The 72,089-nt window shown below is 41.9% G+C and overlaps 1 protein-coding gene across 1 annotated transcript; it reads right to left on the bottom strand.

Moving 5' to 3' along the window:
• Nucleotides 1–27,694: 27,694 nt before the first annotated feature.
• On the bottom strand, nucleotides 27,695–57,847 carry LOC121340468 (androgen dependent TFPI regulating protein). The gene is made up of 6 exons (XM_041413250.1): nucleotides 57,563–57,847; nucleotides 50,169–50,303; nucleotides 48,661–48,762; nucleotides 38,162–38,277; nucleotides 34,268–34,419; nucleotides 27,695–28,425 (listed from the first exon to the last, which is right to left on the bottom strand). The coding sequence occupies exons 1-6, from the start codon at nucleotides 57,713–57,715 to the stop codon at nucleotides 28,382–28,384; spliced, it is 702 nt and encodes a 233-aa protein (XP_041269184.1). The 5' UTR covers nucleotides 57,716–57,847; the 3' UTR covers nucleotides 27,695–28,381.
• Nucleotides 57,848–72,089: the final 14,242 nt, after the last annotated feature.

The following is a 72,089-nucleotide window of genomic DNA, read 5'->3' as shown; positions in this document are numbered from 1 at the left end:
CTTCATCTGGAAGGCTAGGAGAGTTTTATTATTCTGAATATAAAAAGGTAGACATCCACATCAAAGATCATGCCTCAAGTTTAGCATTTTTAAATATGGCAGTTCTGTACAGGAAGGGAAAGAAAACAGTGAGCTATAAAAGAAAAGAAAAACGTGCTGGAAGAATTAAAGACAGATTCCAGACCCATCTTCATACTTCACCCAGCTCTCCTTCAGAGTCAGGTGCTGCACAAAGGTACACACCCAGGGCTGTTTCCCTCGTGCTGAAGGATCACTTCCTCTTTCATATAGTTCTTATTCTGTGTTTTTTGGGATGCCACCAGTTTAGAAAACTCACACCTCTATTAAATAATGGCAAAATAATTAATTAAATACATGGTCAGGTTCAAATAATATTTAAGTTATTTTTATCTAAACTGCTACTTTGGGGAATAGTAGAACAAGTGTTTAGCCACATTGGTTTTCCACAAATACAAGAAAATATTTTTCTTGATAGTTTTCAAAACAAGCAAAGAAAAAGAGCCAACAAAGTGCTACATACTTCACTGTGCCAGATCGTATGCTATGAATTTCTTTGTAATCTTGAAGCAATATATAATCCTTCCTTTAGAGGACTGTTGTATAAGGGTTGGATATTTTTTTTTTCTCCAGCACCAGGAGTTTGATATTTAAGCAAACCTCCTGCAAAGCAGAAGTTCTGTCACTAGGTGGTGATCTTGGCCTGTCCATGATTTCTCTCTCTCTTTTCCTCGCTCCTCCCACACTGCCCTTCTAGATAATGACCAAAGCAACAATCCTGTTTCAATGCTGCTTTTGAATATTATGTCTACAAAGGTAAGTAGTCTTAAGATTTCAAAGCTTAGGATAGACTGAAACTATTCATTCTCACAGCTTTCTTCATAACTTTATCTTTGTTTATGATATCTGGTACTCAAGGTATTATTTATTCCTGGTGGCATGTTTAATGTTGTGCTATATGACATGAATATTTCTAAAATTCAAAGTAAAAACTACAGGAGCAGATGAGAAAATCCAGATCTTGAACACTTAAATTACTCTTTACCTGAGTCAAAACAGAAACAGGGTTTTCGTGGTGGTGGTGGTGGTGGGTGTTTTTCCAAACAAAGGAACAAAGCAGTAGTCTGTTGGCTCGAGAATTCTGGGCACAAGATCTTGCCTGGTGAGACATAGTAAGGAAACAGTAAAAGTGGGAGTGTGCAACAAACTGGGACAGAAGGGAATCTCTTCTTGAGGCTATACTTCTATCTGACTTGCCACAGCAGGTGCTTTCTTTGGAGCACCTCCTTTCTTACATGCAGTGCAGCTCTGCAGGCTGACAAAGTGGGCCTGTAAAACCGGGAGTTTTCGGGAGCTGAATGTGACAGCTTTGCCATCTGTGTTCACTCGTGCAAGCTGGGACTCAGTATCCCATAGGCCAGCCTGAGCCTTGCCTCTCTCTGTGCACAGCCACTGCATTAAGTGCTCTCATTTCACTGTCTGCTTTGGAAAGTGAAGTCCTGCTTGGCTTTCTGGCTGGTCAGATTGAGATATGAGATACTTCAGGAAGAACCACTTCAGTGCCAAGACAGGGTCTGGCATTTAAATCTTTGCAAAGCACTTCCCAAGGGTTTGGCAGTCAGAGTAATTACATTGCAGACAGAGAGGATCTTGGTCAACTAATGCCTTGACTGGCATGTCTAAGGAAGATCAGCCTGAAAAGAGCCAGATTGTCAAAGTCTTATTAAAATCTCAGTCAACTGCAAGAGAAACTTACCAGTTCCCACTGGAAGTAGAGCTATTTCACAGGATTTCATGTCTCGTGGGAAAGATTCTAAACGGCTCTGTAGTGAACTTCAATTCCAACAGCTTTACAGTAGAGAGGGAAAGTGCCTGAAATTCCTCATATAAATATTAAACCCCCTATACTTCCACTTATCTGCCTAAACATTCCCATAATCACAGTGACTGCATATGTCCAGAGCTGAGCCACCCATTTTCATATTGAAGATTTACGACTATTTTTATTTCTTTTATAATAGCTTATTATCCTGGAACCCATCAAGGGGAAAATAAGAACTTCAGCCTATGAGAATCCTCTTGATTTCAAATTAACTCCTTTTTGAATCAGTAAGAGTCAGCTCTTTATATTTAACTTTGTCAGGTTCTGAGTACAGATTTCAAGTAGGTTAATAAGACAAAGAATACTCCAAATTTAAAAGCTGTGGGGGATTGTTTGTTGGGTTTTTTCCACCCCTTTTTCTTTTTCAAGTAGGTTAAACAGTCTTTGGAGTGATTCTTCTAACTGAAGTCATCCAACTAATTCTTTCAACATGGTGAAATCTGTTAAATCTAAGCTCTAAACATCTTTTAGATATCCCGTGGAAACTTCCAGTTGAAAAAATAAATGTTGAGTCCCTGTTGTAAACTTTCAACAATGCCAATAACAGCAGTATTCTGCCTTTTACCATAAGTCTGAAGCGTGAGTTTTCTAGTAATTTTGCAATTCAATAGTTGAATGCTCTTGCTTTTGCTGAGGGGCCTCTAAGCACAAACAATGTAGTGTGTGGATCATGTGCTTGGAAGGTACTTTAAATAAACTGTAAAGGAGAGATTTATTACCTCAGTAATTAAACAGAAAGAGTAAAGCAAGCAAGTATTTAATGCCAGAGATTGGATGAGCGATCATTGTTCCATGTCAAAACACAAACTTACAAGTGGTAGAAGAGCCATTGAGTAAGTTCACATAGTTCCAGTTTTGAACCTGAAACTTGTAGAGCTTTGAAGACATCACATTTAATTTAAAAACAAAACAAGCAAACGAGAGGCTAAATAGTCCGAGCTATTGCAAAACAAGTCCATACTCAAAGGTCAGACTGAGTTTGGGAAGCGCAGGAGGAACGAGCATGGATATCCATGTTCTCAGAACATATCTGTTCTGAGAACAGAGTCCAGCCTGCCTCTCTGGACACCCAGTGCTCCCCAGCAGAGCAGTCAGGGGGAACATGTGCTGCTGGGGCTGGTCAAGAGCTTCTTTCCCTGACTTCTCTCTCCAGGTGAGAGAAAGGGACAACCTCCTTTAGTGAAGTCTCAGTGTTAACTAAACAATGAACCCTATTCATCTGTAAAAATGTGCATCTGAGGTTTTTAAAAGTATATCTGCTACTACAAATCTTATACCACAGGTCTGCAAGGTACAGCCTAGTCTCAGGCTTCTTAAGTGTTCTCTGCTCTGATCTTCCTTCAGGGGTTTGACATTGGTCTCCCTTGGTTTGTAAGGGTTCAACCTACCAATTTCTTCCTATACCTAAATCAGGGAGTTGGGACTGAGCATCTAATAGCCCCATGCCAAAAAGAGCAGAAGCAGATGGTGCTGCACCTGTGTGAAAGTATTAGTGATTGTAACACTGCCTGCCCAATTGCTTCCTATGAATAACATATGGGTCACAAACAGGTTATATCAATTGATCTTTCCAGCTTCTCTTCTGTATTTGCCAGGAAATTTCACTTTCCAGGCTCAGTTTCACAAACATGTAATTTAATGGGGGTATGGTTGAATTGCTTGGCTCCTATGATTATATAAAAATAAATGCTGAAAGCCCAACACCAGAGCATGCACAGTTTGGGGGGACAGGGTGGAGTGTCATAACATTTGCTGTTAGTCTGTAGTGAAAAAGAGCCCTACAAAAACCAAATATGGCATAAATTTTGGGTGTTCCATTCTGTGGCAGTGAATATTTTGTGAAATCTCCCCACTGCCTGCAGTTTCTGCTATTGTGTAAACAGCACAGGGAGTGGTGTGTAGGCAGTGGTCAGTGGTAGCCTGCCGTAAGTTCCAGGTGTGAATGTCTTAAGGCTAGCTTCTTTCTCAATAGTTCCTACTCACTAAAAGCTGCTACTCTCTTGCCTTCTGTTTTACAGGTTCTTGATACGGTTTTTGCAGCAGGACTCTTCTAAAAGGCAGCTACCTACCTGCACTGGTTCCTGCTCCCTCCCGGTCCCCCTGGCCTCCAGTAACTCAACCCTTACAGTGGGCATGAGATTAAGTAAAATGATGGGATCCATTTTTTTCATTGCCATAGTCAGCTGAGGTGTTTTGATACAAAGCAATAATCCTCTAGATATGCCCTGTCTCACATGTATATATATTTATTAGAGTAGCACAAGCTGGGGGAAAGGAGTAATTCCCAGTTCACATCAAGTCCTGCAACATGTACAATCATATTTAGTTGCTCTTAACAGAGCACTTAAAGGGTTTTTCAGTAGTCTTCAGTAGTCTGCCAGGTCTTATTCATGCTGTGGTTTGCTGGCAGCTATGCTGACCATAGGCCTCTTTCTCAGTGAGTACAATTTTCTTTCAAATAACTTTTAATTCTTCCTGGAGTTATCTCTCTGACTTCCCATTTTTTATTTAAGATGACACTTTTTAAAAATGTTTTCATGTACATTCTGATGTGAAATTACAGCTGCTTTTGCATGCTCCTGCATTACTCTCCTCTCTGTCCTCAGTTCCAATAAAGCTTGCTGCAAGATATCCAAAATTATTTGTCTTGCACTGCCTGGGATAGTTGATATTACAAATATGACGCTATGCATAAGTACTGTCAGATATTCCTTTTCACCTAGGTTTACTTTTGGCTGGATTCCTTAAATGAGCAGTGGAAAAGAGAACTTTATGTTCATGCAGCTTGAGACAGAAATTATGCAGCCTATAACTACCATTTAAAAATCTATTTTAATAATTAATTAAAAGAAAATAAACCTACCATTATATTATGGGCAAGCAAAATTACTGTTTTCTCCCTGCCCCTGGGTATCTTTTTCCAGGTGATTTAAGGACATGCAGTACCTGTCTGACTCTATGCATTTATGACTCATTTTAGTTATATAAGGGAAAAGAAATAATTGATTTATGCCAGACAAAACGACACCAGTACAGAGAATGTTCCTCTTGGATTTTAGGAGTGAGAGGAAACATATGGGTGTACAACAGTAAAATCTCCTCTCCTTCTTGTTCCATGGTGCTCCAGGAAAGGCAATCTGCCAGGGAGCAGCAAGGAATTTCAAGCTGAAGATGAGCAACATCATTGCAAATGTGTCTATCTTACAGGATATTGTTGTTCATTTGCTTTCCTGCCATGAGGACTTAGTGTTGCAACTAGAGTGGAGAAAGGGAGAAAGATGTACTGGTGCAGTCACATCTTTTATTCTGAGACCCAGGATTATTTCAGAAAATGGCAATTCTAGGATAATAGCTTAAGTTAGCAATATTCCTTAGCTAGATGAGAACTACCACAGCTTTAGTTAGCACATGTACAGGGTTTTAAATTTACTTTTGTCAATATGCATACCTTAAAATCTCTGGTATCTTTTTCTTAAGCCAAAAGACAGAATAAAAAGAAAAAAAAAAGAAAAAAAAAAAAGAAAAAAAAAAACAAAACCCTGACAAAACAAACAAACCCCCAAACCCAGACACAGGCATTTCAAAACTTTTCAATTATGCAGGATATATTTAGAAGTATATTGATGATTTTAGGCTTTGCAGATGGCTGTTCATATTGCAAATGCCACCAGAACAAGCTATTAGTACAATCTGAAGGATGGCATGTAATGAACAGGCTTGGCAGTAGAACGATTTTCTTCCTGTAAGTGTTCATCATTTTCCTGGGGCAATGATATCACAAGAGAAAGGGTGAAGGTGTAGGAAAGGAGAATATGAAGAAGTCCTGTTGCTTTTTTCTGTGGCATCTTGATGTATGGGTAGAAAGAGTGTTCCCTTTCTCAGTACCAGATAGTATTTGTCAGCCCTTCAGGAGAATTACTGTTGTTTTAAGCATGCTCTGATTTACCTGCATAGAAAAACTTTTGATAGATGTTTCATGCCACTGACCTTTGTAAGTAGGCATGAACTTCTACTGCTGCTTCAGTGAAACTCCATGTTTCATTGAAGCAGCAGTAAAAGCAAACCATACATTAGGAAATGCACTCATGATTCTTCATTGCAGCACGCTTCACGGGAGCATTGACCCAATGTCAAACGAAGGGGTCAATTTAGCTTTAAATCCTTAGCCTTGTGACAGCAGTTCAGGAGCTGAAGAAGGATAAGGTGTACCAGGTGCAATGGCTACAGAAACAAATTGCCTATGGATAGGCACAACCTCAAACACTTCAAAAACCACAGAGGCTTGGAAGGTAAGACATGTAGGGCCTGGTTTCCTATGGATGATTTCCATAATATGAAGTTAAGGTGGAAGAGTAAATAATTCTGAAGGAAGAGGGTCTACAAAAAGTTACATGGGAGTGCTTAGCCTAGATCAGGGGTAGACAAGTGTTGTTAAAACAGGCCTCTAAAACTCATGTGCCGTGTGAAAGGCTTAATTGATGGGTCCTATATACTGCTGACAGACATATCTAAAGACCCTTATGCTTAAGGGTCCACACTAATGAATGACCACACTAATTACTAGCTAAAGCAGCAAAGACAAAGCCCTAAAACTTTTTTCTTTTTTCTTTTTCCCCCACAATCACAATATTTGAAGAATCCAGTGAACATGAAGCATTAGTTGCCCAGCATCCTATCCACCTGTGCCTGCAGTGCAGTGTCCTGTTGCACGCCTCTACTCCTCTTCTCCTACATGGAGCAGCAGCCTCTATTCCTGCAGAAGTGACTTCTGCTGTCAACAGCAGGATGCTATGTCATATCTGGAGAGAAAAAAAGCTCAATGTGTCCATTAGGATATATTTTGTTATGGGCAAATGAACAACTGGTGAGAGGAAATGTCCCGTGGAAAAAGTTGCCGAGTGATGTAGGATGGTGAAAGGAAACAAATGAGCAGCTGGTGATTTAGAAGAGAGAGCAACAAAGATGTTACAGGTCGGTTCTGGGAGTAGCAAACAAAGTATTTCACACCAATTAGCTGAAAAAATATTGGCAGTTTTAATTTCCTGAACAATTAGGACAAATAGAAATGTCTTTTGCTTGCTCTGAAAATCATCAAAGAACATCAGGTTACAAAAAGAACTAAGGATCTACAATAACAGAAATGGGAAGTGTAATAATCAGCTAATTACACCTGGACAATAGATCCAGACCTCATAAATATGATCACTGCCTGTCTTCTGGTTGGCACTGAATGAAATCCAACCTTTTGCAAAACATGTTTTGAATGAAGGCTAATTCACTTCCATACAGTGTCTGCTTATTTTCTCAGGAAAAAAAGAATATAATAAAACAAAGTACCAGCGAGTTGATCTTGTAAACTGGAAAGAAAAGTGTGAAATTTCAACAGTGTAATTTTATGGAATGCCAGTAATCCTTAGGGGAGCAGGTCTCCAGTTGGTACAAATATTCAGAACTTCATTATTGAGCTTCATTTTTGTAGGTGGCTTTGCAGAAGCTGTAGGTTGCCCCTGGGCAGCCCAAATTGTTCCTCAAACGGTATAAATGGATAAAATCGTCAGCTGTGTGTTCAGGCTACGTGGAGGGAAGCGCTGTTTCTCCTCATGACTTAATGGCTTGCCCCCCATTTCATTCTCAAACCCCAGAGCATCCTCACGGCCAGCTCATTATTACTTTGCTGGGAAGTTAATCCTAAATGTAATTTTAGGCCTCCTTGAGTATGATCAGCTTTCTGTCCTTGCAGAACTGCCCCCTCTGTCACTGTGAAGCAAGTGGGCAGCAGAGCCATGCACGTGGCTCTCTGTGCCATGCCAGCACTACCAGCCCTGCTCAGAGGCCCCTGCACTGGGCTGTTTCCCTCTTCTTAAATTAATCCTTCTGGGTTAAGCTTTGCCAGAGCGAGTTCCTGGGATAGGTCTTGTTTTTCACCTCTGAACAATAACAGAACTGGCACACTACCAGGAAGGGCAGTGGCTGGGGTGGGTAGGAAGGAAAGAATCATATAGGAAATAATTGTGTAGGAGGTTTTTAAGTATGAGGAAATACAAAATAAGAGCCAGGACTCATATAGATTTGTGATGACTACATATGCTCAGCTATAAGTGATGTCTGCATAGAAAACTGATATATTTTTAGTTGGCAGGCTTTGAATCTTTATTCTAATTTGCTATTCTTGTTTTTTCCAAATGTATTAATCCCTGCAGGTGAATCTAAACTGGAAGATTAAATGTCAGCAATTTATAGCGATGGGGAAAATTCAGGCTGCAAATCCCAACCCGAGATTCATACTCATCTCTGGTATGTGTGAGACTTTGAGGAATAATATCACCTGGAGATTTGAGCTTTGTTGGAAAACTGGATGACTGCCCAGGATAAGGATGGAGGAAAGGAGGCCTGTGATTGTTCCACAACTCAGGTACTCACAAAGACTGCATTTTCTCTAGCTGCAGAAAGAACAAAATGTCCTGTCTTCCCAAATGCTCTGGCCAGTTGGTGGATAACTTTTTCTGTCTATCCAGAGTGGAGACTACTGCCAGCAGATATTACTTGGGAGGAAGGGGAGGTCTGTGAAAGTGAATGACTGGCATTGAAACTTTCCTTTATTTCTAAGGTTCTGTGTTTCCTCAGAAGCACAGATGGGGGCAGAGGAGAAAGGGAAAGCTTTTTCACTGTGTGGATTACCAGTGAAGCAAAGGGCCGTGTGTCTTTAATGCACTTCTGAGAAGAGAAAGTAAAATTAATGGCAATCTTTGGATTTTTCTTCAGGAGAGAGTTATGAAGGCAAATTGCAGTTGTTAAAGAGCTTATTAGCACTGGTTATGATCCAGCTGACACTCTCTATTCTTAGTTAGAAGCTGCTGGAGTGCTTGAGGATAATTTTTGGTCCTTGCCATATATGAAGGACTGGTAACTTGCTAGCCTTTATTTATTTTTTTTAAATATGGTGGTCTGAACAGCTCTTCTGAGGGCTGTTAGAGGTTGTCATGTAATTGTAGTCAGAAATAGAGCACTACATAAACAGTAAGGCAGAAAAATGCCTTAAGAAACAGTGCCAGAAATGGAAGTTAATATACAGGACATCTACTTGGTTTTGAACACTGTTGGTTTCCTGGCTGTATGGTGTTACACTCTTGCACAGCAGATCCTGTTCTAGAGGCTCTCTTTGTAGCTGTTTTCTGATGTGGTTTTGTGTTTCATATTCACCTATGCATAAATTCTGGGTGCCTTTGAGAATAAGGAGTCAGTGCCTACCTTAGCCTGACTTAACAGCTTTTGGGGATCCTTGTGAAAAACACGGCCTTGTTACAGACAGCTCAGCTGTGATCTTGGCAGTCTGTCCAGCCTTCAGTTTTGCTATTTTAAATTTTTTTTTCTTCCAGGTTTTCTATGGTTTCTTTTTTTCTTTGCAATTCAGCTAATGATCTCTGGCTCTAGAGCTTGGCACAAAGGCCTTTATCCCGCTGCTGAAGTGGTGTGTTGTGAGGTGCACTGTGATACTCTGCTAGGGAGAAGGGATCTTTGATGATATCAAAGAATTTTTACCAAGCAACACCACAAAGATCTGTGTTGTTTGTACTGCTATTGGCAGGAATATCTGGAGCAAAGGAGCATATGAGCTCAGATAACCTTCAGATCTGAAAGAGGAGCAGCAAACCTCAAAGTTGAAAGCAGGGTGAGGCAGTGAGCTTGATCTGATTCACAAAAGAACAGTGTAGCTACTTTCTGAATTCTGGAACACTCTTGATCTTTCCTTCCTTGATTCTCAGGACACCATAAGTTATGCTCTACCTGTGGAATCTTGTGCTTCATACACACATGTCAGGATTTTGTCTGTCACCTTAGCAAGGGTGATTTATTTGGTCTCCCATGCCTTATCCCCCTCTCCTGCAGACCATGGGACTTGGCCAGTCAGCCAACATCATTAATTAATAGTAAATAATATCTCCTCAGTGCAGTTATTTCATGATCTGTTTGCACAGACCGGTCCCCGAACAATGGCAAACAGAAGGAGTACACATCTTGATCTGTTTACTCTCATTTTATGAGCAGCAATGAAGTGACTACTTATTTATGAAAGCAGCGCAATATGCAAATGAGAAAGATAAGAAAGCAATTAAAGAGACGGCTTAGTCTAGCTGGTGGCCAACACTACATTAAAACAGGTACTTATTTGTAAGGTACTGTGGAAATATCTGTTTACCTCCTCCTTATTGTGGCATTTACTTTATTTTCAGTATGTGGCTGCATAGGCATATCAATCTTTTAACCTCTTAAAGGTTAGAGATTCTTACATCTCTTTTCTGCTGTCACTTACATAGAGGCTTCAAGACAGACTGACCCTAAACCGTTCAGTGCTGTTTTCAGAAAATAGCCAGAAGTGACAGAACCTGCCAAATCTTTCCTTTTCCTTGAAAGCACAGTCGTCTTGAGGGAGTGCTGCTTTGCAAGAACTTTTGCAACCTTTGTTTTTGACTCCTCTGGAATGTGACACATTGTTATCGCGCTTGCCCGAGAAGGCTTTGCTTGCAGGTTTATCATATACTCCAGGCTCATGAACTATTTCCCTGGGGACCACGCTGCATTCTTGATTTGCATGGCGTCTAGTGGCCAGCCAGCACCATTCAATTCCTGTCCTCTTGGCATCCTGTCTTAGAAAATAACCTTCTATTCTCCCTCAGTATCTCCAAGTTGCTATTGAAAAAGTGCCTGCTGTTCAGGAAGACCCACAGGCGAGTCTGGCAAGAGAAAACAGCATTTGAGTCTAGGAAGTTTCAGTGATGCATATACACACACACACACACACACAGACACAGTCATCTCAGGAAAAGCTGAGCTGTTTATGTTCCTGTCTTTGAAATGATGAAGAATACAGAAAAATTCCAAGTATGTACAGTATGAAACAGGTGCAGAGCAGCCCAGTGACAAACAAAGGGCAACGCAGAAAACCCTTCCAAAACAGAGGCTGAGTTTGTGCTTTACAAAGTGCTAATTCATAAGTTATTTCCAACATACAGCTGGGCAGATGCCAAATTTTCTTTGATTCTGTCCTTTATTTTTTTAAGAACTCAGTTTTTAGAGGAAAACAATACATAATTCCTTTTTAGGAATTCATTGCCAAACTGTCTTGCAGCTCTCACACGGTAGTACTGTAGACATTAAGGCATTTGTACAGTTGACAGGATCCCCCTAGAACATAATTTTTAATCCAATATGCACTTGATCAATTATCTTAGTTGAGGACACAGTGAAGCTGTCACATTTTTGGAAACGGGTACCCACTATCTCCTCTCCACCTTCTAAAAATCACACTTTGCTGACAGGAAAAGCTCTTCTTTCCTTAACTACCTCAGGAAAAATGTTGATCGTAATGTATTTATTTTTTAATCAATGAGAATTTTCATAACAACACAGAAAAACATTTCTTTCATCTTACAGTCCCTAGACTGTCATTCCAAGTTTTAACAGCACATTCCTAATTGAGAAAATGGAACAATATGTGCCTGATTTATATTGTAGCAGTCCTTTGTAGATCTTACCCTTTCCAATTTAGCAAGATGGGTAAATGCATATTCAGCTGCACACAGGTTGTTTTCAACGAGTTGAAGGTGGGGCACACACTCAAGTTCCTTGCTGATGTGCATCTGTCATGTGCAGTCCATGCAGTTTGGGATTTTTAACAAGCACAGCCCAGCTGCATTCTAGAAGAGCACTGCTCTTATGGAAAGCCAGTCCACAGGGAGGAAAGGAGCAGTTTTTCCCACCTATTGCGGTCCTAGCTGGGCTCCACATGTGGGGTTAATGGCCCTGCTAAGGAGTGACCCTCAAAGAGCATGGTTAAGTTTCTGGCTGCAGCCCTTTCACCCTCCTGGAGGACAAAGGGATTTCTGAGGCACAGCAGCAGGTTCCTCTGGCATGGCTGTGTCCCTCCTGAGTGCCCCAAAGGTGAGCAGCTCCCAGTGCTGGAACAGGGGGTGCCCTGCCTGCCTCCAGCTGCATTCGAGCATCTCCAGATCTGGCTTAGCCTTATCAAGGAGCATTGTACTGTGTATATTACTTAAAAAAAAAAAAAAAAAAAAAAAGAAAAAAAAGAAGTCAAAAACAATAAACTTTTTGAAGTGTTTTCTACAATGTTTAAAAACCCAGCTAAGGAACAGTGCCCTAGGAAACCTTGGCTCAGTACCCAAGCATTTTTCACCCATGTTTCAGTTTCAAAAATAGCTCTTGTTTTTAAGTCTAATCTCAAGACAATAACAAAGTAATGATGATGATGATAATAATAATAAAAAGATCTCCACTTCCCTCAGAGATTGGGTAGCAGCTCATGCCTCTTTCAAACCTTATTTTAAATGTAGCCTTTTCCTGTCATAGCCCTTAAGGCAATTTGAATGCTATCAGTGACCAAACAAAGTCACATCACTGTGGAGCAAGAAGCAGGAGATTTTTCCCTTATTGTTTTAACAAAGAAAAATAAAAATATGTAAGATTTTCTCTTCAAATATTTATCTTCAACACTGACAAAACTGATATCAAGAGCCAGAGGCATATGTCCACAGCTATATGCTTTTCCAGTTGTCTCAGTCTCAGCAAGTTTTAAGCTAGTGCTACATTGGTTGTGGTGGGCAGGTTTTGGCGTGGGAAAGACCCTAAAACTACAACATCTTTCCCTGATTTCAGACTTAGAGGGCACCCTGTTGCTGCTCCATGTCAAACTGAGGCCACTCCAACTTTCTCAATAGTTCCACTCTCTATGTTATTCCCAGGTCTTTGCCTCAAAGACTGAAAGCAGAGATGAAGCGTGCCTGGGTCTGACATGGTTATATGCTCCTGTGCTGATTTTTATGTTAATCCCTTGATTTGGTTTAACCATGTAGGTTCAAATTGATTATGCAATAAGCTCTTCTGGGAATGCTAAATCTAAATTGCAGTGAACTGTCACCTCTTTAGTCATTAGTAATATTTGTTCTGATAAGTTCTCAGGACTTGCTATCAAAACAGACCATTTGTGCTTCTTCTTTTTAAAATGCCAGTAATGTCCTGTTCCCTCTCATGAAATGGATGGATATGATTGAAGTTTGTTGTTGTTTTTTTAAATCTCTTATGACACTTTCATGTACCAGTTGAATACAGAGATGTAAACAAAAAACTTGCATATAATGTTGCTGAAAAATTTTGTAACAATTACAAAGAAAACCTTTGTTATTTGGAAACAGAAACGAAAACAGAATTTTTTTTCTAAAACCAGGGGGTTTTTTAGCTAAAAACTTTCCAGCATAGAACTATTCATAAGGTTTCCTGAAAAGTTCTTTTTCATTCAAGTAGCATTAACAACAGCAGTATAATCATTTCTAGTTGTTACTACAGATGCTGGTTTTTAGAGGGGAGGCATACTCAGTGAAGAGACTATCTGAAACATGTTGCAATTTCTTCCCAAAATGAAATTTTGCTTATCTGATAATGATAAAGTTTAAAAAAAATTATAAAATACTGCTGAATTAAACTGTTCATTTGAAGTTTAAAAATATTTGAAATCTGGGAGATTCTGTGCTAGGTGGGATAGAAAGCCTAGTTGAAATGGATCACACTTGGAAACTGTTGATGATAAAGGAAAAAAAAAAAGAAATTTCTCAACTGGACTAATACTGGCTCAGTGTACAAAAACTTCTCATTCCTGACTAGTTAGATGATGTTTCTTTGCTGGAGCAATTACACATTCACCTCCCCAGGGGCCCATGTCCGCATGGAAGTGTTAACACACATTCCTCTCTAAAAGATTTTGGGCATGTCCAGCTGAGGTCATGGTAATTAGAGATAGAAAAGACCCTTTGGATCACCATATCTTTCTCCCTGCCAATGCAATTTTGTTTCTTTAGGAGGTGCATTTACAATTGACTTGACAAAGCTTTGGAAAAGTGACTCAAGATGAGGCTATGGAGAGGGTTACACATCCAAGAGATCATAAGAATACTCTTTTCTTTTTTTTTTTTTTATTTTTTAATACGTTTTCTTGCATTTTCCTTGCTGCTATTATTTTTTCATCTGATATGCACCTGGGAATCCCCAGGAACAATCCAGTTTGAAGCTTGTCTGTCATTAGCAGCTTCCTACTTCGTCACATTGCATATTAGCTCACTTCTTGAGCAGATATTCAGGATTCAGCACATGATGTGGACTTCCTTACCTTTTTATTACTCTGTTGTTGAGGCACTTTCTTTCCTGGAAATCCTTAAGCTGTCCTGGGCCTAAACTCAACATCTGAACAATAGCATCGTGGTCAGACCTGAAAGTAAAATTATTGTTTTGAGAGAGGTTTGGGTGGGGGGAAGCAATGTATTTTTTTCTGACTTTTTCTGCTACTTCTTATTCACTATGCTGCCCCAGTTATACTTTAGTTATTTGTCAACATTACCTCCCCCCAGCACCTCCTTTGACTAGATTGAAAAGCCTGATTATGACCTCGCTTAGTCTGGGCTTGCATCACTGTAATTCCATATGGCAAAGCTGTAACTATAAATGTTGAAGGCAATACTGTTTTTTACCTCTTTTCCCTGGAGTTAACTGGTACAAGTCAGATGTCCAGGTTTCCATTGTCTCCACAAATCCTTGCTTGTATGTGCTGATGTATTTATTTACCAAGAGAGGCTTTTCTTTCCCTGCCTTGTTCACTGCACGATGGAAAAGGCTTCGTGTTCTGTCATATTAAAATAAATACCCTTGTACCTAAAGAAGAAAAGAAATTCCTGCGTAATTGTTTTCAAAAGCTTGATGAGGAGGAGGCTGCCTTCCAGTCCTAAGTGGTGGTTAGGATATAAACAAAAAGAATTGGGAGATTTGTTTTTTAAAACCCCCTTGTTCATAGCTGACTCTGCTTTGTCAGGAGGCTGGACTGGATGATCTCCTTAGGCTCCTTCTCACCTGGCTGAGTCCATGATCCTATGAACCTGTTTGAGGTGAAAGCAGGTAACTTAAATGCATCACTTGGGGAAATTTCAGTAAAAAATTATTTGGTAGCACTTCATTTTATGCTTCTCTCTTATACAGCTGTTTTTTCACAAGGAGACAATATTTTAGAAGTAGGTCTTTTAAAATAATTTTCAGAATTTATCTCTATGTTTCATTTCTATTCTCCATGTTCTCTTCTGGTATCAGACACTATATGAGACCACAGTTTTGTTACTTGAGAGTTAAATTGCCTGCCAAACTCTGCTTTAATGTCAAACTGTTGCTTTTACAGAGAAGATAAAAGCTCAAAATAAACAAAAATTTAAAAGAAAATCACACAAATCCACAGCAACTTTTGAATAGCATGCAGACAGCAGGGTGCCTTATAAACATCCCTGCTTACAAAGTCACCTTTTGAAATACCAGCAATTATACTGCATGAGGCACAGTTGCTACTCATGTGCCAGTTGTCACTTTTTAAAAGATGACTATTAGTTATATTTCCTCCCTATGAGACATTGTGAAGCTGCTTAGCATTTTGAGGAAGCAAGCATGTTTTCCAAAATGCATATATCTTAGGAAAAAAAACCCAAAACCCAAACTCACAACCAAACAACTTGGCATTTATAAATGGCATAGGATATTCATGGCATAAGTAGAAGCTCATTTTCTGTTGCAGGTGAGGGCTGCTGTCTGCACTCTCACTGTAACCTCAGTCCCTGGAAGACTGCCATGAATATGTACAACATGTAGGAGACCAAAAAGGAAGAAAGCAGGAGGAAGTTGTGAAATAGAAAGTAAGTCTATAACACAAGTTCTGGAGTAAAAGTATTTTTGTACCCATTACATAGAGTTCTGACTGCTGTCCTTGCACCACCGTGGTTTTTTAAGCACTTTAAAATTTTCTAATAAAAATGCTCTTTTAGGTTTATTAAATACTTTCACACAAAAAGAAAGAAAATTGTTGAAAACCTGGCTCAAAGGCTGTGAGGTAACATGGGGCTTTTATATGCCTTTCAACCTCACGTTGGTCTCAACCTGTACTCACAGAAATTGGGAATGCAAAGACAGATTTAGCAAAAGGGTTTGGTTTGTAGTAGCTTCCAAATCTCTCTCTGTTATAGTTTCTTACTCTGTCTGACATTAAAGATGCCATTAGAGATGGAGAAGTGGCAGAGACAGAAATAGAAATACTATTCTTGGGGTGAGACATGGGGAACAAACCCAACCAAAGACCTTTCCAAAATGCCAGCCAAGGCTTTACATCGCTGCTCCTTTCTGCTCTCTGTGTGTTTAACAGTGAGTCAGCTGAACAGACATGGAAAAGGACTCAGCCATTGCCAGAAGGAGAAGAAGGTGGGCATGATCTTTCATCACCTTTATTTCAGCGGTCAAGTGCCCTTGCACAACCTGTCTGGCACTGTCTGATGGCATCCTACCTCCTGTGTCACCTGTTGTGTCCCGCTCAGCCATCCAGTGTCTGGATGCCTCACATGGGGACAGATTAATGAACTAGATTAATGGCACTTGTGCAATAAGGTGTTCTTGCTGCTCTTCCTTGAGAAGCAGCAGAGGCCTGGGATGGGAGTGTCTGCTGTTCTGGCCTTTCTCAGGAGCTCTGTGTTGTGTGAGCCTCATGTTATGTAATTTCTCGTGCCTGCCAGATTTAATTGCAAGCGTTTTCAGAGCTCGGGAAGGAAATGGCTAGCAAAAAGTCTCCAGTGTACAGCTAAGCTATGCTGCTCATTTTTCATTGCAATATGAATTTCATGCAGGGACAGATGAATTGTATTAGGAATCACTGTATTAGAAAGCTCTCATTTCTTTCTGTAAGTGGCACCAGTTTTAACAAAATGCAAACTGTTACGTGTTCCTAAAGAACCACAAAAAATTGCTTGGGAAAGGACAACTAGGTGTTTCTCTTACATGGAGTCAAATGAAATATAGTTGATACTTACCACTCCAACCTGGTTCTGAAAGTACTTTACGTCTCCATTAGCTTCCCAGAATTTATTATAACTACAGCCTTATAATAAAGGGAGTATTTAAATTTTGGGTTATTAAGAATGAACAGGATTTTTTATTTTAATTTCTGAACTCTTATATTGCAGGTATAAGCCACCATGGGGTTTGATACCTACTGCTCGAAAATGTTATTGCTTCTTATTTCCATTTAGGGAGGAAAAATCTTCATTGCTATGGATAAGTAGTCACAGGAGAACCTGCATTAAATCAAAGCTAATCAATACTGTGCTTAACAATGCATTACCTGGGAAAACAAAATGGATGCTTGAGAAGAGCAGAATTACCATTCAGAATTACCATGTTTTGTGTAAGTCAGTTCTTGCACAGTTTTTTGAGGAATCCTGATCAGATCACCCCACTTATTTTTTGAGAAAGAACAAAAAAATTCTGCTTGCTATATCAGATCTGACCTCTAGCCTCTTATCAAAGAATAGCCTGCATCTTTTCCCTTAATGTTCATTTTGGGGTATTCCTAGAATAGTGGTCTTTGAGGACTTGGTTTCATTTGCTCTGAGATCTAGAAAAGTTTGTTTTCACCATCATATTTGAAACACCTCTAATTCTTGAAAAAAAGGATAAATCTTACCATTTAATTAAACGGAATGTGATTTTTCTGTGGTTGCATTTATGAGAAAGGAGATTGCCACTCCATGACAGGCACAAAGTATTTGGCTAACAACAGACTTGTGTGCCCCACAAATAACCCTTGCTTTAAATAAGTTTTGGTGGAGAGATCACTGCTAGATTTGAGGATAGCTGACAACGTTTTCTCTCAAGCTAGAGAGCTCAAGAAGGGCTATTTAAGGTTCCTGTATATGGAGAATCTGTTGAGGAATAAACTAGTGGAAGAAGTTAAAGAACAAAAGGTGGTCTCTGGGAAGAGGCTGTAGTACCAGACTGTTTCTGTGGAGTGCAGCAGCCACGTTGGAAGCCCCTAGTTTTCCTTTAATGAATAAGGGTGACATCTTGGTTTAGAGTCCGCTGTTCTAGTGTCACTTAATTATGAGGAAATCTGAGGTTTTTATAAATAGAACACAAAAGGCAGAAAAAGAGATTCTAGACATGATTTTGCTTCTGAGAACAGCATAAGGCTTAAGTCTCTGGGCAGAATGCAAACAAAAAGAACCCCAGGCTGAAGTACCCTTAATGTCACAATTTTTCAGCATGGCATTTAAAGTCAGTGAAAAGCAGAGTGTGCTGGCAGGCCACACTTATCAGTAACCTGAATCTCTAAGAGACACAACTAAACTGAACCAAGCAGGGCTTAAACAGGTAACACTATCCATAGAAGTTTTCAGGTATTGAGCTAATTCAATTAATAAGCTATTTTAAGCTAACCTTTTGCAAATTTTGAATATCAGCATACATCACTGTGATCCAAACATAACCACCTCATGCTAGCTCCTTAAAACCAAAAATATGACAGGCTGGATATAAAAGTAAAGTGGTCCCATTCAACCACACAGTTCAGGATGGGTGAAATGTAAATAAGAAAACAAACATATAGCCATAGTAGTTTACACGACTACTGACAGTGATGCTAAGAACAGAGTTGGTTCCACAATTTCAATCTTCTGTATGCACTTTTGTTTCAAAATACCTGAATGTGTGCATGTGTGATGCTTGTTTCTTTGGATTCTGTCTGAGAGTGAGAGGGGGACAATGTCCAAATCCCTTTTTATCTCTCATTATTGTTCTGCTACAGGGAAAATTCTCTGTCAGTCATTTGCATCCACTGGCTACGAACAGCCTGGCTTGAGGTTTAACTCAATGTGCTTTGTCCTTTCCAGTGGTGTGCTGTAATATCATTTACTGCCCCGTGGCTGCCAAGGCACACCCATGTCACCCCTGTCCCAATGTCCCTTTTGATGGATACAGCGATAGTGTTTAATTCAGCTGCCTGCACAATGCAGGGTCACTGCTCACAGCAAGGCTGCTGCACTGCTCCAAGTGGTATGCTGGCAGTACAGCTGGGGAGAAGGGAAGGCAGGACAAGAAGGTGAGTGTATGAGAATAAAACAAATAAGGAGCTGTAATTGCAAGTAATGTGCTTAGCTTGATTACTTGATAACCTCTATTTTCAGCTCGGTATGATCATGTGAACTTCGTGGCCCAAACTTTGCTGAAACAATAGATATAGCTGTGTAACCTTTGCTAATTAGAACCACAATAACAGCACATGGCTGTACAGGAGTGCATAGCTGGGTGAATGGCCAAAGATAAAACCCAGTGGAAATATTTTTTGCATGCATTGATCCAAAGCCTAGTGAAGACAAAGGGAATGAAGTCTTGTGCCAGAAGTGAGAAGACTCAGATTCTCTTCTGATTAAGTCTGGAATGTTCTGTCCAGATCTTTTAGTTTCAGGTGTTTTGAAGGTAGTTTTTGCTTTAAGTTCTCTTCTATTTCCGGGAAATCCAGTTTGGTTATTGGAACACCTTCATGTATGGGCAGAGGAATATGCTGAGTGATAGAGCTGAAGTGGTAGCAGTGGCCTGTAGTGGACATCCTTCCCTGTCAAGGAAGAAACTGAAGTTCCTTTTGTAGGAAGGTTGGGGAAATAGAATAGAGAAAAACAAAGTGGGAGAGCTGGAAGCAGATGGTAATACTAATCAGTGATTATTCTGAGTTATATGTAATTTTGAGATCATCTAGTCAGGTATGGGAAATTTAGCAGTGTTGATGACTCTCCGTGTGTGGTGACATGAGGCTTGACTCTATTTCAGAAGGCTGATTTATTATGTTAGATAATATATTAAAATGCTACATTAAAGCTATACTAAAAGAATAGAGAGATCAGAAGGCTACAACAAGAATAGAACAGAACAACAAAATCCTGTCACTGCTCACAGCCTTGGCACAGGTGGCCATGATTGGTCATCAATGGAAAACAATCCACATGGACCAATCACGGATGCACCTGTTGCATCCCACAGTAGCAGATAGTTATTACTTACATTTCTCTCCTGAGGCTCTTCAGCTTCTCAGGAGAGGAAAAATCCCAGCAAAGGATTTTTCACAATATCATAGCTACATAGCAGGGTATAGACTGGTACAAAAATGAGGGGGAAAATAGATGGAAACATTTGAAAACTCCCTGCAAGCATGGCAAAGCATTAGGGTAGACTGAGAGCTGCACCATGGAAAAGGACAAGGCATTATAGACTTGAATTTTCCACAATAACAGACTTTTCCTAAAGCTTGGGTCAAAATTACACCAACAACTCTCTTCCACAAGCAAATGCAAGCTGGGTGAACAACTGTATCCTTTGAGTTATTTTCTCTCCCCTTTAGCAGTCGCTGCTTGTGGGGCACACCTGAGGTGCACAGGCCTGCTCCCTCACTGGACAATGGACACGATGTTTTTCCTCAAAGCCACATGCCCATCCTGGAGTGCAGCAGGACACTTGTGTTGCTTGGGCAGAGGTGGAGAAAGCCGCTCTTCTTCCACTTCCACCCCTCCTTCTTTTCATCTAACAGGAATACCATAATCAGGGAAGTATGCACAGGCTGTTTTGCAAGGGGTCAAATCCATTTGGATGAAATTCCAGGACTTCAAGGTTAACAATGGCAGGAAGAGAGGTTTTTGAGCTGGCCCACACAGTGCCTTGTTGACAGATATGGCCTTCTGCCTCATGCTGCCCACCCTTGGAAAGCCCTGGCTGCTCCTGACACCAAGGAGAACCGAAAGCTCACTGTAACTGGAGTTAAAGGAAAGAACCCCTCCATTAATTATTAAATTATACTGTGACCATACTTTTTGCCCAAACCTAAATCTCCTCGTTGACGTTCTCGACATTTTAGGTGTTTTATGGGATGGTATGTTAGCAAAAGGGGAATTCTACTTTGCCCCTTGCCTCATTTCCATAGAAAACCCTCCTGTGCAAACCCCTGTCTAAGCATGGTTTTCATTACAAGCTCAGGTCTCAGATATTTTCCGTCTGTATGAGGGAAATCAGGCTTTACTAATTGCTCCTCAAAGCATATGGGGCAACACACACGGAAGGCACAACACATAGATTTTGTGTGCTTGCTGCTGATGTTGGATGCCGTGGCTGGTTTTTCATTCCTTCAGCTGCTGTTTTTCCTGCTTCCTTGAAATTCCCCAAGAGTTAACGTAGGTGGGCAAATGGACCAAACCCAGGGCACAGGACTGCATCTGGCATTTGCTTCAGGAATGTGAGCGCTGTAGACTGGGAGATGTTTCTCGCTCTGGCTCTGACCCTGGGATGAGAAAGGGGGAGGAACTGGAGGGCTGGTCCAAGTTAGAGCACATTTTTTCATTTCTAACACACTATGCGGTGCTCTGCTTGCCTGATAGTGACTGTATGGGAAAATTCTGTCTTATCAATTTGTTAAAAATGCCTTTCTCATTGGGGAATAGGAGACGGCACTCACATGCACAGACAGAGAGTGTAGGAGTGCTTTGGGAGGGCTCTGATAATCGGGAAACTCCAAACCCCAGCAATTCTGCAAAACAAAACAGAAACTCCTAAAAGGCACCACAGCCACTAAAAGGAAAAGCATTTTTTCTGTCAGCGTAATGACCAAATCAACCTAATTTCTGTCATGACTGTTTCATTTCTTGGTTTGTTTTTTTTTTCCCAGCTGACCACAAGAGTGCACTCATGGAATGATGTCCTGCATTGTTTCCTCTGGGTCATTTCCTTTCCCTCAGCTCTGGAAGCAGCTTGCAGCATGTGGAGGTCGGGGGTCAGACCTGGGCCCACGTGTTGTTTCTCTGGACATATAGATGCCGTGTCCCCGGGGAGGAAGACGCTGCAGCTGTACATTGAGTGGAACATATTTCCATGATGAGTACACGGACACGTCACCAGGGACACACGCTGGGGGTACATCTGAGTGGCACAGGCTTTGCCCACAGGATGTGCTTTATGCTGGTAGTGATTTTCTTCCTTATAAGGGATGGCTATACTTTAAGAGCATATCTGAGATTCTCCCACAGTCTCGTCTTGCTGTATAGTTGGGGTTTGGGGTTTTTCTCCTTCCCTTTTTTCCCCCTCCCAGTGTTTCTCTACTACTCTTCTGTGACCTTCTAACACTGCAGATCATTTGTCAAGTAGCCAGTAATGGCTAAACAGAGGCCCATTGTAGTAGGCACTTGCAACAATTTGTTAACAATAAATATGATGTGATTAGTAAATACCTCATAATTGAGTTACATTATGTAGAAATATCAGCTTTGGTAATTGCCAGAATGTTGTGGGTTTTTTTAAATTAGCTTTCCTCTGAAATAGTTGTGATGACTTTTTTTCATTTGCTCAGGTTTTTCCTATACCTCTGATTCAGGACTGTGGTCAAAGTTCAGCTCTGACTTTGTATCAGAGCCGAGGACTGAGACTTAGGATAACTAAGTGGATCAATGATTGGAAGTAGAAATGCAAAGGAAAACTTGAGAGTCGATTCTCACACCGCACACAGTGTGCCTGTGGACGTGACCTGCCTTGCAGGGCTTTCTTTATTGATAAATGTGTTGCTGATGGAAGATGATTGATCTTTATATCCAGAGAAGTACAACACAGAGAACAACAGTATGAAGTTCCACTGGTTCGTGAAGGAGCCTCTTTCATGGCCTCGACTACTAATAGCAGAAGAGTCAAGCTGATCCTTCACTTAATGAACTACACATAAGAAATAAATTCAATTTTTATGATGGCACTTCAAAATAACTCAATTTTTTTTTCTTTTTTTTTCCCCCTGCCTCAATGCTTAAGTTTTGAATTCAGTACAGAGCAGACTGCCCATAAGCTACAGGCCATATATATATAGCTATGGGTCTGTGACCCCTATGATTTCCAGATATTTCTTCTTCAGATAATGTATTTCTCCAAGCAGGAATGGTAGCCATTTTATATTCCTTCCCAAATCTTCATTCCAAGTGATTCTTTCCAAAATCAGAGCTACGCAAAAGTATCATTTAAGGTGCAATTACACAACCACCAAACTCACAAATTATGTGCAAGTTGTAGTGATATGAATACTCAAATGTTTGTGGTTTCACTTCTGCAACAACACAAAACCAGCTGCATAGCTAAATACTTCACTATCATTTAATATAAACTCCTTCTCATAATGCTTTTCTCTCTTCCACCCCCTACAACTTTTTTATTTCTACTCCACCCACTTCCAATGTTCCTACAAGCTTTTCAAATTGTTCTGCTTCTTTTGCATTTATTTGTGCTGTACACCATCCGTAAAGGCATCTCTGGAACTTTTAAGTAATTTTGCAAAGACAACAGTGGGAAGGCAGTTGCACATCATATTATTTTTGGCTAGACCCTTCAGGAACAATGGCTATTGTTTGGCAAGCTAGCAACAAGGAGGCTGCATTAGTGATATAAGGGTTTAGAGCCTGGGGGTGGTTCCAGACATGATTGTGAGGCATTTTGGAATATGTGTAATTCAAAAACATTTGGCACCATCTGTTTTTTAAAAAAGCAAAAAAGAAAAAAAAAAAAAAAAAAAGGAGAGGGGTGTGGTAAAGAGGGGAAAAAATGAAAAAAGTGCAAATCATCCACAAAACTGAACCTATGGATAAAATAATGTGCTCTATTAACTTTCAGTTTTTTTCCTCTTGCGCATAATTGCTACAAGTGCTGATCAAAATGACATTCCATTTGTTCTCCCTCTTCCTGTGATTTTGACTTAATAAGGTGGTGTAGGCTGACTGGGAGACGCCGCAGGGGGACACCGCGGGGATTTGCTTTCGGGCTGGGGCTGCTTTGGGCTCGCAGATGTGCGAGTGCAAGAACGCCAGCGCCGAAGGACTGGCCCCGTGCCCGAGAGGCGAACGGGGCTGCATCCCTGAGAATCCACCTGGAGTGTCCGGCATTACTCAATTAAGGCCGCTTAGGGCGCTGAGGCTGCCGCACCCCCGCAACGCTGAAATCGCCCACCCATGGGCGATGCAAGGAGCTGCTGCGGGGAGGACGCGGTAGCGTTCCGCGGTGGGAAAGGGCCCTTCCCGGCAGGGCTGGCCCGGGAGCGGCCCCGGGATCTCCGCGGCCGCCCGCGCTCTCGGCGCCGCGGGGCCGCCAGGTGGCGCTGCGGCGCCTCGGGAGCGGGCCGCGCTCCCGCCCTGCCGCGCTTCCCTCCGGGAATTGCCCCTCACGGAGCGGCCGCAGCGCCGGCCCCTCCGGTGGAGCGGAGCTGCCGGGCCCTGCCGCGCTGGTTCTGGCGCTGGGGAGCCCGGAGGCAGCGCTGCTGCCGCTTCTGTGCTCAGTGCAGCCGGTGCTCGGCGGCGCTGGGGCCGCGCTCCAGCAAGGACACCGAGGGCTGGAACTGCTGCCCACAGAAGGCGTGGGACCGCCGGACCTGGAGGTGTTGAAAAGACCTGTGGATGTGGCATTTTGGGACATGGTTTAGTGGTGGACTTGGCAGTGCTGGATTAATGTTTTCATGGAATGAATTGAATGATCTTAGAGATCTTTTCCAACCTTAGTACCTCTATGATTGAAAGTGTGGTTCTTCCCTGTTTGAAGCGCTCTTCCACAATTGTGCTTCTCTCTGTCCACAGCTAGAAAGCCTGATGGAAAGAAATGCTTTACCATGGAGCTCCTTTTATACACGTGTCTTCATTTCCCACTTGAGCACTGATGCTCTTTGCACACTCCCTGAGGGTTTCCACATCAGAAATTTGAACTAACATCTCGAAAAGCAGTCTTGTTTTGGTATATATTGGGTTCTTTCTCCTCTGCCTAAGGAACTTAGTCCATACCAACAGTGAAACCATATTGTCCTGCATACTTGGAGGAGGTAATTCTGCTTGTCTTAGGTGTAAAATAAAGCATTATTCTCTTACATGTGTGCTGTTCTCCTGGTACTGAGGGAAATAACCCTCTCAAGGTGAAAGGAGCTTGAAGCTTTGCTTAAAGCTTCATAAACATGGCAGGCAGCTTTATGTTTATGTTTTGAGAGCATTTGATAGAAAGTGACATTTGAAACACCAACTATTACCATTAAATTTTATAGCTCAGGACTATTACTGGGCCATACCCTAGAGGTTTAACTCAGACTCTTGTTTTTAGACTCACCATGTCTGAAATCTAAACTGAAGGGTAGTGACATCAAACACTGAAGGAATTTGGTTTGCTTTTCAGGAACATTGAACTCCTTGCAGTGTAGGGTGTCTGGAGACCTCAAAAGGCAAAAATTCTGCTTTGGGGCTTTTAACCACTTATTCTGAGGTCTGGCCTATTGTAATTGTATTTGGTTTTTACCTGATGCTCTTTCCAAATGGTTAATTCAAGAACAGTTTTTAGCTGTAAAGCAGGAGCTTTAGTTCAAGAGTAGTTCTTGATATTGGGGTTATTTCAATGAATGCACACTGCTGATAAACTCTTCCTCAGAGGTAAGAGGTTACTACAGAAAATCAGCAGGATTAAATACTGACAAAAATTATTATGAACCCATATATGACTGCAATGATTTTTTCCCAATATTTACTGAATAACTTGCCTGGGAAGTAGGTCTTAGTTTGGCTCTCATGGTTGATTCTAAGCCGTCTCTTGCCCATACCCCTGAGACTCTGGTTAATTTTGTGGCACAAAATATTTAATTATGTGCTCTGCCAAGTGAATACAAGGTCTCAAATTGAATTGCAGCATCCCTGGGCAACTATTTTAGACAGTTTGGTAGAATGTAAATGCATATTTTCTGCATGCCAGATCCTGGCTCCATATCCATCAAAGTAAATCCTCAGTAGTTCCACTGAAGGCTTGGAACAATCTTAAATTATGTTGTGGAGGTCACATTGTGACCCTGAAGCTCTGGCAGAGACCCAAACCAAGAAATTTGTGTGGGAAACTGGGGAGGGAATAAATTAGCACTTGCCTATGCTTTTTGTGGAAGTAAACTGTTACAAAGGTGTGAGTTAAGATGAAAGCTCCTCATGGTGGTGGATATTGCTTCCCAGCTGTTTCTGCTGGAAACAGCTCTGTGTGTGTGTGTGTGTGTGTGTGTGTGTTTGGGATGGGTCCTTATTTTCTGATGGTGCTCTGTCTCAAATAAAAACCAGTTTTGCATTTCCATTCCCCCACTGTCCCTTCCCCCTCACCCCCTCTAAACAAATATAGCTTAATCTTATAAAATGAAAGTCCAGGGGTAGGTTCTAGTCTGGGTGGGTTTTTTTCCTCTGGTGAATTTAATCCTTCATTTTCTCTCTCTCTGCCAAATGCAAGTGGCAGGTCTAAACAGTATTAGGTAATTGTGGTTGTCATGCTGCAGATTGCACTGTGGAAAAAATTAATTGCTGTTTTTTCGCCCAGGGGTTTGAGCCGTGGTCCCTTCGTCTGCCCGAGACAGCGCCGTTTCCCTCCCCGCTGGGGCTGCGTTCCGTGGAGCAGCATGAAAGGGCTCCTGTGCAGCTGCTCTGGGCGAGTGGGCGGCACCTCCTTCAGTAATAACAGCTAATTTATACAGCCATGAACATCGACGGCTATAAATAAACAGCTCTGACTGGCTTCGCGTACTTAAAATGAAATGGGAGAGACGGATGGACTGGAAAGAGAAATCTGGTGTAAATGTCATCAAGGCCAGATTCTTACACAGGGTGTCTCAGTAAAACCTTTTGAAAAATCACAAGGAAAATGTTGGTTTGTGAGCAATGACACATTTTCCCCCTTTCAGAGCTTTGTGGATATGAGAGAAAGGAACAAAGCAAATCCAAGATCCCAGCAGTTGTATTTTGGGGACAGGCACTCCTCATTGCTTTCCCAAAGTGCATGACTGGAATCCAGCTTCTCTCCGTACAGGATTTAGCAGAGAGAAGTGCCTCTTCTGAGCCCTTTTCAAAGAAATAAACGATCTCTCCCATGATTCTCCTCAAAGCCCTGTAGTCCAGCAGCTCAGTCACCACATCAGATCCCAAAGGTACCACTGGTGTGAGCAGGAGCTGGGGGTGAGCTCTGCCATTTGGCTTCTCTGGTTGGAAATGGAAAAACCTATTCCTCTGTGCTGGGGCCCAGGCTTCGTTTTGAGTTTCTGACAAACTGTTTGTACTGGAGTATCAGTACAAAATAAAATAATTTAAAAAGAAGAGAGGTAGAGACAAAAATATCCAACAAACCTGTAGAGGCAGTTTCCATAACTTTCTCTTCTTCCCTAGTTCCCTCCGTGCTTTTTTCTTCTGTCTGTCTCTCCAATATATTTCCTTTGACCAGCATCTTTCAGCTTCAGCAAAAAAGGAGGGGGGAGTGTGTTTGTGTGTGGGCATGTGTAATTGCTTACATCCCCCTTGCAAAGTTAGCTGGAGCACGTTATCTAGATAGGCTGGGAATTACTGAATGCATGCACGTCTCTCATTGAGTTCACTTAGTTTATAGTCTAGGCCTAGCATGTTAACTTCCCAGATTAGAATTTTTATCAGATGCTTAACACATGAGAAGAACAATCTTATGTATACACATTATCTTTTTATTGCTCACAGGCAGCTTACAATGTGTTTTGTTTTTACTGAGCTCCAGCGGCATTTGAAAGGTGAAAATAACACCCCGGTGTACAGCGTGCACAGTAGCTCTAAGCGAGAGGCTTTGCCAGTGAGGATGGATTTAGACATTTAAGTACTGCAACTAGTTTAAAATCCTCTTTGAATGCAGGAATAATAAGAGAGATTTTTCTTTTTCACATTGACCATTAAGGAACACTTGTGCTAGTCTCGGTTTTTTCGTGTTTATTGGAGTTTGCAAAGCAGATCTCCAGTGTTTTGGATGTTAACAAAATGTTGAGGCTAATAACAGAAATCAACTATATTGAGGAAAATTAGTAAACATGTGAATGGAGTGTAATTATATGGCAGGCAGCTTTATGTTAAACAGTGCTTTAAATTAACATGCTTTCTGTCAAAGCAATCATACAGTGAGTATAATTAGGTTACTTTTGCTGCGAGATTAACTGAGACCAAGAAAAAGGAAGAAACTGTTGCCTTCAGATTTCCTGTTAAAGTGGAGGGGAGATATTAAGCATAATATAAGCATATTAATATTACAGAAAGTTTCTCATTAGAAGAACTCGGCTTCTTGGTGAACTTTCTGAGCAGACATTCCTAATTACAGTGCTTGTTAGCCCAATTTGTTATCTAGCTAGCTTGGAAGTCACAGCACTGTTAAAATTATCTCTCCTCTTAATTTTTTCCAGACTTGATGAAGGGCAATCCAAACAAGAGCTGGCTTGCATTCACAGGTCTTTTACAGAGTGGTGTGAGGCTCATGAGGGAGTGCATTTACCAGTGACAACTTTTAACCATGGACACGTACGTTGTGCAAGAGATGAGAAATCTGTGTAAACAGATGAACACAATTTTCTTATTCATAGCAGTTGCAGAGTTATCATGAAAGAGGCAAACATTTCATATTTTCCACCAGTTTTCCGTATGTCTGATGTCATAATGGCTTCACCAGAAGCTGCAATGCATTGGAGAAAGGATTTATCACAGCTACGTTTATTTTCCTCTACTTCATGGCTTCAGCATTCATGGAGAGATTGTTTGGCTTCAAGAGGAGGATTCACTTGCTTTTCCACTTGTGGTCCAGTATTACTATTGAATCTCCTGTTTGGAGACAGAGGAGAAGACATTATTGGGATCTGAGGGGGAAGGCACAACAGAGAAGTCCTTTCACACATCAGGGATGAGGAGGATGTGAAACTGGCCCCAGCCTCCCAACATCCCTGGGGAACTCTACCCATCTGGGAGTGGGAGTGAACTGCGAGTGCATGTCTTGGACCAGCTGCTAATGCTAAAGTGCTGCAGAAGTCAAATGAGCCTGGGATGTCCCCACAGCAATTAACAGATTACTCAATGACTGAGGAATTATTTGAAATCTGCCATGGGCCGCACCCATTGAGAATAATTGTGCTTTGCCAGCGGGAGAAAGTATCTGCCACCAAGCAAATCTAGCTTGTTGTAAGAGCATGTGAAAAGCTGGAGCATCCTCACGTGGCTGGTCAGGACAGTGCAGGACCTACTGAAATCCCACAGCTTTCTGATGCACCAGTTATTGTGCTACTGCGGGGCACCCCGTGTGGCAATAATCAAATGTTGATGGGTACCTTTTCTAACACACTATCTCAGCCTCTCTTCTTCCCCTCCTACAATCATTCACTCATAGGAAACTCCCCTTTAAAAATGACCTTTCCTTGTCCATGGACCTCAAAGGCTCTGAAACACTAATTCCTGTATTGTATTGGTGTGTAGTGACTAAATTGATATTTATGGGTGAGGGGAAAAAAAATCCAGACAAGAAAGAAAAATAATAGCCTGGCAGGCCAGGACCAGCGTGTTAACCAGCACTCCTTAAAGTCTGGCCTCCACTGATGAATTTGTAAACTCTGGTTTGCGAGAGGTTCCAATTCAGTCTGCCTCCAGTGGATCACCAGATAGACTTATCACCAGAAACAGGACCTGTGACAAATAGTGTAGGTTTCCTTTACACAGTCAGTCATCTCTGCCTGAGGAATAAACTGCAGCTTTGGGGAGTGACAAATATGAAGGACATTAATGTGCCATCACTGGTTTGTGGTACCACTAGGACGAATGGATGAGTCAAAAGTAAATACTCATATTTAGTTTTCAAACTCTGGGATTTAAATCCTGTAAAATCTGAGTTCCATTAATCATCGGCAATATAGAGAAATTATGGATAGAAATATTATTTGGTCACTGAAAGGAGTAGATAGACTCTGGACTCTTATTCTTTGCATGATAGAACAAATCCTCTGGAAAGGAATCTCAGTTTAAAAATCCCTCCTGGATACTGTAATAACAAAGGGTGGAACCTGTGTCTTGAGTAATAACTATGCGCTGAACATCAGAATTTCAACATTCATACAAAAACTGCTGTTGATAAGCCTGTACCAGTAAAATGGTAGCACGGCTTCATGCCCCACACAGTTGTCCTTTGCATCCCTTTATTTGCCATTTGGGTTTCTGCGATCTCAGCAGCTGCTCAGAATAATGACAGCATCAAGAATTCAATCTTATTATAGTATTGCTTTGTATTGCACAGATTTGTGAGCTGTCACATAGGCTGGATTTCCCAAGGCTACAGGGTATTAAGGGAGCTTGGTTTCAAAAGCCCATAAATACAAAAATAAAACTCAGGGAAAATAATCAGTTCTGAAAACGTTATATGATTCTGGAAAATGCATTGAATGCAAAAGTACTCAAAAAAAGAAAAAAAAAGAGGAAAAACAGGCTAAAGAGAAGATTGTTGTTTAACTTTGTTTCAGCCTTAGGTAAATTGGTTTCAGCAATGTCTTCCCGAGATATTTAAGAGCTCACAGAAGATCTGGAAGAGTGCATCCATCTCTGCACTGAGCATAAGGAAGGTATTCCACCATAAGTTTTCTCTTTTTCCTCAAAGCAATGGCTCTTATTCCTGTTGAGCTGCCTTACCTCTTGCATTATAATATCTTTAATTTTTGTTTTGCCCCTGACAGTGTTCCTGCTGGCCAAAGCTTTCCCTTCTGGTGGACAGCAAAGCATCTGGGTGGGTCTCTTGGATCTGCTGCCCACTCCAACAATCAGCTTCCTTTCCCCCCCTGTTTCTCTCCCAAAGAACAGTTCTGCCATGGGGTGATAAGCATTTCTCTGGGAGAGGCCTTGGGCCCACAAAATCTTGCAAGCAGAGGCAAAAGCATCAGGAGGCTTTTCAATCAGTACTGGAGCATGTAGCTGTTGTTAGCTATAGCTCCTCTCCAGCTGCATTTCAGAATACTGAAATGAAGCAGCTGATGAATGTTATTTTGGGTTTTTTTCAGATGTGTTAGATGGAAGAAAAATTAATGTGCTCCATCTTCAAATGCGAGTTCTAATAAGACACCTCACTTGAAAGGTTGCTCTGTCTGATGTGGAGAACTTTGATCCAAATTTCTCCCAAAGATCTGATTGTCCCAACAAGAGCAAACCCCAAGCGAGCATTACTTTGCTTTATTTTTAAGGATTCTAGTTTGACTGGTCAAAGAAACATGAGATCAGTTGCCTGTGTGATGTTTTCCACCCATCAGGAAGGGGAGAAACTATCACAGGGTTCATCTTTGATACTCAGACCCTGCAGCCAAGCTCTTGGCTGAGGTAAATTTATGGCAGTAAAAGAATCAGCTCATTGTTTCAAATTATCCTCTTTGGAGTTTCTCTATTGCTCAACATTGTCTTGTACTCTAGAAACTCTGGGATTTAAAACAAAAAGAAGTCATTACTGGTACTATTTTCTGTGCCTCTCAGGCTGTGCAGCTGGGTTGCCTTAGTTACCACCAATCCAACTGTGCAAGGGGAGGGAGAGGAGAGGCACATGAGAGATAATGCATTTTTAAAACCTCCAATACTGTATGAAACAGTTTGTCTATAAATAATAAAATTAATTTAGGGTCTGGCATCCTGAAAAGGAAAAAAAAGGTTATATTATTCTACAGCCTAGATTTTCCAGCTCTCAGAAATGATATTGCATCTTTTTAGTCGAGCACAGGACGTAGATTTAACACTTACTTGCTTGAAGCTGGAAGCTGCCATCTACAGACTTTGGAATAAGTTGGAACTAAATATACCTTTAAGTGTGAAAAAGAGTAAATATTTATGTAGCTGGTTTTAGGAAAAATAATAATGGCCTGTAGTTATAAGGGAGTGTGGAAGAGCCCATATGAAGCATGGTGTGCTGTGGAACAAGCTTCTTTAGCAGCCTATGGCCTGCCACAGGATTTAAGTCCAGGAGGGAGCCAGGCTTTGCCACTCTGGTGGAGCTGTTTGTTAGTCGCTTCTTGCACCTTTGAATAAACACCTCTGGGCAACCGTTCTTCATTCGAGCAGGAAAGAAATAAAAAGAAGCAACAGCCTAATTTTTTTTTTTTTAATTTTGGGAGAATCCTGGTGCCAGCAGCCCAGCCAGAGAGCTGTGTCTTGTCAGATCCCACCAGCATCAGGTCTAATTTTTTGGTGGCTTCAGGTGTTATTACACAGGGTGTTTTCAGATGTGCCTATAGGAACCTAGTAGATATCTGTATTAACCTGTAACCCAAACTGCCTTTGGGGAATGAAGAGGAAGCAGAAGAGAGATCAAAAGTTCCCTTCCATATACTTTATCTTTTGAGGGAGAGAGGAGGTGGGCAGAGTGGAGAGTATGGAAAGATGAAGAGGTCTGTCCTCTACCACCACTGATTGTTTTACCTTGGGGGACGGGGTGTGTGGCGGGGGGGAGGTGGGAGGTGTTGTTTTTGTTTGGTTGGTTGTTTTTGTTTTTTTTTGTTTTGTTTTCTGCAGGATCTTTTCCCCTGCATCCTCTGCCTTATTGTGATGGGAAAGAGAGAGAGGAAAGGGTAGGATGAAAAAAAGTACATGGAGCCATTTTTGCTGTGGGAACAAAGGTATGTTGGAATCACGTCTTCATTCAGTTTGCAGCTCTTTTTTCTCTGGCAATGCTGAACCAAAAATTTGTCTCAGTCAGGAATATATTAAAACTCTGGCACATTGTAATTTGGAATAGCTTCCCTGTGGCTATGTTTCAAGGCTTATTGGGACTTCGTTATTGATACCAGCTTCAGGAAGTCCTACTCTTCTCTTGGGTGGACACAGCTGGGATGTGGATCAGTAAAAACACTTGGCACCAACATGGGGAACTGTAACTCAAGGGGAGTGTCTTGCACGTGGATGAAAACACCATGTAATTGTGAAGGCCAGGATTTTGTGGCTCTTTTGAAAAGGAGCAACTATGCATGGAAAGGCAGACCCACCACACAGATGAGGCCTCCAGGGATCACAAGAGCACACCAGATATCAATGGAGAATATTGTGTATAGTTTATATACATATTCTGAGGTTACATTCATGTCACCACAACTGGGGTGCTTTTCAGCCTCTCTGTGTGCACAGTAAAGTTGAGTGCTTGCCCAAGTTTCTTTAGTCAGCTGTTGAATATGCATCTAATTTTTGCAGTTAATTTGATCTCTTCTTGGCACAATATTTTGTCCAATCAATCACTTAGCACATTGGAAATCAAATTATTTTTATTCTGATTATCTCCAGCATTTGCAACAGGCATACTCTAGCCCTAAAATTACTATTATGTACTCAGTGATGAAAAAATCTGATACATAAATGTATCAGATATCTCATATAAAGACTTATGCCATCATGTGGTGGTGGTGCAGTCTTTGATTAGCAGTAGTTACTATTTATATGTGATGGCTCTTAAAACAGAGCTAGTGCAGAAAGGCTGCAGATCTGTTTTCATTTACCAGCAATCCTCATCTCATATGATGTTTTTGCAGAATAGAATGTGGCCAAAATCCCCAAACATGGACATGTAGAGCAGGCATCTTGTTTGCAAAGGTAGCAAGTGGTGAAGTCGGTAATTCAGCACATTTGAAAGCCAATCTGCTGCTTTTAGGTAGCTGAGTATGGATGGTGAGAGACTAGCTACAGACACTCTACTTTGGCTTGACAGGCATGTGAGACTTTGCAAAATGGATCAGGCATCAAATGTTCCCTGAGAACAGAGGGAGGTTGTCTTATTTATTTTCAGAGGTGTTTTTGCAGTGTTTTTTCTTTAATCAGAAAGCTAGTTTAAGAAATTGCAAATGTTCCCACGTTTGTCCTAAATAAAATACACACGTTTTCTTGACAGAAACGCTTTCATCCTCAAAAATTCAATCTTGAATGGAAAAGGAGAGATAACCAGAAGGAATAATAATAACAGAAACAATAATAAAAATAACTATAACAATAATAATAATAATAGTATCCCATGCCAAACCCTCAAAGGTGCTCCCTCAGTTCTCTCTCTTCCATGTGTTAAATATGCTTTCCTAAACTACGTTTTTTCCCCCCTCCAACTGCCCATTATGTCCAAGGAAGCTGCTTTTCACTTTTTTTATGTCACTACTGGTCATACCACTACTAAAGCAGAAGGAACAATTTCTGAACAGTTTATGAAAGTTTCCAAAGTGCTGTTTTAGTCACGGAGCTGCTGCCACTTGGATACACTGATGCATTCCTGTAAATTTGCAGTAAACACTGCTAATCCCTAGTCTGACAAACAACATGTGATGCAGGTGTAAGAGTTTCAGCCCAAGACATGTGGCTTCTCTGGACCCTTCTTTGAGCAGGAATTCAAAACCCAGTGATTATGCTGGTAAGAGGCACTTCTTGACCCAAGTTAGAGGAAGCTGGTCCAACCTTTGTCTGGTAGGGTTGGGATCCTTGCTCCAATTTGTTGTTTATTTGTTAGCACGTGGATGGCACCCAGCAATCACTGTCTGACACTCAAGTACCACCACCCCAACACCTTCCCCGATGTACTCATGCCCCCTTCCTCCTCCTGCCTGCCTGGGCAATCACAGCAGCTCATTTCAGGGGTGTTTTTTTCATATGCATGGAAGTAAGGAAGAAAACTTGGACTGACCCCATATCATACGGTTGAGGAACTCTCCGAAGTTGTAGAAGGCGATAATGATGGCAAGGCTACCGGCAAAAAAGGCTGCTAGTCCAGGGGGGCTGAACAAAGCAAAGAGAGGATATACCCACTCTCCTGTTACAGAATAAATCCACAGGATCCTAGGCAAGGAAGGAGAGAAATTACTTTTGGTTAGGACCATTCAATTAGAAGAACCACTTCAAAATTTCCAGCTCCTGAGGGGCTGAGTTATCAAAACAGGCTTGATACAGAGAAAATTATCTCGGCTGTCAATACATCTCCTCGGCACTTGGGCTATTTGTTGTGAAGCACACTTGAGCCAGTGCTAAATTAGATGGGTTTCAGTGCAGGTTGAAATGCACACAATATTCTGCTGTCACCCTAGTGGCATTGGCTATTAACAGCAGTAAAAGCACAGTAAAATAGCAAAATGTTCAGGAACAGGGATGTGCACTTGGCTATGCTAAGTGAATCTTATTCAAATAAGCTCTCACATATGTTTGCTCTTTAGATACAGCAGCCTTTCAGCCCCTATCCAGATCCCTAGAGTCTGTGGAGACACAGAGCTGTTCCTCCCTGTCTCAATCCTTCTGCTGTTGACCATTGTTTTGAGGAGTGGAAAGAAGTTTTCAGGAGGTGAGAGGGCAAGGGGAATTCTCCAGCAGCTTTTCTTTTGTAAGAGAAGGAAAAGAAGAGGAATGGTTAGGTGGGAAACAGATGTGGCTGCTTCACCCTTTTGTGCCAGAACTGTTTGAAAAGCATGGTTTGGAAAAGAAAGAAGATTAATATGCCTGCTTTATAGGGTTTCTTTTCTTCTAATTGTGCCCTCTCTTTCTGCCTTTTTTATTCTCTCAGAAAATATCTTGTAGTGGCTGTCAGTTCGCTGCTCATATGTTCATTGTTTATGGCTCATAGAGTGGTTAATAGAGAATGCCTGAACTAAAGAATATAAAAGTGATCTTTATATATCTTAAGTATCGGAAAAAAAATGCTTTCTTGTGAATATATTTTGTGAGTAAAATTATTTATATTTGTATTGATTATGTAAAGAATTTAAGAAATAGGGTAATTCTTCATTGATTTTTATCAGGATGTGCCATTTTAACAAGGACAGTACTTCCCTAAAACAAACTTTTGGGTCCAAATGGTCCTAAAAGGTTTAATTCTTCATTAAAAAACCCCATATCTGAGGATTATGCCATACTTTCCACCATCAGTGCTAACATGGGAACACAATTGTAATTTTTTCTGATGTCACCCAGCCTGCTACCTTGCACTGAGCATCATGCCTCAAAGAGAAGTGACAAACAGGCTGCCACACTATCCTGAAACTGTGTCATGACACTGAGGAATGGGAGAATACTAAGGATATAAAAAAAGGCTAAGAGGATGCTTCTTCCTTTCTCCAGTAAGAAAAGGAAGGAGTGGGGCATAAAAAGGTGGTTTTGTCTTGCCTGTGAATAAAGTTTTACTATCCTCACCTGAGGGATAGAGTGGAGGAATTGAGGGGATTGATAGTAGAGCTGTCTGGACTGAGCATGGAAGTATTTAAATGTAGGGACTCATTTTTATGATTCAAGATTCTTTCATTTAACAAACAGAGCTGTGAAACACCTAAGTAATTTAAAAATTAAAAAAAAAAATCCTGCAGGAAAGGCCCCTGAGAGGCTGAGCAGAAATGCAGACATCCAAGCGCTAAGTGGAGCCTGTGCAAATGTCAGCGTGTGTTCTTCACTGCACAGGACTCCTCATGTCCTACCTTCAACAGCAAAACAGAGAGTGACAGCCACCTTTCTTTTATATAACGAGGAACTGGATTATCTTCATGCATTTGGCCAGCTGGTGTGTCTCATATGAAACATTCCAACCTGTATTTTCAAACCCAAATAAATGACTGTTCAAAGCCACAGTGACACCCTGCTCAGAGGCAGGTGTCTGGTGCGAGGTGTAGCTGGCTGCTCAGTTTCCCTGCTGCCTTGGAGGGACCAGTCACTTCTCAGCCCATTGGCGCTGCAGCGATGGCAGTGACAGTCCAAGGAGGAGCTTGGGGGAAGGACTCTGTTGCTTGTGAAACATATGGTGCCCAAATGGGGCTATTAAATCACCAGGTTGTAGCACCAACAGTAAAATATGTATGTGTGATGAGATTTCAGTGCACAGGCCAGAACATTTTTCTGTTGGTTGAAAGATGTTGTCTGTGGTTTGCAGGGAACCACAAAGTGGAGGAAAAAAGAAAGCAGGCAGGAGGTTCCTTGCTGATTTGAAAACTGTATTGACATCCTAATATCTTTTATCCAGTCATCAGGGCCCTGCCACACAGGGGACAAGCACTCTAAGGGACCACCTTCCACTCAGGACCCTCGCAACACAATGCAGCACCAACTCATAGAAGATACTGGGAGGGCTCCAGTGTGTTGATGCTTGTGTTGATCTTCATTCTTTGGTGTGGATTCAGCTCCTGATATGAGCCATGTCTCCTGAGGGGTGAAATTGCACAGCTGATAGGGATTTTAGGGGAAAGCACGGCTCACATGGCTGTAAGAGCAGTCTGGTCTCAAAGACAGTAAAACCCAAATGTTGTCATAAGACAAGCAAAACAAAGCTGGCATTAAGCAATGGGGTGAATCAGAACACAGAAAAGGAATTTAGGAAGCCATGGTCGTAATCCTATTAGGCTCTGGGCAGGATTAGAATAAATGGTTCCTAATTTGCTTATGCAATGTATCAGTGAAGTCCCCTGTTTCCACAGCCACTCTGATGGGCTTCAAGTCACTCCAGTGTTTCAGCTGAGCAGTTTATTTTCTATTTCAGATGTTCACTCACTGGACTGAAGATGGTCTCAAGATGAGAGTGAGAACTGGTGAGTAGGAATGGGAAGGATGAGTTTCCTCATAGTTCCAATGACTTCTCAGAAGTCTTTGCACGACGACAAGTCACTTCCTCGCTGACCAGTATCCTCTTGTTGTTATACACATGCTCTATATTCTCCACCCTAGAGCCTGGATGTTTCCTCAGCTCTGGAAAGTTGTATAATATCTTGAAATTATACAGCCCCCTTCCTGAGTTGGGTCTCAATACAAGGCATCCTCTGAGAACTTTGAAGCATTGGCAGCTGCCCACAGTTACATGGGGTGGCAGTGCCTCCATATCCCGGCACCAGGATGCAATGAGCAAACCCACTCCAGGGCTGCATGGCACACACACAGCAGGTGGACAGATTGCTGTGAGCTGTGGGAGGTGCTGATTAGACATAGTTTATTCTTCTCAGGATGATTCTCCAACAGGTTGGGGGTCAACTCGTGTGTTGTTGGAAATGTGGGCAGTGTCCACTGGTGGAGTGGGAGGTGGTGGTGGGCAGATGTCTCCTCTCTCTCTACCCGCCAGTTTGCACCTGGCTCAGAGTATCATTTTCTGTCTCAAGTTTCTAAAACCAGCCACATGTCCCTGCCAAACGCTAAACTGAGTTTTCCTCCTCTCCTTCTCCCATGACCCCCAGACTTTTTGGGATTTCGTGGTGTTGCAGTGAGCAGAACAGTGAGTGGAGGTAAATTTGATGGTACCAGTATAAGTAAAAACTCCAGCCGAGAAGAAATTACTCAAATTATCCCTGAATTTATGACAGTTGAGTTACTTTCCTTTAAGAGGCCTTACAAGAGCAGGAGATACTGTGTAAGGTCTCAGGACCTATATTGTGTTTGAAGAAACCTGCCTCGCCTATGTTTGGATATAGTTTTCATGGGCCTCAGCTGAAGTTTAAATGATTTCTTCACAGAAAAGACTGTTGTTCTCCTTGTGTCTGGGTGGGAAATATGATCTAAAGTACAGCATTTGGCCTTATTTTAAGAAGTAGATTACTTGAAGAAAAAATACTTAAATTCTTACCAACTGATATAGAGAAAAGCGACAGATCCCAGTAGGAACAATCCCTTCTTCTTTGCTGGGTAACGATGCGGCAAGGCAAGGATTTCCAGGAGAGCAAATGGCAATACAGCTGTGTGCTGAGGAAAAAGAGAGTCTGTCACTGACACATCACAGTGCCTTGCCTTCAGTCATTGCTGATCACAAAGTTCAGGCACCTGCTCAGAAGCAAAGAATTATTTAACAATACTGAGAATAATTGTATACAAATGTTCGTGCTTCATTTTTTACAATGAAGTACCCCTAGAGTAATAAGCACAAAAATTTTCTTGTTAATAAGATGCAAAAATGAGTCTTGCCTGTGGCGTGGTGTTTGTTTCTAATAGGTGAGCTCTCTTTTTGCATTTTGTAATGCAATAATTTTTTTTATAATTCCTATTACAGTACGAAAGATATTGAGCTCTATCATTATGTGCAGTTGAGGATGTCAGAAGAGTGCTCCTTGAACTCACTGAGCAATTGCTGAATTGCCTTCATGTTCTCTTCTAGTCATTATTGTACTTTATATAGTATCATTTATTACTTGCTCCAGTGCAATCCCAGTGTGTTGTGCTTCCCTTTGTAAATGGAAAAACGGGGTTGTAAACATACAGGAGACTTCAGTTAGCTGTGATTGAAGGTGATGAAGAAATTTCAAACAAGTTTATCCCGGAGTCAGAAAGAAGTAAAATAGAGAAATGTGGTTTTCTTATTTTTCTTTTTTTTCTTGTTGAAGAGTTTGAAATGCAGCTTCAGTTTCAAGGACTTTAATGATAACTGTCTGAGAATGGAGGATTTTCAGCTCTGGGCAGACAGTTTGGTGGCATTGAGTGTTTTGTAGTGAGGAGTTGCCTCCAAGAGGGATGCTCCTCACCATAGGGATGTTGAGAGCACAGCAGAAAGCCTTCTGGGCTCAGATATTAAATGGCCAATGCAGGGATTCATGGGATGCCAATACCTCAAATTTTTGACTGATTTGAAACAATTTCAGAAGATAATTTGCCTGGGTGAAATTTCCCTACTGAAAATGTTGTACTCCCTGTGCAAGCAAACAACTTTGAATTGCAATACCTAGGACAGTTGGCTTAAACAATGTTGGGGAGCAACAAAGCAAAACTAGTCCATGAAATGCAGCAGGAGAAAAACTATAGTAACAACTGTAGCTGATTAGTTGCTTAAATTCCTGGTAATTAAGTAAATAGCTTCATAGGTAGATGGGGGAGGTATGGGAGGAGGGCAACAAAAAAGATAGATAGAGTTTTAAATAGAAAAAATGTCAAACTAAGGATTTTTTTAAAAAAGGCATAACCTGCTGGGTGTATGGTATGAAGATTCCTCTTGTCCCAAAGAAATGGTTGTAACATTTTTAATGTATGTGTTTTTCAGAAACTTTGGTCAGTACCTGATATGGCAATACAGTGTCAAAGTTTTATTTCCTTATATTTATGCTATAGGTTGTGAAAAAATACACATTAATTTCCTTAAATGCACAGTGAGCTATAAACAGCATGCGTGTATGTAGCTATTTGTTTAAGAGATGGACATTCACTTTTGTCTGCTGCTTCCAAGTGACCACTGCCTGGGAGCTGAGTGTCCTCCCTCAGCCCTCCTACCACGTCCAGGAGCTGCTATTCATTCTTGGCTATCCTTCTATCAAAATTACCATTCCACCTCAGTTATTCCTTTTTCAGAGAAAAGAGATAGAAAATATTTCTTTGATGTTCCAGTTCCTTTCAGTCATTGGCATTGTTCTTTTCTTCTGTTCTGTTTCACAAAGATATTCTTCAGCTCTACAACCTGCTTGGTTGATTGCAGAAGTTCTGTATCAGTACAAGCAATTCCTGAATTCATTTAACCAGAAATATATCTTCAGTGCACACAGTTTTCAGATATAATCCCTATAACTTCTCTTAGTCAGAAATCTATGTGTTAAGCTGCTTTCAAAAAGATTTAAAAGAGTTTATTTTCCATAGTTGAACAATAGTTTGTCCTTGAACAAAACCCAAAATGCCCATGGCAAGGCAGCAGCGATGGAAAACCTACACCTTGTCCTCATTTTTAGGCTTTAGCCTAAGCCTTTGGCGGGCACGCTGATTTAGAGCACCTCATTTTGCCAGGTATTTTGGAGCATACCCAGGAAAGAGCAGCACAAAGAGCCAGAAAGTATGAACAGTGAAGTAGCCCAAAGGCAGGCATAGAAACTGTGAATGCACTGAATGTGTTGTTGCAAGTAGAGAGGAGAGGAAAACGAGAAGTTTCAAAGGCTTAAGAGATTGATGCAGTGATGGCTGTGATGGGTGAGTGTTCCATGTCCATTATGTCCATGACCAGGGAGGAGTGGCTCAGTGTTCCACAAGAGAGGTGTCGCTTCATGCTGGGAAGCACATACGCTCCGGCAGCACACAGATAACGTGTGGACAGCAGGATACAGTCACAGGGAGAGGCTGGGGGTGGTGAGGGGCAGCCTGCTGCTCAAACACGCCGTGCATTGGCACTGCTGCTGAGCAGCAGGCTGGTAGTGCCTGCAAAAGATTGATGGGAGATCTGCTTTTTAGTCTGTGCTGGTTTAGAAAAGGCTGATATGCTTTACTACTCATTTTTGTCAGGCTCCTCCACTTATGTAGGAGTTAGAGAAAACACTTGGGGGCCTATAAGTCAATAGAAGCTTGAAAGTTACTGGCAAAATTGGAAAATTTGGCTGCTCGTGGGAATAGCCAGGAGTTTAGTGGAAGGGGTAGGTTGAAATTTCTGCAATTCCTGATTTGACGAGTTTTCCATTGCTTGTAAGAGAATTTCCTTGTCTAAGGACAGCAAAAGCATTCAGGAGTGGGACTGTCTGCCTCTTGTTTTGCAAACAGTTTCTTAAAGTTCTTGCAGCTATCCTGATTTGGAAAAACAAATGCAAAAAAAAAAAAAAAAAACAACCCAAAAAACAAAGAAAGACATTTGTTGTGGCATAGGAAAGCTGCAAGCTTCTCTCTTCCCAAGTCCAGTGACGTCACTGGCCCATGACTCTGTGCTGTGTTTCTGTTCAAATAATTGCATCTTTTAAAATATATTTTGCCAAGTATATTAACTAGATGTGGGTGGGTTTTTTTTGTCAAGTCATTTAAATTTGCTGTGAAAATGCTTTCTTGAGACAGATTTCTACAACAGTTCTCAGCCTCCTCAAGCACCCCCAGGATGATTTTTTAAAAAATGTTATTATTTTTCCTTTGTGGATATAAAGGATTTTTCTTTCATTTATCCCTCTACGCCCCAGTTCCTTCTCATGTACACATACACCCCAGGCTCGTAAACATGTGGGAAAATCTTCCCTCGCACTTCTGCTATCCCAGAGCCTATTTCTGCCAAGCTGAATTTGTGCATTAACAGTAAAATCACAGAGGAGTTTCTATGGAGTACCCGAGCAAGTTTCTGACAGCAGATGCGTGTTTGCTGAGCAGACAGTGGAGGAATGTGTGGATGGCTACAGGGTGCAGAGCCTGCCCTCCGCCTACGACATACAATTGGCTTTCCACATGATTTCCCTCTCACAGCCCAGAGACGTTGACTTTGGCAACATCATTAGTGATAGAGCATATATCATGGTTAATCAGATCTGCTGAAAGGCTATAAAGGCTTCTCATATCCTTTTCTTAAAAAAAAAAAAAAAAGAAGGATGAAAAAAAAGATGTATTTTCTCATCCACATTATTTTTAACTGTAGGTCTCTGGTGCATAGTCATTAAATATATTTTCAGTTCTTTAACTGACGTGTGTCTGTGGAACACAGTATTTGTATGGGGCCAAATTAAAATATACAGTTGTGCCTCTTCCTTTAAAGAAAACTTAATAATTAAGCTCAGATTGACACAGATCAAAACATTGGCAAAACTTGCTGGAAACAATGACTCATTTTTTATTTCAATTAACAGTTTCTCAGTTTCACATATAAACAGTGAAACTGTCAAAAATAATTATCACAGAGGGAGGGGGAAAAACCCACCTATTTCACTCCAAGATAAGGAAAACAGGCTAACACAATAGCTGTGTGTACTGATCAGGCTATCAATGAACCAAACTGAATCAGAGAGCTTTTCCCTACTCTTGGCAAGGATCCTGTTGGTACTTATTTTTTATGTTCTTTGAAATATTAATGTATTTATTTGTCTAACAACCTCTGTTTGTTGAGGAAAGCTTTCAGCTTACAAATTTTGCAAGAGGCAATTTTTTTTTTATTTCTTCCTAGAGTAAAGAGATAAAAGTGATGGGACTTTCAAAATTATCAGAGACATTTAGCTAACTAATCACACTTTTGGCTTGAATTCTGCTTCCAAACATTCAATTTTAAAATCCTTTGTGTCTCTTTTTTGGCAGTCATTGTGATTTTCCATTTGGTTTTAATTTCTTTGCTTCATTCCTGAAAAACTCAGGTGAATCTGAACTAGTTATAAAATTACAAATTTATTTTTGTTGCTCATACAAACTCTGGCATATGAATACAGGGGGAAGAAAGTTTCTTAAACATATTCTGAACTTTATCTCAAATATTGGCACGTTAACTTTTCTCCTGCAGACAAGAACATTCCCCTGCTTCTTTACTTTTTGTTTCCTACCCTGAGCTGTATGTTTCCCAGGATACGTTTCAGGTTCATGAGTTTAAGCTGAGATAAATAGTCCTCTCTGAATATTATTTCCAGTGTTTGCTAAGACCATATGGAATTTTTACTTCCCGTATTTTGAGTAGTTGGTGTATTTATTTAATGCTATATCCTCTTTTCACCGGTGAGAATTCAAGTGAGAGCGAGCTTCCTGGGGCTGAGAAGGCAGAGTTTGTGCTGGGCTGCAGGCTCTGGCTAGGCTGAGCTTTGAGCCCATGACCACTCACTGTCCCCAGAGCTGCTGAGGTCACTCGTGCTCCTGACGCGTGTGTCGCAGTTGACTCGGTGTGACCTTGTTTGACTCCAGAGCGAAGGAAATGATGCCTCGGTTGACCAGAGCTGTTTGTTTCTAATTCGTCTGCATTTACATACCCTCCATGTCTGCTTTCCATTAACATGTGAGACTTTAGGGAGGGATCTTTTCACAAACAGTTACCACTGGCCAAACTAAACTCCACTGGGCACAGTTGGAGACCATCAAGTGCTTTTGAAAAACTGCCTGTGTTTCTCCTTTCAGACCAATTCCCCACAGAGCCTGTGTGCTGACAAGCAGTCGTGGCCAGTACTCGTGCTTCTCTCTTCCCCATCGGTATGTTACTGCAAAGTAAAAGGAAAAACCCACTTTGGTGTTGCCTTATGATGCTCATAAGCCAGTGTTCATTGATTGTCCCTTGAGGTGTTTACTCAGATACTCAGCTCTTTGTTGGAAAACGTCCCCTTGTCTATGGAAATTTCCTTCAGTTGGATGCTTTCATGAACAATTACAGCCTGTGTTATCTGAGCATAATAAAACTAAATGGCTTCCTGTCACCATAACCTCTGTTTAGTTTTTATACTCATAATTTTCCAAATCTCTGTATGGTCTCTACTTTCTTGGCTTAATTTTGGAACTAATTCCCTCTTTTGATTTATTTTGCTATTATTTTGTCTGTGTTCAAATGTCTCCTTCAAAATTTTCTTTCACAATCTCTTCCTATACAATTTTTCTTCTTCCCTTAACCTCTCTTTATTTTTCAGGGTGGAAGGGGCTTAAGCTTAATTGTTCATTTTATTTCTTTAACAACTACCTTGCCATGTTTAGTTGAAGATACAATTCTCTCTTAGGGTTGCTACATGTCTTGTGTTTCCAACCATCAGTGCATTTTCAGGGAACCACGGATTTATTTTATGGATAGAGCGGGAGGCACAGGGAGTCCTGTTACTGAGCAGGTGTGTAGCAGATTAGTGAGGAAGCTATTGCTCAATTTAATTCCAGCAGCACTCCTCTCTGAACCATCAGCTACTACCTGTTTCTGCCCTTTCCAGATCCATTCATCCTCACCTGTAAAGCAACATGATTTTTTTTTTTTTCTTAGATGTGTAGGTAGTTTGGGAATGTTACAGTGAAAAATGGATGAAGCATTAGACCAATTGTGTGATCAAAGGTAAAAGAGCTTCAGAGATATTTTCTTGCCTGCACACATGCATTTTTGGGAATAAGGCCCTGGCTGAATATCCTATTGCTTACCAGCAAAAGTTTTGTCTCATTGTCAATGCCAGAATTTTAATTGCCTTTCTCCCCGACATTAGATATGTAGTCTAAGAAAATGATGTTGCACTGCAGCTGGAGGTTGACATGAGACTGAAGTGACATATCCTTTGCCGTGGAATATTTTCCTCCAGCTGTTCCTTTGCAGGGAGGGTTACGGAGACTGCACCTGTGCACGCTGGGGTAGCAGCAGCCCGGGAGGATTCCCTGCCATAACATTTGTCTCTGAAACACATACTTTCTCCCTGAGGAAATGGGCTTATGTCAACAAAAACGGAAACTTCAAAAAAATCTGTGTAGTGCTGGGAAAAGCTAAGCATCTTTGCTCTTAAATGTGTGGGGTGATTAATTTTGTGTGCCATATTCCTCACACACACATTCTTCTTCTTTTGCCAAAAGCTGAATGTAATTGGCAGCCTGTGACTGTCCATAGTTGCCAGACAGCTTAAAATTGAGATACTGTGAAATGCAAACAAATGGAAATGTTTCTTCCTTGTGTAAATATGCAAGAATTATTAAGCATTAAATAACGCTTGCAAAGAGAATCGTTTAAGATGGCCAAAGATGAACCTGAGGTTGTTCTCGTGTACACACCTGGAGAAGGAGTCGAATTCAAGTGGCCTGGACAAGAGGGTTCTGCCCTACAAACTGAATTTGTGCCCTCTTTTTTGGTTAGTGATGCAGCAGCTTCCTAAAATAGCTGCAGTAAGATGTAATCCTTCACACAGTTACCCTCACATGAGGGTAAGAGAAGCTTATACTCACATAACTTACATTTTTTCCAGATGGATGTAAATCACACTGATCCAAAATGCCATTTCTGTTGATGTAGATGTGTCCTCACTGGGAAAGGTGAGGTGTAGCTAGGTAGGCAGAACACAAGTAGCTTGTATATACCAAGATCCAAGATAAGAGGGGACATAGTGAGTCCTGCTGGTACTCCTACTGTCAGGGCATCAGTGTCCTGCTTCAGTGAAGGAAAATTTCTTGTATGTACCTTGCTTGTTCTCTCACTCCCTTACATTTTCAGTTTTTATTTTCAGGTACAGCTTAGCCACAACAGGGCAGAGTGCAAAGGAGCTTCAGAAGCTCAGGCAATGGGGGATCTGTTGTCGTCTTTGCTGAAAGTCTGCCAGGTAAGAGATGTTTCTTCTGAGCCTCCATTTACCTTTCTTCCTTGTCTATTCTCAGCTTAATAGCTTACAATATCTTCTGAACATGCACAATTCATAACCATTTGTCAGTAGAGTGCCCGGGGAACTAAAATGCTGGTTTTTGTAAAGGTGAAAGGGTAACACAGCTACAGGGTAAATTAGAAAAAGAGGTGGCCAAACTCAACTTAGCTGCAGTCTGAAAATAAAGAAAACTGTGCCAACAGACTGAAAATATAAATCTTCTTTTACAAAACACAATTGTACCATTTCTATTTTTGTGAACACATCTGCTCAACATTTATATGTATCTTTTGTTATAGATCAAAAATGCTTTTGAGTTATCTCTTCTGACCCACCAGTGGCCCACTTTATTTAGCATTCAATTCTGTCAGACCTTTCAATGTGTAGTGTTCCCCAATACTGCCATTAAGTTGAATAATACATGCACATGGTTTAATCCAAGCTGTCTCCAGCAGTTAGTCTCCTTCTGGAGAGTATCCAGATGTTGCTTAAAAAGCGATGACTGGGAAAGAAATAAACAAATTCACTTGATGAATTGGCCAGTGTGTCTTTTGTCTCAGCCATTTTTCACTTCAAAAATCTTGTTCAAATAAAATAATTGCGCTTGAGACATAAGTAGAGCGGACTTTTGTCAAAAGTCAAGATTTTGTATAAAAATGGTAAAACATAATTATTCCATGCAAACAGAAGTGGAAACTGAGGCCCAGCTTTTGGGTTAAACTCAGTAGAAAAGCAAAGACAGAAACCTAGATAGTCTGGAATATTTGGTCTCCTTCAACTATGAGCAAAATTCCTTTCTACATTAACCATCCCCTCTGCAAAACAAAATATTTCTGTTGAGAGTGCAAAAAACATGGCTAAATTATAGTGCTCACTCTGCAACTCTGGGCTATCAGGTGGGCAGCAATAACCCTTTGCCACTGTAAGAGCAGTCCATGTGAGGAAAAATATTGTTATTCATTTCTGCAAGGAAGCTGCTGCAGCATCACTACAAAGCCAAGGAGCTCAGTATTCCTGAAGTGGGTTTGTATGGTTATTTTTTAGGTTCACTCTCCAGTTACATAACAACATATGCTTTCCCTATGTACAGTGTTAAAATAGACTGAGATTTAAAAAAAAAAATATTCCTACTGCAAAGATAAGGCACTGATGGTTACTACTCATACACCCATGTCTTTCTCCTCCAAAGCCAGCTACATGCTGCTTCAATCTGCCATGAAATGCCTGTAATCTCAGAGCCATAATGTAATAGCAATATGCAAGGAAAGGAACCCAAAGAAAAAGTGTCTGCTTGGCAATCAGAACTTGGAGATTGTCCCTTAAAGTGTTGGTATGTCCCTGGATCTCCCTAGTGCCTCCAGCGGATATTTAGTGTTGGAAGAAGGAAATGCCTCAGCTAAGCCTGAAGGTTGGAAGGTGTTCTAAAACACAAGGATTGTCGATAGCAGGGATCAGTCCATGCTGGTGGCAGATGTTTTATGCTTGATAGTGACTGGAAGGAAAATTTCCTACCCAGGAACTGTCAAGCACAAGATGTCTGCAGTGTATTAAGAGCTTTAGAAATAAAATATCAGGTTGTGATAGAGGTTTGCTTTATGTGAAGTTTCTCTCTCGTCAAAATAATTTTCAGTAAGAATTGTTTTTCCTTTTTTGTCACCTGTTTTTGACATTTCTGATACAGAAAAGCTTTTTGTTGTAGTCAAAATGACTCTGTTATGAAATGTAGATGTAGGTAAGGTAAGAAGATGTTATAACTGATATGTTTGAGGGGTTCCTGCAAAGAGTTCTTGCACACGAAATAAAAAATATGTGTCCTAATACTTTTCAACCTTCTGATGTCATAAAAAAATGTGGAAATGGAAAGGGCAAATTCTCAGCTGTGAGCCAGGATTAAAACAAGCAGCAAAGTCTATCTTCTCTGAGCTTCACTTTGTGCTACTCCCCCCTCCCCCCTTGCCCAGCACCTCCACCACTGTGAGGATTTTAAACCAGTTGCCCATACTGAATCCTGGACCTGAAACCAGCATGATGCTGAGGACATGAAGAATCTTTCATTTTGGTGGATGATGGTTCTCAGAAAGAGCAGAGCCCTTCTGCACCTGTGCAGAGGTTTGGACAGCCACAGAAAGATCCTGGTGAAAGTGAATTGGTGGACAGAGAGCAGGTGATGAGGTTAAAAGTGCATGATGGCTGTGGTTCACCACTCGGGTATCAGCAGTGTGGACATGCCTCTCCGTGTGTTTGGATTCCAGTCACACGACTCTGAATGCACCTGTCTAAATCAAGGGCTGCTAAAACCTCGAGCTGTCCTCAGCCAGACACCCCAAACCCTCCCAGATTTACCTTCAACACTCACTGGCTACATCCACTGCAGTGGATGGCAAGTTCTTAAGAAATGAAGTCTGGAGAGAAATGAGTCTTCTATGTGATTATTTCATACTTTTCGGCTTCTCTGATTCAGCCTAGAGATGAACCTCTCCCTTCTCTCCCACTTCCCATTCGTCCCACGAGGCCTCCCTGACCTTGCAATCCACCCACAGTTTCCATGTTACTGTCAGCCCTCCTTTCACTTGACTGATGAGAAATATGTGATTATTCAACACATCATAAAAACGGCCAGAGCAAATGAAGGAGAAATCTGGAAAGTATTTATAGAAAATCTGTAAACAATCATTGCAATCCAGCTATTCAAAGCTGCGCACACATTAGCTTATTAGCTGTAGAGCTGTCAGATTCTCTTTTGTTATTTCACCTTTTTTAAAAATTAAGGGCTGCTTTGTTTCATTCACAGCCATTTTGTATTTCAGAAACTTCTGTTAGCAGACACAATTTCTTTTTTGAGCTACAATAAGTGAGATTTTCTTTCCTTATGACTACACATCATTTCATTGACTTCAGAGGTTTGACAAGCACCGATTAACTGATGTTCCCTGTGTGCTAAAAGGCTTCTTGAGGCAGCTTCAAGCACATGCATCTGATTGCTGCGTACAGCTCAACATCAGACTCAGATAAGCAGGAAGGAGGAGGTGAGAACGGAAAAGCTGTGAAGCTCTTCTGGAAAACGGCACAATGCAATGGTGGGGCACACATTGCAAAGTCTCCCTTTTCTCTGCAAGAGGCTGAGGTGTTTCTTACTCACCATAGCATGATTTAACCAGAGCGGGATGACTCCATCAAGGCTTTTGGGGTAAACCAGCTCTCGGTTGTAGGTATACATTGTCCAAAAGGATATACACACAAACTGGAACCAAAATGCAAAATGAAAGAAATTTAAAAATGGAAGACAAACATAACTGATAGGATTTGGTTAGTGCTTTCATTTCTGAGAAGGCAAAATGTCTCCATGCTTTTTTACATGAAAAATGATGACACTGCCAGATAAACTCATGCTATCTCACATTTACTCAGAGATGCAGTGTTCTGTGTGATACTGAGAGAAAAAAAACCTGCTTTATAAACTGCCAACACTGACATTTTCTGTGGAATCTGAGATTAGCTGCTGCTTTTTTTTTTCTCCCTCTTTCCCTTTCCCTTTGCAGATGGGATCTTTTGATGGTCAAGTAATTCTCCTCAAGGGACTGTCTGTCAAACTTTTGTTTTGCTCAGTAACAAAGTAAAAACAGATCTTGATAAGGCAGCTCACATAAACTTACCCTTGATCTTCACAACTCATAAGCCTAATTCCTAAATTGCAGGTGAAAGCTGCGCACTGTGGGTGCCCATTTTTTCCCCAATAAATCAGGAATTACAGTGGGACAACTTAACTGGAGAAATGGTCCCTGGCATCAGTTACTGATACTTGGGAGCTGATTTGTAATTTTTGGCCCGGCTTTTGAGCACACTTTGTGCTTGGGGTTAGAAACCAGGGGTGTGAGATGCTGGAAGAGTGAGAGAGACTGTGCCACAGTCCTGCAGGCATGGTGAGGATGCCTGGTGGGATATGAGAGCAGCATAGTGAACACTCTGACTCCATCCCAGGCAGGGCTTTTTTAGAGAGCCAGCTAGCTGAGCTGCTTGTGGACCATGTTTAAGCAGTGTTTTTCAACCCTCTGAGATTCAGTGGTGGCTGCAGGCATCACTCTCACAGAGCGTACCTACATGTATAAATAACCCATCAGTTCCTCTCCAACCCACGGCATTTTGATAAACAGCATTGTCTGTGAGGGCGTAGGTGATCCATGATGAATCTGACGTAGGCTGTGACTATAATTATTTTTTTCCGTGAATCTGTTTCTCTCCAGTGCTTATTTAAAGTTACTCTGGCGTCAAAGAAGGAGATGTGAGGTTCTGCTGCCTCTTAGGTACCCTCTTGTGTCCTCCTGACCTGTGCTGCCCTTTAGAGAAAAGCCCTAAATTGATAAATCCACAGCTATTTGGACCATGAGATTAACAGAGGGGTTACACCTCATTCAACCTTTGGGGTCAATCTGTGTCCACTTGAGGACAGCAACCCTAATGTTTGTGAAAGAGGCTTTGCTCTCAACCATGACAGGCTCAGCATTGTTTCTTCTTCTAAATCCATTCCAAATTCAATGGTAAAAGAAAACCCTTAGTTCTTATCTGTTTCATACACATACTTTTGGTACTATACACCCCTAATTCTTTATGCAAACGTTATTTTCAAATACAAAGACAAAGGGTACTTACTGTGGACACTGGAAAAGCCAGGACACTGAAAAGAAGGTCTCTGCTGGAAATTACGCACTTAGCACATCGCAGTTTCTTAATTAGTCTCAACACATCAGCCAGGAAGGACACCCCATAGAAGACAGCCTGCAAAATCTGAAGTAATTACACCTAATGAGGGAAACTCATCCAGCTTTCATTAGCATGTTCCTCAACGAAATCTGTTCTTGCTCTTCAGGGAGCTGTTTTGTTCATGAGCTGCAAGCCTGCGTGAGGGAAATAGCTGTTGGCTAAATCTCTTTTACTAACCCAAACTGATTAAATAAAGTTGGTCAGGAGATAACTTTAACAGTATCCCGGTTAATAGACTAAACAGAGATGTGTGATGTGATTCAGATGGGTGAAGTGAAGGGACATGTTGAAAGCCAGCTCCGTCACACTTCCTATGTTAATGGTTGACCACTGGATATATCTGAGCAGGAGAGAACAAATTATGCCAGGACATTTTTCCTGTAAAGCAATTGATAGGTAGCTTTTCCGCTGTTTAGCCAACACAGGTTCTTCTTTCTAGGGACTCACAGTGCAACTGATCTCAGTGCCAAGTACCTCAAAATGATCTAGGGTGAGAATTAGGGGCAGAAGTTAAAAAAATAGAACCTCTTTTGCTGAACTCAAAGGGATTCAAGAAAGGATTTCAAATGCCTACAAGCAAAGATCCAGACATCACCAAATAAAAATGAAGTTTTACTTAAGTTTAAATGAAATGATGTATAACTAATGAATTTTAGGATTGGAAGGTTGTGTTTTGAAGTTTTTTTCCTTCTTGCTTTAAATTATTTATAGGTAGTGAGGGTGGGATTTTTTTGGGGAGGACACTAGGAGGATTTGTAAAGAATTAGATACATGCACAGCAACAAAACAGAGTTCTCCAAATTACATGTAAAATTGTCATATTACTGTGGTTTAAACCAATATTGCTTTTCTAATTGCTTCATTTTCTCTCCTAATACTATACAGCAGATCAAGATGAACTAGATTTGTCAGACACACAAAGGCAGAATAGAACCTTGCAGAAAAATACTTCTCCCACTGTCTTACATTTAACACCCAGTCATTTCAGTTCACTTAACTCATGGGGTGACCTCTTCTTTTTAAGGCTATGTTGTCACATGCAATATGGGAAATACAGCCTGCTGCAAACACTGGATCAGCTAGTGATGCTTAAATGGAAAGAGGGCTACAGCTTTCAGGATGAGATCTCTTTTGCCATGATCTTACTCTGACTCAGATATTTATTTAGAGCAAAGTCTCTGAAGTTGTGGCTGGTTATTTCATCAGTTTCTGAAGAAGCTGAAAAGGGTGGTGCTTGGGAGGGGACAGGATTAGTGCAATGTTTTTCGATCAGAAATTCCTTTATTATCAAAATATGTGAGGGGAGGAGGAGACTATGATTTCACCATGCCTGTTGTCGAACAAGGGCTTCTGCAATCTTTGGTTTCCAGAGTCTGAGTCTTCCTGGGCAACAAAATTACCATAGTTTGCAGTTATCTGCAACCATCCCCAAACATTTTGTTTCTTCCCAGCACAGGGAAAAGATACAGTCTTCCTTCCCTATGCTTTCCACAGCCCAGAGAGCCACGACAGTAAGTACCACTGTTGGATTGTCCCCCACCCACAGCAGTGGAAGAAGGGAGGTGCTGACACAGGCTGGGTAACTGGCCCAGGGTCATCCAGGACCAGGTATCAGAGGCTGTGCATCATCCAGTTCTGCTGCAAAGCCTATCCTATCAAGATAGACAGATAGATGTCTGCAAAGACATTTCCTATCAAGGTCTAGAGAGAACAGACACATCTTTACATCAAAAAAAACCCCAAACAGCTTCATCAGAACCCACACAGGTTTTTGTTCAATTTTGAGGTACCCAAAACAGCTCTTTTGAGTGTGATTTTTCCCTCCCCATTATCACAATTAGCACACATTTTTTCAGTCAGTAGGGATTCAGCTCTCCAAGTCACGGGTCTGGTTCAGTAAAGTCCATGCTGGAGAGCAGTGTACTTAGACACAAACACATGTTCAGCCCAAATGTCTGTCCCAATCCTTGGTCTCACCAGGACACCAATACTGAGTCCTCAAAGAGCTAAGAAAAGCCTGGTAATAAACAGAAGCTCTTGTTACACCCTGTAGAGTCAGCAGTAACTTTCTGTAAAAGGCATGAAAAATGAACGTGAGGGTGGTGACAGTCCAGTGACACATGGTGACTAATTGCCAATAAAGCAATTAGGGAGAAGCCTGGTTCCCAGAGGATGGGGCTATTATTATCTTGTTCATGGTCAGCCTTACATTAATCATGGAACAGGGATAGGCTGCTTCTTTCCCCGCTTCAAAATTAACTAAAATAAACATTACTGAAAAGAAACAGTCCCAAAACAGCCACATTCTCAGCCTGGTAAATATTCTGTTATACACAGGGGAGGACAATGTTATCTTCTGTATGGAAAATTCTTATCTGAGTGTGTAACCTGACCCATTTCTCCAGCTAAACATGGAGAAGAACAGCTCTTGAAGAAGTTTGAACTCAGCCTCAGGAGCTTGGATTTGTGCTGCTGTAACTCTACTGTCATTCATCACCATAGTTTCAAAGGTGTTTCAGACAATTTAGTGATCTTTAGTGATCACCCTGTATTTCCAAGAGCAATGGAAGGTTATACAAGTAAGTTTCAAACCAGAAAACTGAACTTAGGTAGGAACATCCCTAGTACTGCGCGGTCTGGCATGGTACAACCCCAGTAGGTTAAAATCCAAGCTAATCCAAGCTCCAAACCTACTGGGGTTACTCTTGTAAGAAAGGTGCATCCAAATATTGTAGCCCCCCATTAAAAGGAAAATGCTGACATTAAAAAAGAAAAAAAAAAAAAGTGAAAACATCAAATTATTCCAGATGTCCTGTGAATTTCCCAAGCAGCAGTGCTGGCACTCACAAATCCATTGCAGGCACTCATGGAATATAAATCCACTGGCTGTAAATAGAAAGGATTCCCTAAAGTGTTCCCACACGAACAGAAGGAAGACTGGAAGCATTCAGAAAGCTAATGATTAACCCAAAGAGGAGAATATGGATATGATTATCCCTGCTGGAGAGAGGCTGCTTTCCCCTCTAGACCCTGCAGAGTTCCATGGTGCTGGGTGCTGTAGAAACATTTAATTTGGCCAGATCAATTTTCCAAACTGAGACTCACAGTGACAAAGACAAAGCTCAATTTTTATCTGGTGCAGTGATCAAAAGGGTGTTTCTGTTTAACTAACCTGACATGATTTACTTTTGTGTATAAGATCTTGCCATATGTGTATATTGAAATCTCCAGCTAGTACAAATAAATCGGGCTCCAAGCTCTGCCCTTTAGGGACGGATAAATCCAATATTCTGAGCAAGTTATTAGACATAAAAATCAACATTTAGTGTAGACACACATCCATTCACTTGATAGTGTCTTGGAAAATATCTTTACTAAATACTGGGCCTATTCTGAAATAAATACAAAGCAGCTTTCAGGACAATTGAAAAGTATTTCCATTAAGAAAGACAAAAGTATACGGAATAAACTGGGGAAGGAACGCAGTCAATAGTTTCTAAAGGTGCAATGTGCTCATTATGCAGTGATTTACTAATGGATTTACAGCAGTGAGCAGATTTTTATGAGCTCAGATATTTCAGGCAATGAATGATTCCGCTTGCACTGTTTTGTGTCACAGATGAATGAAATAAATACAAACCTGGTTTTATCTGTCATTTCTGCTTCTTCAATAATGGGTCAAAGAACATCTTTGATACGAAGCCCACTTATTCTTTTTTTCCCCCTACAAAAATATTTCCTTACTGAATCTTGATTGCTATGATCATTAAGAAGACGAATCTGAAGCAATGTCAGAGATGTAGCTCCCTTGGGAGAGCCACATGACTAGCAAGGAATTGAATGAGGTGCTAAAAGAGGTCATATCTAGAAGGAATTCTTCCAGCATCTCTCCACCAAAATGGGAGACAAGGAGCATTTCCATCCCCAGAAAATGTTAGTTTTCCCAGTATTTCTATTTCAGATCACAGTGAGGCAGCCAGAGCAGCTTTCCACAGAAAGAAAATTTTAAATGCTATTCCAAAGAAATAAATGAAATTTTTGGAGGGAAAATTTCCAAGGGATTCAGACAGCCAGTGCCAGAAGGCAGGCAATCCCAGTCTGGCAGGACACAGGCATAAGAGCTGGACAAAGGCTGTCTCTTGTTCCTGGCTCTGGGGAAGCCTCCAAGGCACTGCCCAGGCCTGCCCAGCACAGCAGATCCACTAAACCAGAGCAGCCCAGTGTGAAGGTCTTGCCTACTCTTCTTCCCCACGACCATAACTCCCAACATCCCTAGGTGCTTTCTAGGGCTGTGTCCAGACCAACAGAAATTCAGTGCCTTGGATGTGCACCCAATGGACAAGGGTGGTTGACAGGCACCTCTTGTTCCTCGATGTTCCTCAGCAACAACAGGGAATGGTTTAATGCCAGACCTTGGGATGAGTCCTTTAAATCCAGTGGAGCCCCACAGAGAGCACCACAGCATGTGGGACATGTCTTCTCACACTCTTCCTCTCTTATGCAGCGGCTCAAGAAACTTTTGCCACCTTTTTGCTGCTGCTTTACCAAAAAAAATGCTACCCAGTTCAGCAGGACAAGGGGGATATCAGCATTTCTTTCCCTAATGCCTCTTCATTTTTTGGCAATCCTTTCTTTAAATAAATAAATCTCTGAAGAAGAAGGACTACCATCCATGAAGGAGTAATTTTGCACATCCTTTCCCACTGCCACTTTTTTGTGCATAAGATAGGCAAAACCATTCAAACTTCAGCCCAAACCATTTTCCTTTTCAGCCGGCAGCTGCATTTTGGCATTGGAATCTGATCAATGAGTGGTTAAAATTTGGTACTCAAAGGACTGGGGAAGTGGAGAAAGAGCCCTCACTCATGGAGAGATTTAAGAAAACCTGAGCTGTTCAGCAGATCTGTAAATGAGCTGGCAAAGGGAGCAAACACTGAGGTGGTACACTTTCGTGAACCTGATGGGGTTTTTTTCCCTTGCAAAGCGACCTGACTGAAAAATTGCCAAATAACATCAGGATACTGAGTGCCTGAGCAATCAAATAGTAGGCAAATATCTGTGTTGATAAGTGCAATGTAAAGCATTTCAGAAAAAATTAAAAAGCAGCTTCAATTATATATTTTTCAACAGTGGGTTCTATATTAGCTGTCACCATCCAGTAAAGAAATATTAGTCTCAGTGTGGATTGCTTTCTCAACTTGCTCTCTCCTTGCCTACCAGTGATCAAAAAAGACAAATAGAGAGTTAAGAGCAGTCAAGAAGAATTAAACTACAAACAAGGAAACACCACTGTATAAACCCATATATGCTCATAACTTGACCACTGCAGCCTGCCCCACGTGCTCCCTCCTGAAACTTGAAAAACTGCTGCAAAGGTGACATGGATGATTTAATGAGAAGCAACCCTTTGTGAAGAGAAATGAAAAAGGTTTGGACTTCCAGCCTGCAGAAAACAGTAACTGAGAGGATAATCTAATGCCTTTCTAATGAGTGGCAAAGAAAATGTGAACAGGGATGGATGATTAAATTACCACACAGAAATAATGAGGCATCCAGCTCAGCTGTCAAGGAAGCAGGTTTACACTGACAGAATGATCATGTCTTTCACACAAGACACACTTGCCTTATGGCACAGGGAAAGTACCAGAAGTATGAACAGGCATGTTTTTCCTTTACATAGATGAAAGGAAGGCTTTGATTGGGTATTAGCCACCTTAGTCTGGATTTATTTTTTTGGCTGGGTATGCTAGTGGGATAGTAAAGCTATGGAAACTTCAGTTCATTCTTGTACATGCTCTTGCCTTGTGCAGCCTTTCCCTGACCATCCCTGACTGCTGGTCACTAAGGGAAGCTGGATGACAATTTCAGTGAGTATTTCTTCATCCCAAAATACTGGGAGATTGGTTACTTGCTTTGACCTTTTGATCTCAAGCTTTAGAGCTGGGTGGTAAATCTCATTATAATGGTGCTAGGGGATGGGGGTGGAGATGCTGTTTTGCCTGAAAGTATGGGTGGTGTTTTAGTGGGGTCAGCTATTTCCCCAAATTGGCAATACTGATAAACGGGCACCATTGCAATTAGCAGTACAAATGCCACCTGACTGCAGTGATATATATGTGTCCTCATCCTTCCACAGCTCACTTGGCCACTGAGGAGAGGGCTGGGGCTCCCAGAATCCCTGGGTTGTTGTGGTCACTTCACTTGCCAGTCACCACCTCTTTCTTGCAAATGTGTCACAGAATGGTTGAGGATGGAAGAGAACCAAATTCCCCGCTTCCCTGAAGGTCTCCAAAAGCCCCACTTGGAGCTGGGGAGCCAAGTGAGCTGAGCTCCAGCATGGGATGTCTCCTTCTGAAGGGTAAAAGTAGAGACAAACATGCCCCAGACCAGACTTCTCACTGATATTTAACTCTGATGGTCACACAGAATAGATGGAAGGCCAGGTCCCTGCAGTCATCCTTCAAATTAGCAAGTGTGCCTGAAATTTTTCCCTCGTAGGAAACCTCTCCACAAGCCTGGTCTTTCCACCCCACCAGTACTACTTTCCCGAGCTGCTGATGAATGCCTTGGACTCTAAACAAGCCTTCTTCCCTGGGTATCTCATGTACTTTCACTTTGATTTCTATCCTATGAAATGATAGCACATTAGAAGAAGCAGAACTCATTACAATCTTTCTTTTTCTGTGTGCTTTTAGGAAATGTGCAACCAGTTGAAAGCACTGCTGAAACTCATGTAATAATATCACAAGCATCTCTCTCCACAGGCTGGAATTTCTTTCCCTTGTGTTCTCAACTGATTGTCAAATGAAGCAGGTACTCTGAATAGCTAAATTAGCATGGTGCTCTGCTTTGTTTCACTTTTCCTGTAATTTAGAGGACATAAAAGCCTATTTAAAAAATTGAAGTAAAACTCCAAGCAGTGTTGAAATGTTTTGAATCAAAGGTTAGAAAAGAGGCACCAAACTTGTGTGTGTTCTGGCAGGACATACCCCCACTTTTCTGTCCTTCCCCTCACTGACAATATCTCTTTTACAAGGAGGCAGCTAGCTTTGAAGTACTTTCTGAAAACCAAGCATCTCACCAGCCAATATTCTTTCTGCATGAAACCTGTGCATACATTTCACAGCACAAGCACAGAACCCTCCTTAGTTTCCTTTGGGGTAAAAACCACCAAAGGAAGCAGTTTAACAGCAGCAAATACACCAGCTGCATATGTCTTGAGGCGCAGATGGCAGACAAACAAACAGACATATTGGTATCACTGTATAACACAATTTGCTTACCAGATTGAGGACTGTCAAATATTTCCACTGCCCCCCGTAAAGGAACACTTCAGATGGCCGCTCCTCTGTTTTCACGTGTGCGATGGAATAGGCAACGAAAAGGTACCAGACAAAAACAAGGCAGTGGTACGTGGTGAGGGTAGAGATTTCCATGCTTCAGCCAGGAGCAACTGACAGCTGCTCTGAAAGCAGCTTTTCTCTTAAGGTGCTCAGTGCATGGGATAAGGCAAGGCAGGAGGGTTTACTTCAGAGCAGTCTTGGGACACGATGCCACTTTGCTCTAGTCAAAAGGAAAAATCACAAGGCTGTGAACTTTGCTTCTATTTGTCTCCCTTTTTACTTTACAGATAGGCTGGGGGGTGGGGGGGATGAGAAGAATAGGCTTATTCCGTGGATTTAAATGCCTTGCTCAAGATTACCAAAGATTAGTTGCAGAGTTACATAAATTTTGGGTTGGGTTATTCTTTTGCAAAAGTGGGGGGGAATTTTGCTACTGATTTTGTGTAACAGGCTGTCATGTGTCGGGTAGAGAGTGAAAACAAGTGGCATTTTCCTCACTCGTAGCTGTGTGTGCAGCCATGTCTCCAGCTCAGCATGGGAAGCCTCTGTGACTGTTTTTGCCTTGTGCCAAAGAAAAAAGTGGGAAATGTAATGGCCTGTGAAAGAAAAACCTAGTTGATTTGTTGATGGGCTATGGAGGTGACAAGGAAGCTGACAGGATTCATAAGCAAACGTCCTTGGGGCTGAAAATCTCTCTGTCTGTTAACATTTTTTTTTTTTGTGGGAAAAGGCTCTGCCACCTTTATGCTGCTCCCAGCAGCTGGAATTCATCACAGCCGTGCATGGAAGGTTGGACAAACCCTGAGTCACTCTGAAGCGCTGGCAGGGATGGAGACACAGGACAAAGGCCTTGGGTGACAAACAAGAAGTGCTGAGCAGTGTGTCTTGCCTCTCTGCTTTTTTATTTGCTACTACTCACCTTCAGACAGCCCCTCCTCCCTGGCACGACATCATCGCATCATCAGGGCTGAGAAGAAGAGAAGAACCAATACAAAATGACCCTAAAATGAGAATGGTTGCTTTCCCTTCTCCTCCTGCCTCACCGTGCAGTCATAACTAGCAGTGGAAAACACACACAGCATTTCCTAGTCTTCATAACTGCTGTGCTCTCAGCAGTAATTGCCACCTGAGGGTTTCACAGGGCCCTTGATGGGGAGCAGGTATCATGTCCCAGCCCACAGCTGGACCTTCCTCATGCAAGATGGGGAGGCAGGATGCTCCTCCTGCCCCTGCAGACATTGCCCCATGAGCAGGGCTCAGCTTTGGCCAAGCAGACTGCATTAAGAGATCTCTTTTTCCTCCCCTTTTAACTGGCTTACAGATGGCATTGAGCAATCTGATGTGTTTTGGTTTGGTTTGTTTTTATCAGGCTTTTTTTTTTTTCCCCTCCTACTGGATGCAAGGCTCCATGCGGGATAATTTCCTATGAACTCAGGCAGCAATGTGCCTGCATGTTGAGAAACAGGCCTCGTGCTAAGGCACTTCAGTATTCTCCTGTGTTTCATTGACTTCTCCCCTAATTCAGATTGCCCGCATCCAGATCCCCCAGGCATTCCAGCCACCACAACCCCAGTGAATTATTGCTGCCTCACTTATGAAAAATAAAGACGTAGAGCCTTCTGTGGTTGTTTGAGGTTGGAAGAGAAAACTCCCTGCCAGGAAAAAAAAAAAAAAAAAAGGAAAACAAGATGGGATTATGTTTTTTGTACTCTGACAATGTCACCAGTCTTTTCATAGAATCATAGAATCCTAGAATTATTTGGGTAGGAAGGGACCTTCAAGATCATCTAGTTCCAGCTCCCCTATCATAGGAAGGGACATCTTCCACCAGAGCAGGTTGCTCAAAGCCCCATCCAACCTGGCCTTGAACACTTGAAGAGATGGGGCATCCACTTCTCTGGGCAGCCTGTTCCAGTACTTCACCACCAGTGATGAATTTCTTCCTAATATCTAAGTTAAACCCATCCTCTGTCAGTTTAAAACCATTCCCCCTTGTCCTGTCACCAAATGCTCTTGTAAAAAGACCCTCTCCAGCCCTCTTGCTGAACCCCCTTTAGGCACTGGAAGGCTGCTCTAAGGTCTCCTTGGAGCCTTCTCTTCTCCAGGCTGAACAGCTCCAGCTCTCTCAGTCTGTCTTCACAGAAGAGGTGCTCCAGCCCTCTGAGCATCTTTGTGGCTTTCTCTGGACTTGCTTCAACAGGTCCAGGTCCTTCTTACAAACAGAGCTGAATGGGACTGCTGCAGGTGGGGTCTCATGAGGGTGTCATAAGGGGCAGAATCACTTCCTTTGACCTGATGGCCACACTATTTTTTATGCAGCCCAGGATACATTTGGCTTTCTGGGCTGTAAATGAACATTTCCAGGCCATGCTGAGCTTCTTGTTAAGAACTCCCAGACCTTCTTTCGAGGCTGCTCACAATCCATTCTCCCCCAGCCTGTATTTGTGCTTGGGATTGCCCTGACCCAGATGTAGGACCTTGAACTTGGCCTCGTTGAATTTCATGTGTTTCACACAGGCCCCCTCTCCAGCCTGTGCAGGTCCCCCTGGATGCCATCCCTTCCCTCCAGCGAGCTGACTGCGCCACACAGCTCGGTGTCACCAGCAGATTTGCTGACTCAGTCCCACTGTCCATGTCACTGACACAAATGTTAAGTAGCACTGGTCTTAATATCATCCCTTTAGGAATGCCATTTCCACTGCTTTCCACTTGAACATTGAGCTGTTGACCACAGCTCTTTCAGTGCAACTATTCAGTCAATTCCTTATCCACTGAGTGGTGCCTCTCTCAAATTTGTATCTCTCCAGTTTAGCAACAAGGATCATGTCATGTGGGACAGTGTCAAATGCTTTGCTCATGTCCTAGAAAATCTAGCAGAAAAGGGTTTTCATTTGCCTTTATAGAATTTCTGGGTAGGGGCAGTGCCGTTATGAGCTGCTTTTTAATGTCTAGACTCATCCCTGTGACAAAAGGCAGGAAGAGAATAGGACACTGGCACGGAAGGGTCCTTTTTATTAATAGCTTGCATACCAAAGTCACCAGGCAGTCAGCTCTTTTAACAAGTAATCTTCACACCAGTCTTTCTGAAGTAGAGTGCAACTTAAGAAATGGGAAGGCTGAGCATTCTGCTCAGTAGGTGCCTGAATGCATGCAAATGAATGCAAATGTATGCAAAATGGCAAGGTGTGTTTTTTCTTTTCTGGAGGATTTTGGCCAGTATGGCTGGGAAGGTGTCAAGTGCAGTGACAGTTTTCTGATGTGGACATCTGTCCCTCAGACTGAGACCATCTGCTTTGTTTTCCCATATACAAGAAGATACATTCCCTTCAGCCTCGCTAAAGGATACAATTTGGATGCAGAAACATTGCAAAGCAAGTATGAGCACCAAACAGGATCTGAAATCCAACACTCCGCAATTCATGGAGTCTTTCTCATTTCACAGCCAGTGTGATGTAGCAAGCAAATACACAGGAAAGGTCATATCTTATGTCATCTCTCCATGGGAACATCAACTGAAGGGTCAGTGGAAGAGGGGATTCGGCCCAAATCTTTTTGCAGTGAGTGGAAAAAGGAAGAAGGCGCACACTGGGGTGCAGCAGATGTGCTGCTGCAGATCTAGTGGGACTGTTTGGGAAACACCATTTTCCATCTGCTTCGTACCACACCCCAGCTTGCATCTGCTTCTCCCCTGGAGCTGAGCCACATTCACACACTCTGACAATGCTCCCAATCCACTTCAGGGGCTCATCTGATTTGTGCAGCAATAACTGACTTTGTGCTGAAGCAAACTGGAGCTCACAGTTACTTCATTAACATGGTTCAGCTGAAGGATAGAACAAGTAACTGGAGCCATAAATCACCTTGTGTCCATAAAATGTCCTCTGCTCATTCCCAATTCCATGAGAGTGACTTAGGCCAGCTTGCTTGGCTGCACCGAAATGGGTTTGACTCACTCATGTTATTAGTATGGTTCAGGTACAGAGGTGACAGCAAACAGTGTGAAGTGGCAATATCTTAGATAATTGTGTGTCTTCACTGATGGGCATGGTATTTCCAGGCCATCAAGCAGTCCCCAGTTAAGTCCATCATTATCACAATAGTGTTTAATTACCACCTCAACCTGCATTAATGAAGCAGCTGATAGAAAAAAATATTCTTGCTTCCTCACTTCTGACATTTCGTTTAGAGACCAGATAGGTGCTTTTCAAATCTTGTTCAATATTTTTGCACTGGCAAGGCTTCCTCTCTGCCATGGCAGCATCCAGTGATGGCAAAACAAGCGAGAGCAAGGCAGGAAATTACTGGCAGGTGACAGCAGTTAGGATCAGATGATAAGAACAGATTCAAAGCCATGCAAAAGCCTAGGAAAGGTTTGGGGACTTAAAAAATTCTGTCTTTGTGCTTAGTTCTCCTTTCTAGGCACCATCTAAGAATACAAGACTGGTACAGAAGGGTGTCTTGCTTCTGCCAGAGTGATTTTTTTATAAGGTAAAAAAGCGACAAGAAGTTGGGCAATTACATCTTTCTTCTCATTTTTTGATGCATGTTTCTGTCATTGACTCGGTTCTACTATTTCACACGTAGATTTCCTAGATTGGTTGTTTTTAATGTACTGCTGTTGTCAGCTGGCTTGCATTAGGGGCAGCATCCCTTGCAAGGGGGGCCCAGGGCTGTTCCTGTGCAGCATCCTCTGAGCAGAATGTGAATGTGTCTGCTTCCCTCCTTCTGGCTCAGTTGCAGGTAGTGCAGGGCTCTGTGTGGAAGATGTGTTTTCTGACAAGCCCTGTCTGAGAAAGCTTTCTAGCACGTAGTGTGAGGCTGCCTGAGCTCTATGTCCCCAGGGACATCTACAATAACAATTCACTCCATGACAGCCCCAATGTATGAAATGAAACATAATTGACAAAATTGCAAGCTCGGCATAGTCTGCTCCAGGCATCATCAAATCCTGAGGCAAAGTGATATGGTTGGTGTAATTCACAAGACATAATTCTCTCTGGTTTTATTTGTCTTGGGCTTTGGTAGCTTCTGAGAGTTCTGGCTGAGTTAACTTTTCTTCGCAGCGGTGCAAGTAACAAGTGTAAAAATATTTTAACTTCTAATAAAAGCTCAGGGCTTTGCCCAGCAATGCAGCAGTGATAGCAACAAGTAATGAAGATTGATTAAAAATATCCTGAAAGATTTCACTACAAATCTGAGAACAAGCAATGCTGCAGCATCTACCTAATGTGTGCGGCAAGCAGGAATATTTACAGTTCTTAGACAGCTTATGCATTCTCCTGCATGCATCTCTCCTCTCTCTCTTGTGTAAGATTAATATTTTTAATATGTATTTTTAAGGAGAAGGTAGGTAATGGCTTACCTCATCTCAATATCTTTGGTCTGAATTGAATTAAAAGGTTGTTCCAAAAAGCCAAAATTCAGAGGGATTTCCCAGTCCCAAAGGGATGACTTGTGTACAAGCAGAAATTGGATCCCGTAGTTGGAAGTATTTGCTTAGATTTCAGTGTCTCCTTCTCATTGAGTTGGTTTTTAAACTGTGTATTTATTCAGACTGCTAAATGAAATGTCACTTTGATCCAAGCCCAAAACTTCCTGTGTAACAATGATTTGACATTTCTGACTCTTTTAAATGAATGAGAATTATGACATCAATCAAAACAAAACCTATTCAGCTAGCAACTTGGATTCTAAAAGTAGATATGTTGAAATTAAGGAATATTTTATCAGAAAAATGCTTGCCTATCTCATTATCTCCTACTCATAGGGGAAATTAGTAATTGTTTACCTTACCACCAAACCCCAAGAGTGTGTTCTCTCTTGGCAAGGTTAATATTGTTTAGAAATAAAAGGCATGTTTTTCACTTATTTTCAACAGCTTCCAAGAACTTATACACTTTTTTAAAGGGATATATAAGCTGCTTCCTAATTTTACCTTTCCCTTTTCTATCAGAGAGGCAAAATTAATATATGACTATTTAGAAATATTATGCAAAAACAACCTGAAGCTCAGAGTGAAAAAAACACACCACAGTTTACTAGGGAAAAAATGCCAGGGTATTTATCCTGCATACACAAAGTATAACTGATTCTCAGACTCTGTCCTTCTAGACGATTTTGTTGGGCAAGCTAAGATATGCATATATATATATATATTTTTTTTTTTTTTTTTCCTTTGGCCTTTCTAGAAGGGGGTCAAGAACTTGTCTTGTAAATAGATGTGTGTTTGATAACATACTGCATATCATGTTACCCTTAATGTGGTCTATTTATAACCATAAGTAATTATTCCACATACAAGGCAATAGAGATCCAGCACTGACTCCAATAAGTGCTTGCTGAATTGGTGTCATTTATGTGCAACTCTGTCTTAGATAATATTGGATTATGTATTAGATAATAAGATAAAGTCCAATCTATAGTTTGTATTAGTATAGTACCTAAATCTGTTTTCACAACCTTTGGTACTTAGATTGCAACAAATGCAGAGCAGAGCATGGAACTGCTTATCCCTGCCATGTGCATGGAGAACTGTAATCTAGAGCAGTGAAATCGTGTTCCGGTCACATAGAAATCTTCAGCTGAAATGTAAATTAGTGATTATTCCCGCTAATGATTATTCCTGACAACCCCAGAATCATGTTGGAGGAAAGGACATAATTCTGCAAGAGATGTTGAAGAGGTGCTGGCTTGCTTCCCACCACTGGTATTACCTTGCTGGATGACTCAGTGGGTTATAAAACATGTGTAAATGCCAGAATTTCCTAAACCCCGCTAGAAGCTGGGGACCTTGCAAGCTGGTCAGAGTGGCAAGCACAAGGATGTCCTCTCCCTAGGGACACAAATATCCTTTGTACACCAAATCCATGTCCAGTTCTGCTCACTACCAGACAATGAAGAACAAAGTAATTTTTTCAGTCTGTCAAAGACAGGATAAAACAAAGGTTGCAACGTTTTAATGATGCTAACAAAATAATGAAGTTTGAACCAGTGGGTTGGTCTGACTGCTGTTCAAGCAATGGGTACAGAGACTGGATTTCCTACGCAAGAGCCGCTGCTGTGGTTTTCACAAAAAATATCAGCAGTGTCTGACACAGCTTGTGGCTCTGAATCCTACTTGTGTACTGAGCAGTCAGCTGTTAGTAGGCCCTTGCTGGGACAGGGGTTACTCAGAGGGCTATTCCGGCTCAGGCACAGCCTAAACCCCCTGCTCAGCTCTCCAGGGAGGCATTGCCATGGCAATCAGACTGTAGCTGGGCACTGTCAGCAGGCAAATGTTGGGTTTACCAAGTCAATGCTGCTCTTCATCTCCCCCTTCTCAAACAAAAAAGCAAATCCTGCAGCAGAAGCTGTGTGTGATACCAATGATATCTCAGTGTCTTGGCTGTTGTTCTTCATCAGCAATGTATGAGTATTCCTGCAACTGTGAAGAGCTGGCAAATTGCCCCCATTATTCAGACCCTTTACCCCGGGAAGTTCTCTGAATTTTCTTGTTACCTTGGTGAAGTTGGGATGGGGAAGGAGCAAGCCCTGCCCTGCTTCCCTAAGCTGAAGTGGCCTGCTGCCTCTGCTTCACTTCTTATCCTGATCACCAGGACCCTGGTAACCCCCACATAAAGATGCTTCCTAACACCAGCACCTTTCTGAGATGTCAATCCACTCCCTCCAGCTTCCTCTTAGCTATCACATGTATCCACACTCACTGTAGCTCCTAATTTTCACAGGTCTTCCTCCCTGGGTGGTTTCTCCTACCTCCTTAAAGTGCAGTGGTGATGTGTATTGCCCAAAGAGCTGTGCCAGGCAAGACCAAGTTCTGGCCCACAGCACCTACCTGCAGTATACCTGTGCTCCAGCAGTGCTACATGTGAGGGAGGTGCCAGTACAAGCACTTTCTGCTTCTGAGCCTCTTGCTTTGCAGGCTGTGCTCGGAGCACAGCTTGAGCTTGCCCTCTGAGAGGCAATGGGGACCCCTGTGCTTCCTGGAGCAGCTGTGGCTTACCTTTGCATCTGCAGCCAGGGCCTCTTTACTTGATTTAGCATGTCACAATTTCATGGACTGGATTGATTTAGTGATGGCTTCTCACAGGGCATTTTGCCATAGCTGTTCATAAGACTAGCTGTCTCCCATAACAAAGTGTTATCCTTCAGGAGTTATCTTGTGTAGAAATGAACTTGAGTGAGGGGAAAAGGGTGGGAAAAAAGAAAAAAAATATTCCCCACAAAATCCACTTTTTTCATACACCTAAAGTTTCCTTCTCCCACTGTCAGTTCCGTTATATGATGCACATTGGCACATTTCCTTTCATTACAGCTATTTTCAGTGCTGAGGAGAAGTGCCTCCAGTTTTTGCAACATTTCATTTGATTATTGGTCAGATAATCTAATGTATTTGTGAGGAATTTGAGACTGGAATAAGGCCATATGAAACTCTTGTGCTGCCTCCTTTTCCCTGCCCTCTGAAATCATGCTGTGCTTCAATAACACTAAATGTGTTTGCAGGATCTGAACCTTCTCAGTCATGTGCTTTAGCTGCTTAGTGAAAACATAGGCAGTTTGTACACCTTTATGTTTCTGGGATCAGCTGGTGAAGGGAGGCAGTGTTTGCTGTTCACTTTCCATCTCAAAGCCTTGGAGTTTTCATGCATTCTTGCTTCCTAAAAGCGGGGGTGGAAAAAAAGTGGGCCTTTGCCAAATTCAAGATGCTGGTTATCAGCTAATTCTACTGTTTACTGTTCACGCAGCAAGAGAACTGCTTGTGTTTGGCAGTGAGCTTGAGTTCATCTGCAGAGTGCAGGACAGAGCTGCCTGCTTGTTTTCTTCAGGAGCTTTCTGCTGGTGTTTAATTGTAGCACTCAGCAGTGATGTGCTGTGCTGCTTTCTCTGTGTGCGTTCCAAGACCGCTTAAGGAAGGAGGGTGTCATCTCCCTTGCTTTGAAAAAGGAACCTGAGTTTCTAGACAAGCAGTGCAGATGTGCTGGTTCCAATACATTAGATGGAAGCTGGTAAAAAGACAAAGAAGAGTTAGGAGTTCAGAGAGTTTTGTTTCTTCACAAATTTTGCCCCATGCTAATATGGACTGATGCTTAAGTGGTGCTGCTGCAGGTGTCTGAGAGCAGGAGTCAAACTTGAGATGACTCCTTTCAGTGTTGGTGATCAAGGCAGGAAAATATATGGTGGGAGGAGGATAAGAGTGTAAAAATAACCAGAAGTATCTCAGATCTGGATGAGGCTTTCCCTGAGTACCATCAGCGCCGGCCTCATGCAAGCTGAGCTGGCATTTTCCTGGGATACCATGCCTGGAGCTTTTCTTGCAGCCAAATGTATATGGGCCTGGGCAGTGCTGCCTTCCAGTGGTGCTACTCTGTCACGGAGAGTAGTGCTGGTGTCACCTAAGGAGATGCCAGAGCCAGCTCTCTCAGCACTCCGGGCTGCCAAGAGGAAATATCGGCCTCTGCGTCATTAGTGACAACTTCATGTTGTTGAACTAATCTTTGATCCCTTCCTCCTCTGCAAAACTGCACAGTGGGTGGTAAATTAATCCCTGGAGTTTAGCCCAGCACGTATGCAGAAAGCACAGGGGGAAAAGTAGGTGATGCTGTGCTGATGCTGAGAGCCCAGAGCTTGTGTGTGCCCTTGGTTTTAGCTCGGTGTTGTGCCACTGATTGGGTGGTAGAAGCTCTCACAGCCATGTATGTCAGCAGTCTGTGCTTCTTTGCTCATGCCTCCTGGTGCACTCACACAGTAAGCATGATTCCAGATGCCACTGCTCTCTCACTAAATGCAGTAGTCATTGTGGAGTAAGAGAACCTGGTTCAGACCACCCTGGCTGAAAGGAAAGGTGGTGGGGTCAGCTAAGTGGGCTCAGTGCTGGGAAACTGGGCAGTATTGCTTCATGATGAAACCAGGAGCAAAACAGAGCAGAATGACAATTGAGGAATAACCAAATAGCAGACCTAGCTGGTTAAAGGAAGGGACTCACAGTTCACACAACAATGGGAGGAACAGAGGCTGACACATTAAAAGGGTGAGCCTTCCTAGTTTCACATATTTTGCTTTTTCACCCTTTTCTTTGTCTTTCTCTCCTCTCCATTGAGATGTAAATTTCTGAACTCAAAATCTAATGTCTTTTAGGACACACAAAGGGGAAAGAACTTTTGCTCTGTATGTGACTGGAAAACGGAAAAAATACACTCTTAAAATGTAAAAGGTTATACGCTTTGTAAGCTGCTATCCACTTTGGTGTGAGAGCTGAAGCAAACTGATGTTCTTCCAGAAGAAAAGCTTTTCTGGGACCCCAGTGACTGGATCAAACTACTGTCTGCTGACAGTGTCTAGTTCAATCCCACTAGCTGTAGCTAGGATGTGGCACATGCCTGCAGCACATGCTGAAGATGCTTTGAAGTGTCTTTTTTGCTTTTATTTTTGCTTTTAAAAAAAAAATTGAGCTGTAAAGTATGCAGTTCAGGAAGGTCAAGTATCACATGTGAATATTGCTGACTGTACAGCACAAGGAAGGTCTGTGCTGAATGAAGTTGGGCCTCTGGTTCTTTGCAGATATTTAGTAACAGCCTTGAGCAAAGCATCTTTGCTTTCCACAACAGTTCTTGTAATTCAGCAAATGCATACTTCCCTCAAAGACAAATCCATACATCCTGGCAATTGCTATTTTTATGTAAAGCTCTATTTCATTTATTATTGCATAAGAGTTAGCTTGTGCACATTTCCAGGGAGCTTGTCCAAGGCAGAATAGCTACTCTAAAGACAGCACCATGGGATAATGACTTCCAGACTGTCCAAATCTACATTCCTTCAAGTTTCTCCATCAGTGCAGTAATAAAAACTCTGAGCCACCTGGGCTGCATCTGTACTGTGTGGGAGGTAGAAAGTGCTGCACTCTGCATCCCTGCTCCCCTGGCTATCCAGATGAGGCCTTCTGTTGAACTTCCCTCCTGCCACATGCCTGAGTGTCCTTCCAGCGGAGCCCTGAAATGCATCCTGATGGGATGTGTGCACACAGGCAATACAGGGCATCATTCATGGAGGCAGTGGAGGCTGGATCATGCTGGAGATGGTTTCCATGAGCACAGTGAAAGTCAATTAGCAGAGGCCCTGCAAAGAACTGGAAGGGCTCCTTCCCAGGACAGCTTTTGCAGGTTTGGGACCCGCAGCTGGCAGAGGGATTTGCTAGTGCAGCTTTGCATTGCTCTGCCAGAAGCCAGCTCCAGAGGAGATTGTGAGCAGAGTGAAACTGAAGCGTAAAATAATGAGCAGATCTGAGCCACAACAGAGGTGGCTTGCACCTTCATGGAACAGAAACTTGCTTCCCAACAACACAAAAGTCAGGGCATGTGAGCACTTTGCTACAGATTAGTGAAAATGTCATCTATGGGGATAGATTAAAAAAAAAATAAAAAAATAAAAAAATAAAAAAAAAAAAAAAAAAAGGTAAGCTGCCCCAAAGCTGATTCTTCCATAGAACTAGTTTTTGTAACTTCCAAGTGACAAGTAACTCCACAAAATTCATGGCTATGCAGAACTTGCAGAAGCCACTCCAGTAGTGGTTCCAGCTTACAGGAGAGAGAAGATAACAGTTTTTCAATCTAGAACAGGAGCCCTGCATTTCAATGCTGGGACTTTGAATACATACAGTCAGTAGCAAATGGATATCTCATTTACTCTTTGGTGTTTTTTTCTAAATATATTGAAGAAAATATTAAATAATGCCAGAAATACATATGGAAACATGTAGGAGAACATTGATTTAAGTGGGTTCTGAACTGACTCAGTAGTGCAGTGTTCTAGGCATCTTTAACTGATGAGTTTGAGGATTGCTGTTGCAAATCTGTGGTTAGCCATGTAGTCCTCTGGGATATGCATGGACTCCTAAAACTTTCTAAAACTGTCTTTTTGCTGTGGAGAAATAAGCTGTCTGTTCTGTGTAATTGGTTTCACTGAGTGCACCTTCTCTTTCAATGAGCCTCAATATTTAGATTTGAATTTAGGCCACTGAGAGAAGTGTGGCTGGCAAGAAAAGGTGAAGTCAAGCATTCAGAAATATAATGAGAACTACAGGAAGAAAGAAGGAGGGCAAGGGAGAAAGCAGCCTAAAGGAATGGAAATAAGAAACAGCAAACAATCTCCAGGAAGCTGGATTATAACTTTTTCCAAAGTATTTTGCTTTTCAAATGTAGAAGATCAAGTGCAAGTAGGTAGTTAGGTAAGGAACAGCAGTTCAGAATGGCCTTGCTACCTTTGGATATTGACTCCTTAAAAGAACATGTACTGCAAAGGCTGGGTGAAGCAGGGAGGAGCATTCTGTCTTCTGGAGTCCCTGTGTTTATTTTAGTATAGAATGTCTAATGAGTGTGGATGACATGCTGAATGGCCTTCCATGGGTTGCTCCATTTCTATCAGATGCCATGATGGGAGGAAGAGCCTGTCTGCATTGGACTCCTGTGTGAGACCCTGGTGATTGATAACCACTCTTCAGTCAGAACTCACATTTCACCTGTAGGTTGCTTTTTCTTTGGCTAAGCCCCTACCCAAAGCAGGGTGAATTCAAAGCTTGAGTAAATCCAGTGTTGCTTGAGTATTTCCAGTGTGCTGCTAAGGATCTGGATGTGGAACTGGAATTAGACATTAATGAAAATGACAAAGCATACACTTATCAGCCTTGTCCCCAAACCCAGGATCTGATCTGCCCCCAAAATTAAGTGATACTAGCATGCTTGCTCTGCATTAAAGTGTTAATTCCTTTGTCCTCACTTTTTTTTTTTTTTTTTTTTTTTTGTCCCAAGGACCTCAGGAAAAGCTCTCTTGAGGCTATTCCCTGGAACCTGCTGAGATCTGCGTGTCCCCAGTGCCCCAGTGTCAAAATTAACTCATTTCCCTTGTTTCTCAACTGTTGAGAAGAAACAGCAGATAGTAATCAGTCTTTTCCTCTCAGTAGCCCTCCCCCATCTCTCCCAAATATGGGAGACTCCATGTAATCCTATTGTTCCTCTGTTGCTGGTGGGACCTTCCACTGAGGACAAAACTGTTTTATTTGAGAGGTAGGAATACAGAAAGTAGGTATCATCTTTCACTTTTGTTTCTGTTTTGTTAAACTTTGTTTGAAAGTCACTTGAAGCTCACTGGCCCAGAGTGTTTATTTTGGAGAGAATACAATTCCTATGAAGCTACAGCAGTAATTGTATGTAATGTGTATTTTTTTAAGTGGATAAGTTATCCACAAATCCCAGATGATGATATGTCTTTCAAAGAAGATGCTGAAGAGGTCCAAGATTCCAAGAGTACTGTACGAAGGAGACAATGTCATCAGAGGGTGAACAAAATGGAAATGTTTGCTAGGGGAAAAGAGCCATCTATACAACCTTGTGTTTTCAGCCCTCTTTTTTCTTTGAGCCCTTGTCCAGTACCTGTCCCAGACTTTCCCCTGAGACTTGAATGCATTTGTTTTGCTCACAGTTTGTTGTGGGTACAGTGAAGAAAGGCAATGTGACCTGTGTATGATAGGGCCAGTGCCTCACCTGCAACCTCAGGCCCCCTGTCCTGAGCTTCCCACCACAGGTACCTCCTGGGCCCTTCTGGAATGGTTGGATTTGGGATGCTGGAATGATGGTGTAAATTGAAATGGACAAGGAGTTGTGCTCAGACACGATACTGGGGTGTGATGTTCAGTGCCTGCTCCACAGGGCAGTGAAGGGAATGACTGCTGCTGCCACACTGGGAAAGCGGTCTTTAAAACTGAGACCATTAGGTGGGGTTTCTCCTTCTGGTTGGTTTTTTTGGTTTTGGGTTTTTTTTTTTTTTTTTGGTTTTTTTTATTTAATAAAGAAACAAAGTTTTGAGACTTTCCATGTGCCTGGAGACTTTCTAAGCCATCTTTTCTCAGCAGTTACCATTTTTATCCTGGAAATGATTGCTGTTGTTTTAATCCTGCCTTTTGTCCCTCACAGCCTCGTTGCTTTTTTGGGCTGTGCTCCATCCCTCCCCACCGCCTTCTCTTTACCCCTTTTGGACAAACTGCAGCAGCGTTTGCCTCGGTTAAGAAGAATGGGGCTAGACAGGGTTGGGCAAGGCTCCTGCCTTGTCACAGAAAGGGCCTTGAGGAGGAAACGCGGCCGCAGCCGAGTTTATTTTGGAGCCCGCCCACTGGTGCCCTGCCCTTTGCCCGGGGCCCTGACACCGGCTCCAGCTGTGCCGGGCAGAGCGGCCGCGCTCGGGGGAAGGAAGGGCCTGGAAATCCCCAGTGCAAAAGAGCAAACGCTGTATTTTATTTCACCCTGGGACGTGGAAGCTATGTGGTTTGGTGGGGTTTTTTTTTTCTTTTCCTTCCCCCTTTTTTTTTTTTTTTTTTTTTTTTTTTTAATTCAGAGCAGAAGAGAATCTGCAGATCTGAGTTTAAAAAAAAAAAATACCTAAACGGAACACTTGCATTCCTTTCATTTTCACACGCATGTCATGA

Source organism: Onychostruthus taczanowskii, unplaced genomic scaffold (assembly GCF_017590055.1).
Source record: "Onychostruthus taczanowskii isolate IOZ18803 unplaced genomic scaffold, ASM1759005v1 scaffold40, whole genome shotgun sequence".
NCBI classification, from domain to species: Eukaryota; Metazoa; Chordata; class Aves; order Passeriformes; family Passeridae; genus Onychostruthus; species Onychostruthus taczanowskii.
This window is presented reverse-complemented; position numbering and strand designations above follow the sequence as displayed.

Excerpts from the sequence above, each read along its gene's own strand:
- LOC121340468 (XM_041413250.1), bottom strand. The coding sequence starts at position 57,715 with ATGGAAATCTCTACCCTCACCACGTACCACTGCCTTGTTTTTGTCTGG. Across the intron at positions 38,278-48,660 it reads TCTGGTTAAATCATGCTATG|CACACAGCTGTATTGCCATT; the intron begins GTGAGTAAGAAA and ends CTTTTTCCTCAG. Across the intron at positions 34,420-38,161 it reads GCTTTTCTCTATATCAGTTG|GATCCTGTGGATTTATTCTG; the intron begins GTAAGAATTTAA and ends TTCCTTGCCTAG.